The sequence below is a fragment of the Sprattus sprattus genome, assembly GCF_963457725.1.
Source record: "Sprattus sprattus genome assembly, chromosome: 13".
NCBI classification, from domain to species: domain Eukaryota; kingdom Metazoa; phylum Chordata; class Actinopteri; order Clupeiformes; family Clupeidae; genus Sprattus; species Sprattus sprattus.
Genome location: NC_137911.1, coordinates 4310928 through 4383016, shown reverse-complemented (window position 1 = coordinate 4383016; position 72089 = coordinate 4310928). Strand labels below are relative to the sequence as shown.

The window sequence follows — 72089 nt, the reverse complement described above, 5'->3', positions numbered from 1 at the left end:
CCTGCTATCGAGATGCAGTGTGATATTGTTTTCCGCTAAACCAAAAATCAAGGCCTTGGACGTGCCTTTTTTATGTCAGGAATAGGGGCAGTGTATGTTTTTGACAGTTGCTCCTTTCAAGATTAATGGCTTTATGAAAACCTTGTGTCTTCCGCCAAGATCCAGACCCTATATCCATCAGTGTTACCAGCATAGCAGCACAATGCTGACATTGGAATCCAAAAGACAGAGTGAGTATTGATGTCACAACAGACAGTTTATGACTTGCTCTCCCTCTCGCTCCCTCCTTTGTCCTCAGCTGTGTGTGTGTGTGTGTGTGTGTCTGTGTCTGTGTGGTAGCCATCTTGGAATCTTTTAGACATTAGTGGTTGTGGAAAATGTGGCCCCAGCTTTCCCTAAATTTGACCATTCCCTGACAAAGCCTAAACTTACAATATTGATTATTAGGAGAAAAATGCACACACTGAAAAGGTTTTCATCTCCGAATGCACAGCACTGAGAAACGAAATCACCCGCTAAGTCAATAGGTTTCTAATTTACTGGTGATGCCACAATATATTAAATACAACAATAAAAAATATTCTGGTTCTCAGGACAATTTATTGTTTAAATATAGTAAATAATGCTGCACAGACAACAGCTTAACAATTGTAAAAATGACATGGCCCGAGTTCAACAAGAACACTTTGAAAATGTAACATTGCACAGGGATTCTATAGCCAATTTAATTTATAATTGACAGTAAAGGTGCAGCATAGTTTTCAATTGGCCAGCGTGGCAAATAAACCCCATGGCTAAAACAATAGCAGAGTTTAAGGCACAAGTATCTGTGTTAAAATGACCATCAAACGGTATATTAAATCTGGAAAAACTCGGGAGTAAGTGTTTAAAAGGCAGAATGTGGCCTGATCAGGGCATAGTGTAGGCTTAACCTTCCACTCCAGCTTTCAACCTTCTGCCAGACATCCATAAATACGATCCCTTATTTCTACCCTTGTGTGGATGCCAGTTGGGCTAAGGAGTGGGTTTGTGTTGGGTGTTCTCCGTGCATTTCAGTGAGAGCCTCAGTTTCACCTGGTACATAAGAGGGCCACTGACTTCCTCAAACACACACGAGCTCTTGCTGTTAGTCGTCTGTCATTTCAACGATTTGTTGAAAGCTGCATAAGTTAAGCCGCGTGTTCGCATAATGGGAGCTTGTTTGTGGAGTCACACATGGATTCATCAAACTTTGCTCCCATCAACGGCCATATCGAAGAAATGCAAAATCATATTTTGGAAAAATATTAAATTGGCCAAAGAAAGTACCCATTTTATAAAGCAATATTTCTGTTTTCCTTTTTGTACAAGCTCTTATTTAATTTATAGGTGTTAGCACAATTTACAGAAAGGATACCACTATATGAATGTATGGTTTAATGTTCAGTATCCAGTTCACAAATATTACTAAAGAAAATAGGACTAATGTACAGATGCATTTTAATTTATTTGCCAGAGTGATTCATGTCTGGTGGGGAAAAGATCATTTTGGTGTATGAAGCTTCATTATATGATTAAATGAGTAAGTGAAATATATTTGTCTAGGAAGGACTATGCTGTTAAAAGGAGCCAGCACATTTCACAAGGTTGTTTGTAGAAGAACTCATGTATGCATGAACAAGACTGATTATTTTATTTGCATCTCTGCATTTGCATTCTATTTATATCTATGATGCTTCTACTGAATTGAGATGCATCTGATAGTATGGTTGTGTGTTCTTTCTTGTGGAAATGTCTGTTTTTCAACAAATGACCGTGTCTTCACCTCACAATAAAGTGAAAGAACTGCTGCTGGTAGCAAAACCTAAGTATGTCCAAACTGAAGTCCAGCCTGGCACAAAGCCAGCCTGGATTTGCCGGTTTGAGTTTAAATGTAACATGTGCTGAATGCTCCCAGGGAAGCTCAAACACAGTATGGGTGGTCAGGAAGAGACACACACAAAGCACACTGGAGGAGCAGCACTGGGACGAGTGAGTGACTGAGACACTGAAGCTCCACCACTGTGCTTGTGTGTTGGTACAGAAACCATGATGATTATACTCTATGTTTCAGTAAAGACATCACTGTAAGAAATTACTTAAAGCAGCAGTAGGGAGTTACTGTTGAAAACTAGCAGTCTAACTACTGAAAAGGCATGTGAAAACCAGCAGCACAGTTGGCAATGATAAAAGGCTTGCGACCATAATAACGTATGTCCTATGGCCATATAGTAGGCCATGTTGTCTTCTAAAGCTTTTTTTTGTTCATTTTGACAGGGTAGTCAGACCTACACCACAGAACTGCGTGGTGAATAGCCTAGGCGGCTAGTTGAAAGGACAAGTGTGTTTATCTGACCTTCACATGACCATATACATAAAAGTGGGAAAATGTTGCATGGTCCAGTATTAAATATATAAATTGCATGTTGTTTGATTGTATGTTTGTACTGTATGTGTGTGGGTATACATATTAGTTAAAACAGTCAAACTTAATTGAAAAACTGCAGATTTTGACAACTCAAGGTCCTTCACTCACACACACACTCACTCGCACACACACACACTTCTGACATACAGACTCTCAACCTCGCTTTTCCCTGAAGAGGACCCCCATCATATCCCCCTGCAAACAGTGAGGTGGCTGATGTCAGCTAGGGTTGACAGTGCTCATGGGTATTCCATCAGGAATGAAAGGGAACTATTACTGTGTGGCCCCTCTCATCCGCTGAGGGATGGAACATGCAGTGACGGGAGGAGAGGGGTGGAGAGGGAAAGGAGGAGAGGGGCGGAGAGGAGAAGAGAGGTGAGGTGAGGTGAGGTGAGGTGAGGTGAGGTGAGGTGAGGTGAGGTGAGGTGAGGTGAGGTGAGGTGAGGTGAGGTGAGGTGAAGTGAGGTCAGGTCAGGTCTGGTTGTACGTGACAGCCTGTGTGGGGGTCTCGAGGATCACACACCTGTTTTCCCCTCAGACTGCAGCTCCAGGACTTTCCCCTCTGCCCCGCGTGCCTGTGGTCCTGGGGCTTGTGTTCACAGTCAGCCTTAATTTGTGAGTCTCTTCTGATTTCATTCAGAGCCAATCACTGGTGGTGTAATGCAGCAGACGCAGTTCAAAATATGATCAGTGTTGTAAAAGTCAAAAAGTGTTCCATTCTCTTTCTAACGATGTTACTTGAGGTCAAGCTGTACTTGCTCCATATGGGTTAGTTCAGTTGGATAAGTTTAGCTCCTTGACGTTTTGGCCAGAATACGTCAAAAGAGTCCAAGAACAAGAGGGGGTGGTATCCTAACTTCTGCGGTGAGGAGGTGCCTTCCATGAAAGAATATGCTGTTAGAGCTAGGGACAGCGTGGGTTAATTTGAGGTATTTAATGTGAAGCACTTGGTGGCTTGATTATAAGGAAAAGTGCTATATAACTGCAGTCCATTGACCATAGGGCTACACTGCAGTATCAGTGTGAGTAGACTGGGCTATTGGGCCTCCCTGTCATGGTGACAGCACTGCCAAGAATCCTTTCAAAAACAAAAATTCTTAGGGGTCTACAGCAAGTGTGTTTACTCTATGGCAAGTTGCAGTGGAGCAATAGTCTTTGTCAGCGAAGATCTTCTTTATGAAATGTGCACGTTTCTTAGTTGTGGTGTTGTTCCACTGCGTTGTGTTGGAACATTACATGGCAAACTTGGCCTAGCAGCTCTTTAGTCAGTCAGAAACATCCCATCCCCTTCTGGGTAAAAGCACTGGGTACTGGGTACTGACACAAGATCATAATTTGCCCAACACAAAGAAGGCATCCAGGGCTAATCTGTTTGTTTTCTCGTGTGAAATCATCTTTATAATGAAAGGGTTGGTAGAAGACTCCCCGCAGAAAGGTATGTTACTCAATTCATGATGTCCCGAAAGGATTACCAGAGAGAAATTATCCTAATCCAAAATGATGAAGGCACATTAACACCTTTGGCAAAGGTATCACTACCTGATTGTATCTTACCTTGTCATTAACTTATGAGACATACTGTATGTGTCTTGTGTTTTGTTATGACAGATCAAATAGAAACCTCTGAACCTTACTGAAAGGAAACAAACATACAGAATGAAACAGCTTTCCCACAAACCTCAGGGGGTGGGGTTGATGGGGGGAGGGGGGGGGGGGGGTATTTGAATGACATGAAATCATACATGAAAAATAAAGACATTGTCATTGAAGGCCTTTAGTGAAAAACTGAACTGCAACTGTACTACACTGCTATTGCAGTAGAGGAGGAGTTTACATTTCTGAATTCTAAAACTGACCTCCTAAAAATGATTTACATAGTGCAGCAATGTTTCTTCATCTCACCAGGAATGTTAACTAAATAGTTCAACCATATTAAATATAAATATTCAACCACTTTAATTGCAATGGATTCATCATTATTGTGTTTAAAAAAATCTTCTGTCAATCTGATACGTGCAGCTGATACATGCAGTCCAACAGTAAGTGCTATTAAAACCATATGTCTGATTCACAAGTACCCTAAGTATATAAGTGTGCAATGGAATGAAAAAAGTAATTACTTTGGACGGGCCATGTCATGTTCATTGTAAACCTGCAGGTTCATCAGACATAAACAACAGGTTAAATCACTGAGACAGTTTTTAGGAAGTCTGTTCTTGAGAGTTTCAGTAGGCAATTATCTGAAACATATTCTAATGTCTTCAAACATGATACGAAAAATATTTTCAAAGATTTCATCATGAAATAATTAAAAAGAAGAGGTTAATATGTCCTAAGTGCCTTGGAAAGGGACACAAGGATATGCCATTTGATTCTGAAGCGTTAAGTAGAAGAGCTGGGCCAGACCTGAGTAACCACTGGGTCCCCATGGAGACCAGCCTGTGACCTCAGAGCACAGCCTGGAAAGCCTTTTTCCTCTCTCTCTCTCTCTCTCTCTCTCTCTCTCTCTCTCTCTCTCTCTTTCTCTCTCTCTCCCTCTCTAATTCTCTCTCATACACACAAAAAGTCAGAAAGAGAGAGAGAGAGCGAGAGAGAGAGAGAGAGAGAGAGATTACAAAATTAGAGGCATTTTTGTTCTATGATCCAAAATGAAATTGTCAAAAAACTCATGTTCCCAGCCTGTGAGGACACTAAAAGTGATGAACCTCTCTGAACCGTGAAACATGCCTAACATCTTAGCTGGCTTGAAAGTTGCTTTCAGAATAGGGGGCAAGCAAGTTAAACTACCTGTAGGTATCATAAGTAAACAGAACTGCCAATCCTTAAAGTAATTAATCCCCAATTTGAGGATACCTGGTTAGAAGATAACTGTGCCTATGGAACTATAAAGGAAGATGTTTTGCTAGCTAATTAAAAATTGGCGAACTAACGTTATAGCCAGCTAACATAAGGTGTCAGTATCCAGACATGTTCATCACTTATAAGTGTCCTCTGGTTTTGGTTTGCTGAGCGTTGTAATTCAGGAGCGTTTCTGTGTGTTGTGTTGTCTGAATTTGTGGTACTTTTTTGTACAGTGTTGTCTTATCTGAATTGGTAGTATCTAAATGCTGTGCCTGTTTAATTAAAGATGTTTTCTCAATTAGATTGCCTTGAGTCTATTTGCATGTGTTTTCTTAAGATGCTGTGCACTGGAGACTCAGGGCCTCTGCAGATTTCTTGTGATTAATGTAACTGATTAACTGCATCACTATCCATGATGTACTCTGAAACATTTTGTTACTGTGATATTTTGGCTTGTTTTGCTGTCCTGATGGCGTTTTGCATTTCTTTCTATTATCGAGCTGGCACTGAGTCTGAAATGTCCATTTGAATGCTTGATTGCCATTTGATTCTCTTGTGCCATCTTCTATCTCTTATGTGCACAGATTACAATCACACTTCTGCTGATGCCAATGCACCTGGCATCCTGAATCACATGTCACATGACCTGGACATGGGACAATAAACCATAACTGACCCATCTAGCTAGGCTACAAAAAGCACCAGAGGCGAGTTTTGTTAACTCAGTATCATGAGAAAAACAACCATCTTCTGGAAAAGCAAGTGAAAAAAAGAGGCTTGAGTGCTAGTTTTGGTTATGGTTTATGGTTCCATTTGATGACAAAGGTAAAGAGGTTTATTAATCTATTTGAACTGACAATCTGTGTAGCCTATTACATCAAATGATCTTCTTATTCTACTTGAACCTGTGAAATAACCTCGTACTTACTTATATAAGCAATAACCGGACTTAGGAATAACCCTCAAACCGTTGGGTCTGAAGAACAACGAAGAACAGCGTGACTTAACTAAACATAGTCTCATATGAGGGTGATTTGTTGCATTTATTCTATTTCAGGCATCCCCTCTTTACAATAAAATGTTAACTGTAACAGTCCGTTTGGGTTTGAGTTTCTGAAGAGGTTACACACACACACACACAAACACACACACACACACACACACACACACACACACACACACACACATACATACATACATACATACATGAGTGGGACTGAGACAGAATGAATCATCTCCAGCCAGTCTGAAATGTTCACCTTGGTCCGCTTAAATCAACAGCATATGTGGGTGACATGAGATGTCTCCCACTGACTACCCACAGCAAAGAGCTGATGCACCATGTACCATACCCTCAGTGCTAAAAGAATATACCCAAAGCCCGTTATACCTCTGAAATATTCAGAACAGCTGTGGCACAGTATTCTATTTTTCCATACGCTGGTGCATTACCATGACATGATAGAGGATTGCTGTGATAATTACACATTCACAAGGTGGACACATCACAAGTGAAGAATAAGACATGTAATCACATGAGACTACGTTTCTTCCATTTCAGCAGGGACTTTCAAGCCAGCTATTTATATCTGCCTTTGGCATCCATGAAGTTACTGCTATAAAAACACAGGAGTTGCCAAAGTGCTGAAGCAAAGTTGACGTCAAAGTGCTTCTGTCAGTGACTCTCAAACAGACATTCTAAAATAGTGAACACTGTCAGTGTATACAGGTCATCTCCCCTCTCACAGACATGTTTACCTTTTGAAAGTGAATATGTAATCTTCCATTAGGAGAATGTCATGTGGTGTTGGAGCTTTGCTAGCAGTGGCATGGAAATCAGTTTTTCCGCTTGCTTAAGGACGTGTTTCTTATTTGACATAGTACACCTATTGGCCTGTGATGTTTCAACCCTAAGACATCACACAAGAGAAGCTGGTTTAGCCAGTGGATGTTATATGTTAGTAAACAAAGACTAGGTTTGAAGACATTTTTTATTTTTAGTTTGTTCTTATTCATGTGTATCCGGGTTCATTATATTTCCTAATGAGCAGATTAATGTTATATTTCACCCCAATTTGGGTAAATGAATTTACTTAATTTTTACCAGAACTTCATTAAATTAAAGGAGAAATAACAATGGTTCATATCTTAAAGTTGTATGCCCCATCAGGTCCTGTTGTACTCATGGCATAATGAAATGTGTAGTTTTGTTCGCTAGTAATTGTGTAGTTAGTCCTGCAGAATCAGAGCAAGTCTGGATGCCTGCAGAAACTGGCCGAGCCGGTTGTAAGTGATACACACTGTCTCTGGAGGCCCCTGAGACTAAATCAAGCATGACATTATTAGCATTCTAACGCTAAAATGTTTGAGTTGAAGCTAGAAAAGGATTTGTCACTGTCTCCTTGGCTGGGGGATGATTCATTCAATCAGTGGGTATTTTTTGTAGCCCTCATCGTCTGTGTTGAAACCCAGCCAAAGCAAGCGCAGGCAAGCCCTGCAGGTGAACATCAGATTGGTTCCATTTAATAGTTTTCTCTATTTCACTCAGAGTTCTCACTTCGGATGAACGCAAAAGTTCTCTTTTATTGTATGTGCCTGTGTAAACGATCAATACATAAATAATACACAAGTGAGCAACACATCCAGTGTGTTTTGTGGAAATACAATGCTAAGGCTCGGAATTTCATGTAGCTTGAGGCTTCATTTGGCTTTTTGCACATCAAGAACGGGCTTTAAAAGGCAGTGTGTGCTATAGGTTTAAGGAGTGGAGACACCATTAAAATCCCAGCGGTTCCTGCTCTTTTATAGGGCTGGGCGCAGCTAAGGTTAGGTGCACGGCGTGGACCTGGCGGGGCCTTTGAACTGGGCCTCTCGTTCTCAGGTGGCACGCTGGCAGAAACGCACAGCCTCCCTCTGACTTCTCCTCTCCGTCACACCCCCCCACCTCCCCACCCCACCCACCCTTCCCTCCTGCTCTCTAGGTCATATCGAGTTCTCAGGGGGAATCTAGATTGCCGAGATGCCGTTGATAAGGCCGTGTGAAGTGATGACACGATTGCAGAATCAGCTCCCCAAAGCATTCCGTGGGACACGGGTGAGCGAGCACACGTCTTTCACGAAAGGTTACCTGGCGGCTCCGTGAGGCAGACTCAGCCTCCGCCTGAGTTGCGAGCTGGCCTGTTTGTACCTGACGGAGGCAGAGCTGTGATGATGATTTTTAAATATCTCAGAGCCTGTCCTTCTTGACCTGAGAGTGACATCTCTGTCAGTGCCAGCCGTGTGGCGTCATGCCATGTTTTGTTTTGTTTTCTTCTTTACTTTTTGCCAATGCCCTCATAAATGATGAAGACAAGCCTGGCAAGATAAATGATGTCAGGTACAAGCACGCTATTTATTTAAGCAACCTACGGTGACTGTCCAAGTTGATGAGCCAACACCCCAAAGGCATGCGAGAGCATTTGATTCTCTTTACTCTGCCTAGTAATGATCTAATCACGGACTCATGTTAAATCTTCAGTTTCTGCAAGTGTTTAATCTTGACTTAGTGGGTTGCTGTAAGCTTCTAGCCAATGGTGAAAAAGTTCCCTTCTTAGCAAGAAAAAAGCTGCACTGGCATGCTGCAACTCAAAAGCAAGCTGGTCTGACACACAGTGGGTAATACACTGTTCACATGTGTTAAAACAACATGGTTAGACATATAGAGAGCTGTGCACTCTTTTTGATGAACAACATAAAGTTAGAAATACAAAGAAATTGCAGCTTTACGTTATTTCACTTCTCTGTGTGACTCCTGTCAGAAGACCATTTACTTTCAGATAGATCTAAAAGACCAGTTCACAGACTTCAACTTCCTAAGCAAAGAACTCATTGTATTATTTAGCACTGACTTGGTGCCATCATCCAAACCACCATCTAATCATTGTGGATTTATCAGCTATTACTTCATCAGCTTGACAAAATGCCTTGTCCTGGACCCCACTCATTCCTATAGAGAGAAAGCGGTTCCTACCAACAATCAAATGGGATTAAGTATCTTTTAATAAATGACAGACGTTGTTGTGATTGGCTGTTTGTGTGGGAAACGTTTCACTAGATCAGAGTTCAACACGGAACATAATGCATATGATAAATACTCAACTCCGCTGAGGATTCAGAGAAAAAAGCTCCAAAGTTGTGTTATCGTTTGCCGAAACATTCCATCTGCAGATATGGCTTCACACCATGAGGTGAGGAGAGAGAGCGTGACAGCACCTCTCTCTCCAGCACTCACTAACCCTAACTTAAACACACACACACACACACACACACACACACACACACACACACACACACACACACACACACACACACACACACACACACACACAGACAGACAGACACACACACACAAAAACACACAGACACACAGACACACACACACACACACACACACACACAAACACACACACACACACACACACACACACACAAACACACACACAAACATACACAAACACAGACATAGAATACACACATACACACACACACACAGACAGATACCACACTGATGTTTACCTATAAACACTTTAAACATGCAGGTGGAAATATGGGCCAGTGGAGGAAAATAAATAAACTTTTGTCAATTCAATAACAGTGGAATGTTCAGGACACATTTGGACCTGACCAGCGCCTCAAGGCACGTCTCTCTGTCTGTTTCCATCACACGGCCCTGATCAGTGTGGCAAAGCCTCTGTCCAAATGTTTTGGAGTTCAGTTTGAACTCATCATCCAGTGGAATATGACCTACATTTGTAAACTTCATTAGCAAGCATGAATGTTTGAAACTATTTCAAGGTAAAAAAAAAAGTAACTAGTGCAGCCAAATATCTATTTAAAGGAGCGATAGAGAGGACAGGGTTTGCTGGGGGAATCAATGTCTTCATTGTTCTGAGTCAACAGAGTTATCACCAGCTTCTCCTACTTACTAATTACCTGCTTATCAGGGACTTTGTCTTTGTCAGTGACTCATTAAATTGATTGACCTGGGAATTAATGGTGCAATATGTTCCAAATTCAAACTGTTAAGATTGAACGGCAGATGTTTCCCTAAACAGTGCTGTGTAATCTGTACCTAGTGCTCCACCCTCTGGACTAGAGTGGAACTTTCTTTGCTGGAGGAAAATCACCATTTACAGTTTTTTATGATCGGATACACACAATTTTGACTGCTTGGTTTTGTTTTTCAATCGCCTCACACAATAAGCACAACCACACACCCAATGAGCAAAACACCTCAGATCCATTGCGAAATGAAACACTCTTGTAAAATCTATACACTCATTTAACAAAACCATATTTTGTTACCATATGAAACACACACATTGCATATACTGAATTCTGTTTGTACCACTTACACACATCTGTTATAAACCTAAAACACTTTTAGCAATACTACTTCTCAGTGATTAGAGTAGTGTAAGTGAAGTACACAGAGAAAGTGAAAATACACAATACAGTAAAAACACTACCCAAGACCAATGCTAATGAAAATATTATTTACGTAATTCTCTCCATATACCCAAATCAGTCAACATGTCAACATGGAGAATCACAACAAAACATGTCCCAGTTTTCATGCTACTTCAGTAGTGTGCATAACACTGTAAGCTCAGCAAATATCAGACAAAGGTGAAAAGATGTTTCCAGTACAGGTTACAATTCCATTTACAGTAAAAAAAGATCAGAACAAAAATGAAAATACAGTACAAATACTGTAAAGTTGCATTTTACCCTGTTGTCTTTTTAGGATTTGTCAGTGTCGCCAGTGTTGACTGAGAGACCTGATGGACATTACTGTAAAAATGGCAAATGGCATGGTCACCGATAATGTTCGCTTGAAATTCTCTGAGTCTGATAGCATCACGTATTTGCCAAAAGCATGTTTATGATCTCTCTATCTTGTTCTTGCGTGAATATGGGCCTGTCCTCCTTTCAAGTTTATTTGATACATTTGGTCTTCTTCTTCTTTGAGCACATTTTCCTCCTGCTTCAGGTCTTCCTCTTCCTCTTCCTCTACTTCCACCTTGACCTCAGCCTCATGGCATGGCCTCGGCCTCTTCCTTCTTCTCCTCCTCTGTGGATTCCCCCTCTCACCCTCACTTTTCTTCTTTTGACTCCTTCCATTTTGGTTGAAGACAGATTACAGTTACTCATCTGCTGCATTTCTATAGTGCTTAAAACTGTTTGTTGTGTCTACAATTACAGTTTTTTACAATTGCTAAAACACTAAAACCCATTGGCTGAACAAAGTTCTCAGTTGCCTGAACTCATGAAGCTAATTGTGCAGTCTGTTGTCAATACCTTAAACTATTTCACACGGTAAAACACAATTTGCAGGTCTCACTTAGACTTTTCAGCAAAACTCTAAACACATTATCAGTCTTAAAACACATTCTGCACTCTAATTCACATGTCATCCATACTGGTAAACACAAGTGGCAACAATCAAATACAAATAGAGAACAAATGTCATTGATTGAACACAACCACGAGGTTATGGATTGCCTTAAATGGGTGGAGGAGGATTTTGTAGTTACAGTTTTTCACTATTGTTAAGAAGTAAAAAGCGAAAATTCGGCACAATCTGCACAACCTTCACGTCATGTATCAATCGCTCGCCCCAAGTGGGAAATACTTAAGATTCCCTTATCTACATTAGAGTCCGATTTTCCTTGTGAACACACTGATGTCAATCACACATCACGTTGTTGTCAAAACAGTGTACACAAAGCTCTGTTGTTGCTCACAATTTTCAAGTAAAATCTCAAAGCATCAACCTGCAAGGCTATCAAATCTCTAAACTTTCAGGTCTTTTGACCAATTTGCATGAGGACTGCACCATAAAAGTGTCTTGAGCCTCTGTTTTGTTTGGTAAACTATTGAAAACTTTGAAAAGATCGACAACCAGAGAAGGAGAGGGGTAAGAGAGAGAGGAGGAGGAAGAGGGCAAAGAGAAGGAAGAGGAGGACAAGAAGGAGGAGGAGGAGGAGGACAGAGAGAAGGGAGAGGAGGACAAGGAGGAGGAAGAGAATGAGGACAAGGTGAAGAAGGAGGAGGAGGAGGAGGAGAAAGAAGAAGGAGAACGGTCATCTCTAATGAGATTTGGGCCGCTGTGGTAGACCATGTTTTCATGGTTTTTCATTAGAACCTTCAGGATGGAGAACAAGTACGAAATCTGTTTGCCTTGTATACTGTAATACTGCATATCAATAGAATATAGTGTGCTCACAGTATTTGTATTTTGCAGGACCACAAGAGAACCACACTGAGGAGGCAGAAAACACACTTTCTGTATTTTTTTAAAGCAAAGTAGCATTTTCCAGGATATATAAAGGGTTTTGCATTTTTTGTTAGTTGTTTTGGGATTTGTGTTTAGAGTTTTGAGAAAACGAGGCATGCTTTACTGTAAAAAAAAAAAATCTGTGTAAGCAATTGAGGAAAACTGTAAGCATTTTGTATACAATTTTATGTCAATACAATCTAGTGTTTGGTGGAACAGGAAATATTGTAAATATGGTTTTTGAGAACAACGGTATTGCTGTTTTATGTTTGACTATGAAAAATGTAGGCCTACACTGACACATTTTACAAAAGGAGAAATGGCTCAACGAGTCATTGTCATTCATATGGTGTGATTCGATGATTGTGTTTTCAATTTTGCACTTCTGTGTGCTGTAAATGCTTGGTAGTGTGCAGCAAATGCTTAGCTGTGTGTACTAAATTAATGTATGTGTGTGTGTTTTGAAAATATGGCTGTGTGTACCAAATGAAAACACGAGTTCCATTTTGTGAACAGTTAAGAGATTTGATAGCAAAGAGTCATCTTGCAAAGGGAGTGTCAGGTTTAGCATTTTGTGTGTGAGGTTTTCAATTTTCTGTGTGCAGTTTTGAGAAAGACGTTACTGTTTTGAAAAACGGGTTTTAGCAACAGTGAAAAACTGTAATGCTGTGTTTAATGGGAAGCCAGTGGAGTTGATGTAGAACGGGGATGATGTGACTGATGGATGGCGTCCTAGTGACGATACGGGCAGCAGCATTTTGTACCAGTTGAAGTTTATGGAGGAGTTTGTGTGGGAGACCAAAGAGAAGGGAATTGCAGTAGTCCAGGCGGGAAGTGACAAGGGAGTGAACCAGGATTGCGGCGGTGTTGGGAGTGAGTGATGGGCAGAGGCGGTTGATATTGCGGATGTGAAAGTAGGCAGATAGGATGGTGTTGTTGATGTGGGTATGGAATGATAGGGTGCTGTCGATAGGACGATACCCAGGCTTTTAACCGAGAAGTATCTATGGTGAGGGTGAAACTGAGGTGTTTGGTGAGGGTGTGTTTGGAGCCAATGAGGACTGCCTCAGTTTTTTCACTGTTAAGTTTTAGGAAATTGGAAGAAAACCAGGATTTGATTTCCTGTAAACAGGCACAGAGGGAGGAGGGTGGGAAGGTGGAAGTGGGTTTGGTGGAAACGTAGAGCTGGGTGTCATCCGCATAACAGTGGAAATTAATGTTGTATTTACGGAAAATCAGTCCAAGTGGGAGGAGGTATATGATAAATAGGATAGGGCCAAGGACAGAGCCCTGGGGAACACCAGTGGAGAGGGGGGATGGGTGGGATGAGAATGATTTTACAGTTTTTTACAATTGCTAAAACACATTCTTGAAACAGTCACTCATTTTCTCTAAACTCTAAACACAAAACCTCATCTTCAAGCACTATTTACAAAACCCAAGAATTCTCTTGCAAAATTAAACTTTCGCCTCAAAACAGTTTTACCTGTGCTCAAAATCAAACACTGCTGTCAAATCATGAACAAAGTGTTCAAAATTGTATACACTTTCAAGCAGTCAGTAAACAATACACCAAAAAATAGAAAACACACTGTTCAAAACATATAGTTCTCAGGGAGAAGTACATTTTTTTTTACCTCAAAACAAATTTTATATTTATCTATCATTGACTTTTGATGAATGAAAACATGTTCTCTCATAGTAGCTATACAAATGTATCAGAAATTACTTCTTTGCTTTGCTCTAATTTGTGGTGGTTCTTTCTCCTTCTTGTACCCCTATAGTACTGTACCCTGCATCTCACTACTCACAACTCACTCTTGTTCTTTGTCGATATGAACCTGCAACCAGTCAAAATCTATTGAGCAAACAGTACTGTTACTGTACCAAATAGAAAGCACAATGTTCAGGGCCATACAACATGATTACGTATTGTCCTTATGCAGCCTACAATGCACTGTAGGCCTACTACAATATACACTACCACAGTAAAAGGGACACAAATCAAAGGAGTCAACGTGGTGTTTACTTGTCCTCCTCCCCTCACATTGTTTCTTCTATTCATTCTCAGACTTTCTCCTTCCCACCTTCAACAACCTGTTTGCTCCCTAAACTGGCTCATATTGGTTGTGTCGCATCATTTGATACAAGTTAAATCCATTTTGAGTGGTTGTGTTCAATCAATGACATTTGTTCTCTATTTGTATTTGATTGTTGCCACTTGTGTTTACCAGTATGGATGACATGTGAATTAGAGTGCAGAATGTGTTTTAAGACTGAGAATGTGTTTAAAGTTTTGCTGAAAAGTCTAAGTGAGACCCGAAAAATTGTGTTTTACCATGAGAAATAGTTTAAGGTATTGACAACAGACTGCACAATTAGCTTCATGAGTTCAGGCAACTGAGAACTTTGTTCAGCCAGTGGGTTTTAGTGTTTTAGCAATTGTAAAAAAAACTGTAACTGGATGAACTGAGTACGGCCAGAGAGATATGAAATGCTCTTATTAGCATATTGACTGTCAGCAGTCTAGCCACACACACCTTGCTGCAGCCATTGGTTGAAAACGACAAGGAATTTAATTACAGTATTTCTCTGTTCCTAAAACACATTTTTTCAAAGCATGCCTCGGTTTCTCTTAGCTCTAAACACAAATCCCAAAACCACTCACACAAAATGCAAAACCCTTTATATCTCTTCAAAATGACACTTTGGTTTCAAAACACTATTATATCACCTCAAAAGGGCATTTTGTTTTCAAACAACAAACACAGACCATTATTTGAGTAGACATTCTAAGCATTGATTGAACACTGATGTGCTCAATGGAAAACACTATGAAATGGGAAAACACTAGTATGAAGGCCTTATCAGGAGTATTATGCCTTTTCATCTCCAGTGTTACTGTACGCTTTCTTCTGTTGTAAAATATTGTAACTGTATAATGTTTTAACTCAAAAATGAAAGAAAAATGTAAAATAATAAAAGGACAAAAAAACTAGACTGCATCCTGTTCTTGCTCAAGACAATATCGACAATTGTTGTGTTGTGAAACATCTGAAAATACAGTTTGATTTGAACATTTGATTGGATTACAATACAGTACAGTAATGTTTCTGTGCTGATAGGACGTAATCAGTTGTGGAAACGTATATGACTTACTTGCACATAGTCATATCATACTGTAATTGTTTGACTCTATCAGAGTTTTTGTCAAAAGGCACCCTGTACACCTGCTTCATTCTCGAGATGTTCTGCCTTAGAACATGGTCCACTGTGGCTAGGCTCTTTGTATTGATGTTTAGGAATATGTCTTGGTCATCAATGGTTGCACTTGGTATTTGTTTACGTATACTGTAATTTTACAAATACAGTACAATGTAAAATATTCTACAGTAAAATATATTCAAACTAGTGTTTTACTGTCATAGTAGTAGTGTTTCTTACCCATTCTCTCTTCTGAATGTCCGGAGAATCGGTGCAACTGAGAAGCGGCTTATGTTTGGTTGAACCCTCTGGCCAGCCTTGCCAGCCTCCTGCATGGTCAAACCCATGTTGACCACATGGTTGAACACATTGGCCTGAATCTCATCAGAGATACAGTAATGGCTCTCCGTCTTGCTCTTCCTCTTCATCATTTTCCTCCTCCTCTTACTCTCACTCCTCTGCCCCTCTGATCACCACTCACTTCAATGTTGCCATAAATTGTTCTCCAAACTAGGAGCTAAAGTTTTGATTTCAAATTGCACAACAGCTTTGGAAATGGAAGTTTTGTCATTTGATTAGCAGTGTTTTCTGTTTGAACACAATGAGGTTTTGGCATTGATGAAGCATTCAAAGTAGAGAGGATGGTGTTTAGTGTTTTGAAGAAAATGTGGTTAACAATTGAAAACTGTGTCTAAAGCAGAGAATTGTGTGTTGTGGTTTGAAGAAAGTGCGGTTAACAATTGAAATCTGTGTTTAAAGCAGAGAATTGTGCTTAAAGTTTAGCAGAATTGGTTTAGGGAGTTGGCACTTGGGTTTAGTGTTCAGAGAAACCGAGGCATGTTTTGAAAAAATGTGTTTTAGGAACAGAGAAATACTGTTAAACGTCTTGTGATGAGACGGAATGAGATTCTGTCTATTGGTCAGCTTTCAACGTATCCCCTCCCATTTACAGCTATTGCCCCATAAAAATGAAATTAAAATTTACTCGATAACAATTTAATTGATATTATGTCTTTAGGGTTTTGCTCTGGGGTTATCACGATTCTTGCTTTGCCTTTCATTTTCAGAGTTCGAGGGGTTGCAATGTACTTTCGAGGCTGTTCCACTCATATTCCGGAGCTTCCTCTCTGAAGTGTCCTTGAGATTCACTTTTGGCATGTAATTATACAGTCGGGCTTACTCTGATACTGAGGTATTTATTTCGCAAATTGGGACATGTTTGCCACTCGTGAGTATCTAACCTGTGTCTTTCAGGAAGATTATGAAATCTTGCCTCGAGCTTCGCGAGTTTCGAACCTGTGTTCTTCAGGTTCCCAGCACTGTGCTCTCGCCACTGAGCCAACGTGCTGGTTTAGAGCTCGACTTGTCGGTGCGTTTATGTCACTGGTTTATCAAGTGGGAATTGTTAAGTGGACTTATGTGAAGTTTTAATTATGTTCACTTACAGTTTTTTACAATTGCTAAAACACTAAAACCCACTGGCTGAACAAAGTTCTCAGTTGCCTGAACTCATGAAGCTAATTGTGCAGTCCTTAGTCAATACCTTAAACTATTTCTCATGGTAAAACACAATTTGCAGGTCTCACTTAGACTTTTCAGCAAAACTGTAAACACATTCTCAGCCTTAAAACACATTCTGCACTCTAATTCACATGTCATCCATACTGGTAAACACAAGTGGCAACAATCAAATACAAATAGAGAACAAATGTCATTGATTGAACACAACCACTCAAAATTGATTTAACTTGTATCAAATGATGCGACACAACCAATATGAGCCAGTTTAGGGAGCAAACAGGTTGTTGAAGGTGGGAAGGAGAAAGTCTGAGAATGAATAGAAGAAACAATGTGAGGGGAGGAGGACAAGTATACACCACGTTGACTCCTTTGATTTGTGTCCCTTTTACTGTGGTAGTGTATATTGTAGTAGGCCTACAGTGCATTGTAGGCTGTATAAGGACAATACGTAAACAAGTTGTATGGCCCTGAACATTGTGCTTTCTATTTGGTACAGTAACAGTTCTGACTGCTCAATAGATTTTGACTGGTTGCAGGTTCATATCGACAAAGAACAAGAGTGAGTTGTGAGTAGTGAGATGCAGGGTACAGTACTATAGGGGTACAAGAAGGAGAAAGAACCAACACAAATTAGAGCAAGAATGGGTTGTTTTCAATCCAGGTCAATTAAATTAACATATGAAAACCTAGGCCTGGCCAAAGGGGGGGGGGGGGGGGGGGGGCTTTCACACCAATGTGGGCTTCTACGGCAATACACAGGGTCGAAGACTGTCGTAAATCCCACATTTTATGCAGTGGGTGGAGTGGGATATGGTGTCAAAAGCCGCGCTCAGGTCGAGGAGGATGAGGATGGATAATAGTGTGGAGTCAGCTGCCATCAGGAGGTCATTGTGTTTATACATTTCCGTGGAAATGTGTTTATTCATATAAATTCACATTTCATTATTAGGTGTTCCTGTTAAAGTTGCCCTGACAGCCTTCCATTTTGATTCTACACCTGCTCACAACTCCTCTGTTGATTACGAAAGTGTCGATTAATCCCATAACACAGTTGATAGAGATGCAGACAGACACATTTGCGCACGCATGCACGTAAAATATGCAAACGAGTGAGATAGAAACCCAGCTAGTGACACTTGTGTAATAGATCAACATTCATCAGAACAACACCATAGCAGCCTCCTGATCATTAGAACAACACCATAGCAGCCTCCTAGTTACCAGAACAACACCACCATAGCAGCCCCCTCTTCACCAGAACAACACCACCATAGCAGCCTCCTGATCACCAGAACAACATCACCATAGCAGCCCCCTCATCACCAGAACAACATCACCATAGCAGCCTCCTGGTCATTAGAACATCATAACCATATCAGCCTCCTGGTTACCAGAACAACATCACCATAGCATCCTCCTGATCACCAGAACAACATCACCATAGCAGCCCCCTCATCACCAGAACATCATAACCATATCAGCCTCCTGGTTACCAGAACAACATCACCATAGCAGCCTCCTGATCACCAGAACAACACCACCATAGCAGCCTCCTGATCACCAGAATAACACCACCATAGCAGCCTCCTGGTTATGGGTTACCCCCCATAACGTCACGTAATAGCAGTGCTGAGTGGAAAACTGTCTTGGAAATTCTGTGATTCTGTTTAGAGGTGTCTGATTCTGTTTGACAGAGCCTTTTGACCTAACTCTGGTCAACAAATAGTCTTGAAAATATTTCCTAGTTCTGAAGGGAGACAACACTCATTTAATTCTATTTCTAATTCTAATCTAAACATTTAAATTTGAGCAGCTCCTGGGGGATAGTGTCTCTCATCATGTCATTTCTGTGGTGTTGTCCATGATGAATATGACTGCTTTAAACCAGCCAGTAGGTGGCAGCATTGGCTAAAGAGACTCATGGCATCCTAGAGGTGGTACATTCACTGACAAGCCTTCTCATGGCAAACAGTGTTTCTGCACAAGAAAACAAAATCATTAATTTTAATGTTAAATAAGTAATACCAATAATATTTTGGTATCATCAATTTAGCTATCATCATGACAGGTACAGAAATTCAGTTTCAACTGATTTACAAAAGAGTACTGTATTGCAGTACAAACGTGCAGTATTCTGTTGTTTGCAAGAAGAATCCCCCAAAAATATGATGAGGCATCATTATTCTACATTGCTATGCTACACTAAAACACATACCTAAATACCTTTGATTCACTTTAATATTTTTCTACGAAAAAATAGATTGCAATGTTGGTATTTCCTAGTGAGAAGTCAATGATCTCTCAGCTCAGCTGCTGGTCTGTGACAGTGCAAGCTATTTCGTATGTGCAGCCTGTCTGACCTCTCCATTCTCAAGGAAGAGAGTACAGTTCTTTTAAAAGCTATAAAAACTAAAATACTTCAAAACGTCTATTCTGTGTCTGAAGCAGATGGGGGGAAATGAGATGAGAAAATGCAAGCATGGTCATACTTCCAGGTCATGGAGTGGTGGATGTGAAGGTGTGAATCTTATGGTCTCTACACATCCCGTATGATCTTAAAAACCTCCATGTTCTACGATAAGGGCTCACCCCACTTCTAATGGTACTGTGTGAAACAATAATGCAGGTCTTATTGGGTGCTCAAGAGAAGTGCGGGTTGGAGGATGAACCAGGGGATGGCAGTCTTTGCCCAGACTCCACTGAGGGACCCCCCTCCTCATTATGCTCATTCACAAATGCTCCCTTTTCTTCAAAGATCATCAACACCTGGGCCTCTTTTTATGGTTTTCCTTAGGTCTTTTTCCCAAAGTACCCCTTGGATGAGAAAATAAGATTAGCTTCAAGGCATCAGTACGTATTTAAGTGATTTATTGGTCATTTAATATTCAATGTGTCATTTTTTTTGGACTGAGTATTTACACGAAGAAATAAATCTAACAAGATAACAATGTCACAATTGTACACATCGCATAAACTGATTGGTCTACACACAGTGAAAAAGACAGTGAAAATACCTTATGTAGTAGCTTACAGTCTTTACCAGACTGATGAGTTTCCTTACAGATACATGAACCTTAAGTTAAAATGAAGTCTGATAGTTTATGTCTCATATAGGCTAGTTCCATAGAAAAGACAGAGACCTTGCCCACCTGAACCCCATATTTCCCCTTCCAGGGTGGGCGCTAGCAATCTAAACACTGGCTATCTGGCAGCTATCAGTTGTCAAGTGAATTGAGGTCCCTGAATCAGGAAACGCTACAAAAACATTTTGTTGAAAATCGGATTGAGTTCACCAGTGTCAGGTTGTGTGTCTCAGTTGTAAACGTGTGCTGGAAATCCGTGTCTGAAAGTTGAAAAGGAATCCTCTGATTGATGTGACTGAAGATGGCACAAAAAAAGAAAACAGGCGCCCAAAGGTGAGCTCATTCATAAGAGGTTTCACAGTACTTTTTATGGCGACGCCGTCTCCGCTCAACCTGCTCCCCTTCACTTTGAAAGTCGGAACAAATCTCCTGACATTGATCCCGCCGCCTCCCTTGGACTCATTTCATTTCATCCGTGCGCAAGCAGGGGAGAGAAAGAAACAGGAGATTGAGGAGGAGTGAGAGAGAGTGATAGTGGAGAGACCTATCTCTGCCCATCTTGACAGACAATTGTATTTACTATTTTCTTTTCACAAGCCAATAAAGGGGTAGCCGTTATTGCATCAGATTAAATGAAAAACTGTTTAATGATTCCAATTTATAACTCTACAATGAATAATGCTACATTTAAGGGCTGACAGGCGATGATAAATGGGGGCTCATATAAAACGTATTCACCCTGAAGAATCGCTGGAGATGAATTTCACATTGATACAAACCACAGATAAAACGCCATGAGAGCCACTAGAAGCCTTAATAATGTGCTATTCATTCTGAAGTGATTATTTCTGGTTAATATAAGAGCACAAATTAAAAAATATATATATAAATTCTGGAAGATAGACATTGGGGATATTAAGTATCAGAGACTTCGAGATGTAAAGCCAGGCACCTGCTTTGTCTTGATGCTGATGTACCAGTGGGTGAGTGAGGGTTCTTGTCCTTGTTTGGAACATACTCAAGGGCACATACGTGCTTCCTCAGGACTCTTTGGTGTCTCTTCTCATGTGGAGTGCATTTTACTGCTGGTATGAGCAGCGTAGATCATTTCTTAATCATTTCTCAACTTTAAGAACACGTGTGTGTATAGTGTTTCGTGTAACTCAACATCATCACCACCTGAACTAAGAGGAGATAATTTCGTGTGGCCACGTACAGGCAATGTTTTTCTTTTCTGGTTTAACCGACTCTGCCACCTCTTGGGTGACACCACAATGGCTCGTTTCTCACAGGCCGCTTCATTGATTAGGCCACCAACAGTTGCATTCCTGATCTAACAAAAGTGGTTGAACCCATTCAGTGGCTGGAAGGAAGGATGCTGAAGGGTTCTGTAGTCTGCAGCCTCAGAGATGGGTGCCGCGCCCCATCTTCACCATTCCAGCTCCCACCACTTTGTTGTCGGGGGCAACCTGAGCACACGAGAGGACGAGTGATAGCACCCCCGCCCCGATTTGAATGATAAAAGTGCTGGGCTAATGAGAAAATGCTAATAAGACTCTGTTTCATGAAGACACAAGGGGTGGGTGGGGTGGTGGCGAAGAGGGCCCGTTCTCAGCGTGACACCTGGGCCTTCAGATGAGCATGTGTGGGTGGGGGCGGACATTGTGCGTCTGCACTGCACATCCCAAGAGGTGATTGGAGGAAAACTCGTTGGGGCAAGTGGCCGTGACCCCCCAACCTGACACAAACATTTGGCAGCCCGCGCAGAAGACCAGGATCAAACAGGTTAGCCAGGGGTTGACTAGCTACCGTTTCTCAGCACAATCACAAGGAACCGTTTGGTTTCACCTCTGCAGCCGAATGCTGTTGAAAAAACAGGACTGAACTGCCTGGGACTGGCTGTCCTCGTCTCCCTGTGTACCTGGCTGTGATTAGACTAACGTCACGACTGGGTTCAATCACTGCTACAGACAGACACTTGAATATATAAGGGGAAGGCTGTGATGTGCTGCAAAAAAACATGCAGAACAAGAGCTGACTTTTGATATCAGAAAAAAGAAAGCTGAAAGATTCAAGGTTTTGGGTGTAGAGGGAAACTGGTGTGCTGTATGCACGTTCCTAAACCATTAATAATGACGACAGTGACAGGGCTAATATGTCCTGCATTATGTTAAAGTAAGACACACTATTAAAGGAGGTTAACAACAAAATGTCTGTGTACATGTGTGTAGAAAGATAACATTAGCTATATGCTTTCCTGAATGTGCATACACCTATTAGAATAGGTAGAATGTATATTTATACACAGTACAATCATGTAGAATGACATCTCTGATGAATTATATTATATTTATAATAATTCTCAATGCCATCCTGTCGTATAATTTGGAATTTTGTTCAACAAGCAATGTTTTAAAAGACAAATGTACAGATGTGTATGAAATGTGCTTGGATGTGAGTGTGAGTGTAACAGTGCCAACTGAACTAAAGGAATGGTATAGAGCTCGTATATGTCCACACATTCACATGAATCTGCCTCAAAGTGGACTAAGGAGAGACACAGGGAATGTGTTTGGGCCTTCATATGTGTGAATGTGCCTCCGGTTCCAACTATTAGTGGTCCTCAAGATGTCATCGCCTGCAATTATCTGACACCTTGATTGTGCTGGACAATGACAGTTCAGCTCTCTCGTGCCTCTTAGAAACATCCTAGCAACACCAGTGCCCTTTCTCCCTGGTCATCAACCCCCCACCCCCAGCTCTCTGCCCTTGCCTTAGCGGGGTCTTTGGCCCTCTGATAAGGAGCTGGGGCCAGTCCTTAAGAGCCGCGCGGCTAAATGAGGCCCTGCCCCAGGCTTTGTTCTGGCCCCATGGCAGCGCCTCTTTATGTACACAGCTTTTACTCTGTGTGTTTTCTGGCCCTTAATTGCATCAGCCCTAGAGGGCCTTCCAGTCACTCTATAGATCCCAGCAATGACATCACTCCGGGGCCAGGTGATGGGAGGGTCACCGTGGGAGAGAGAGTGATGGTGGGAAAGACGACTCATGATCCCCAAGTTAACACTTCACAACCCCCCCCCCCCCCCCCCTCCTATTATCACACACCTCTTGAATGGAGGTGCTTGTGCACACATGGATAAACACACACACACACACACACGCAAACACACACACACACACACACAAACATACCTAGAAACACACACGCACACACACACACACACACATAAACACACACACACAGACACACAGACACATAGACACACACACACACACACACACACACACACACACAAACACACATAGACACACACAGAGAAAGAGAGAGAGGGAAGCATGATAAAACAATTTTCCAGATTGTGACACTATGGTCTTTAGTAAAATAGGCAGAATAAGTACTTAAAATAACTGAACCAGCATGCAACCATTCAGTGCACACATATTGGTATGAGAAACGGTATGAAGACCTGTAGGATTGTGCCCATCGTATAGTTCTAAACAGTGTACTTACTTCAGTAGTTGGTCACATGGAATATTATTTCCATTTTAGACACAGATTAGAATAATCCATACCATAACCTGTTCATCAGCTCCATCCAAACAGTTTATTCCACCCTCACCTTCAGTTCACCTCCAGGAGTGAGAGGAGTGAGGGGAGTGAGAGTTGAGAGCGGTCAGGGTGCGAGTAGCACTGATGAAGGCCAATCACATTAGCCACTAAGGGCCTCAGCCTCTGCTGTACGCAGCACTTCACTGATTCTGCAGGCTGTTCCAACACAAATGTTTGGACAGCAGAACAGCGTAATTATCTTTTTGTTTACTTTAATAAGGACACATCCGAGTGCCCGGCCGACTGACAGGCACTGTGCACTCACCTAGACACAACACATGGCAAAACGGGAAAAAAGTATGATATTACCCTCTTCATATGATGCAATTAAAACATTAGTAATTAATTGCTCCCAACTAAGCTAACCGCTATGCAAATACTGTGTTTTTGGAGAGTTACAGAACACAAAGATCCTCTCACCCCACCCTGAGCGGAGGGGTATTTAAAGTTCACCTTTGGAAATGTTATTTTGAACGTGTTGTGATGGCTCTGTTTAATTTCAAGAGGTACTTATCTCAAAGTCAACATCTTGCGCCTGTTTTGCTGGTGCCACGCTTGGCCACCTTTATTAGTTGGTAGCCTGGCAACCACAAGAGCAACGTTTAAGTAAATGGATATATTTGGGATGTAATAAACCCAACGAACTCCTCCAACCCTGACCTTGCCAACCATTTTGGGGGTTTTGTCCCCCCTCTTCCTGCCCAGGAAGGTGTCAGTTATAAATGTTACCTTGTCTCGGCAGGTGTGCCAAAATGGAGAGGCCCATCGCTCTGAGGGGGTCACCAACCCAATGCTGTTACCCCCCATTTATTTAAATAATGGCCCCCATTAGGACTATGGAGGGGGTATCCACTGGGAAATGTCACTATTTTTGGTTGCAGAATAAATTAAATAATTACCTGAGAAGAGAGAGCTGGTGGTGCATACTGGAGTTTTCCTGAACTCCAAAGTCAGCTGAGTGGGAGCCTGGAGCCACTAGGGGGCGGCAGAGAGGATGACAGCTGCAATCTCGGTCTGTCCCATCCTGTCAAGATTTATTATTTTTATCTTACAGTTTTTTACGATCGGATACACACAATTTTGACTGCTTTGTTTTGCTTTTCAATCGCCTCACACAATAAGCACAACCACACACCCAATGAGCAAAAACATCAGATCCATTGCAAAATGAAACACTCTTGTAAAATCTATACACTCATTTAACAAAACCATATTTTGTTACCATATGAAACACACACATTGCATATACTGAATTATGTTTGTACCACTTACACACTTCTGTTATAAACCTAAAACACTTTTAGCAATACTACTTCTCAGTGATTAGAGTAGTGTAAGTGAAGTACACAGAGAAAGTGAAAGTACACAATTCAGTAAAAACACTACCCAAGACCAATGCAGATGAAAATATTATTTACGTAATTCTCTCCATATACCCAAATCAGTCAACATGGAGAATCACAACAAAACATGTCCCAGTTTTCATGCTACTTCAGTAGTGTGCATAACACTGTAAGCTCAGCAAATATCAGACACAGGTGAAAAGATGTTTCCAATAGAGGTTACAATTCCATTTACAGTAAAATGTACAGATTTGTCAGTGTCGCCAGTGTTGACTAAGAGACCTGATGGATATTACTGTATTGAAAATGGCATGGTCACCGATAATGTTTGCTTGAATTTCTCTGAGCCTGATAGCATTACGTATTTGCCAAAAGCATGTTTATGATCTCTATATCTTGTTCTTGCGTGAATATGGGCCTGTCCTCCTTTCAAGTTTACTGTATTTGATACATTTGGTCTTCTTCTTCTTTGAGCACATTTTCCTCCTGCTACAGGTCTTCTTCTTCCTCTACTTCCACCTTGACCTCAGCCTCATGGCATGGCCTAGGCCTCTTCCTCCTTCTCCTCCTCTGTGGATACCCCCTCTCACCCTCACTCTTCTTCTTTTGACTCCTTCCATTTTGGTTGAAGACAGATTACAGTTACTCATCTGCTGCATTTCTATAGTGCTTAAACCTGTTTGTTGTGTCTACAATTAAGCAATCATGTGTTTGGGCACTTGATGGCTGTGTTTATTTGACCGGCTCATAGGTGTGGTAACTTGACAGAGTGTTTTGGAATTGCAAGGAAGTGACCTCTTTATATACGTCTGTGTCTAAAGCATAATAGTGTGTTTAGTGCTTTGCAAATCACTTGTGTGTATGGTTTCGCAAAAGGTGTGATGTTTAAATGTGCTTATAGTTGTGCAGATCTGAGCCGTTGTTTTGCTCCTTGAGTGAAGGTTTTGATAATTGTGTTACACTTTTGATTTTAGTGTGTATCCGATTATAAAAAACTGTAATTTCAGTAATCCAAGAAGCCTATCAGAACACCAGGTTCTGATACGATTTTGATAATTTTGTATTTATCTTTTACTCCATGTATTGCTCCTGCTGCTGGCTTTTATTGATTTTATGTAGATCACTTTGAATTGCAACTCTTGTACGAAATGTGCTATATAAATAAAGTCTTACTTACTTACTTACTACTATTATTGTGGAGATCACAGTTAGTAAACAAACTGTATCTCCAGGTCACAATCTTTAGCCAGCCTGCTCAGGAGAACATTTGGATTCCCCATGCTAATATTGAGACAAGAGCAAGAGAAAGAGGAAGTACCACATCAGATGAAAATCAAAAGCAGCACTTTACCTTCAATGTACAGAGGCCGCTCTTCTGATCTTATTTGAAAGTTTCTCAACCTTTCAGTAGACTTACAGTATTTTGTAGTTGGAAAGTTAAAAGTGTGCAGTGCTGAAAAGAGATCCTTACCAAACACCACCTGCCTGACAGAAGATCTTCCCATTAGCGCATATTGAACATTTGCACTAAAACTGACAAAGTAATATATTTGGTAACATTGAAACACACTTCAAAGTACTAAACTGTTATTTTCTATATTAAACAGAGACAATGTCTAAATTAGTAAAAAGATGAACCAGCATAATCACCTCCTTGGGGCTGTAAATGATATAACCTTTGAGGTAAATCTTTTAGAACAATATAGTCAAACAGTTTCCATAGACAGGGTGATGTCCTGGGAGGATGTTGTAAATGCATTTACCTGAGACCTAGGTTACATTGGAACGCTGGGAACATTGATGGTAGCATGCCATTTCATGTAATGCCCCATGTGAGTACCCTGCACTCTGTTATGTGTGCACACCAAGAGGATAAAGGTAACATCCATGGAAGACACTCGTCATTGTCACTCTGCTTAATGCAATCCAAAGACAACCTTGCAATACAGTGAAAGAAGACAAATAAGGACTATTTCTCTGTTTTCATTGTGGGTATGGATTTATAGAGTCCAAATAGATGCCCAATTAGGGTTCCTTCAGGTTCCTTGAGTTTCTTGTTTGTCCTTGGTGTTTTGTTTTTCAATTGATATCACCTTGCAGAAAGCACCCTTTCAGTGAGAAAGAATAGGACGCAAATTTGATTACCTCCTCAGATGGGACATCTATCTTTCATTTCAAATCGACATCTTGACTGCCTTTCAGAAAAGTTTTATCCTTCCCACAGAACATGCTAATTGCCCTACAGGCCCATCTGTAGAAGACACATTGACATTATGTTTTTAAATGGTGTTCACCTCTCTTTTCGGCCTTTATTTTGGATGTATTGTCAATAAAAAGGCCTCAGACATGCACAGATGGGTAATACTTGTCTCGACAGAGTGCAGTTGAGTTCAAGGTAAGTCCTCTTTCAACCTTGTCAACTCCCATTGTAAGGCCATTGCACCTGAAGGAGATCAGGGCTTCCTAACCACTCTTAAAACTCAAAAACAAACACTGCGCCTGCTTCACAGCCGCCACACATAGACACACACACACATACACAAACACACACACACACCAGACAGACTCACACAGGCAAATATACACAACACACAAGGGCTGAAGTAGTATGGCTGAATGAAGGCATTGCTTGTGCTTTTTCTGGGCTTCTGGAATATTGTGTCAGGATTGGGGGATGGCCTCAATACAACAGTTACAATTATGCTATGAAATAGAGTACAATATATGTATTTTCAGCTATGTTGTTCAAAAAGAGTATGTTGGTGTGAAAAACTGACTTGCAGGACAATGTCAGAGTACAATTACTATCCTAAGGAGCAAAGTGAAAGCAAGGACATTCACAAGGAGTGGCCTTCAACCAGCTTTATTATGCCAAGATCTGAGGATGTGGCTCCTTCTGGTCTCATTCAAATCAAATACTCTCACAGACGCAAGTGACATCACTACTATTCCAATCTCATCTTGGAACAGTAGCAGTACAGATAGCTTCTTGCTCACCAAGCCAATTCAACTTACTAACAAGCTGAAGGTGTCAAAGAATTCTTTAGTTGTTTCACACAGCAGGTGTCTTTGGTCTGAAAGAAGCTTAAAAAGGGGCCCTTTTAATATGTCGTTCAATACACTGTCAAAGTGGGTCTATGGGATATGAAATGAGATTTTATTCCCTGAAAGCTTTCAAACTGACCCAAGATTTTGGTCCTTTGTCTGAAAAACCTGAGTCAAACTCTTCAGTTTAGGTGCATTTAATAGAATAAGTGCTATATAAAACAGGAGTGAAGAGTTTATTAGAAATATAAGTTGAAAAGACAAAATGAGTGTTTCCACTGAAATACAAATTCCTTCTCCACTCGTGTGGAATAATGACGTTGACCATGAAACACCTTTCAGAGACTGAATACCTAAATACTCCTTTCAAATTCTGTCAGGATCAAATATGACTGATGTGGAAGGCCTTGTAGCTATGAAGTAAAATACAAGTGATGAAAACATTTAGCCTATTCCTTCACATTAGCTTCAATATATTCTGATATGGGTGGTAAAAATGGGAAATAAGCACAGGCAATTAGTGCAAAAGATGAAAAGGTGAGTCTGATCATGAAAAATAAAAAGGAGACAACTACTCAAAGTATGTTAGCAAAGTTGTAAAGAAAAAAAAATTAAAGAGGTTCTACATTAGTTTCCTCTCACAGCAGAGTGCAAATCTGATGCTTAAACAACATACTTTAGATGAATTGCTCTTCTCACAAATCCACTTACATTCATGTGTGGCCAAACTTTGTAAACAGTGGCCACACATGAAATCTTAACTGCCATCTCACATCAGCCAGCAGTCTGCTGCTTTCATATTGATTCTTAGACGTGCTGAAAGAAGAGGAAATACTTCAATGTCTCAGTTGTGTTCCTGAGTACAACTGAAGAGATACTGCATGGAGTAAAGCAAGTTCCAGCCTTGAAGTTTCTTTTATGGGACACATCCTTTTTGAATAGATTTGGAATACCCTCACTGAAGCGGTAGAGGAGCCTGTTGTATTCTTCCCAAGAGTTGTGCTTTGATCTCTGTTTGTGAAACACCATGTGAGGCAATTTTAACCTTGAGGAAAGTGCTCCAAGGATCATGCTTCACATGAATACCAGGACATTTCAAATTGAATTGATTTGAGTACTATACTGTAACTGTCATGCATTTTCACCCTTGTGTCCCTGATAAACATCCCAAGTCTAAATGTTCAGCTTTTAGAGATTCTCTTTGCAGTCAGCGTAGTCCACTTTCCCAGAGATTTCTTCTCCAGTCATCATAAAGGAACCAGATCAGATCTCAGCACATTCACCAATCCATAAGGCCTCTTCATTGAAGAGCACGGAATTATTGATTTTGTCTAAAAAGTACTGTCCTTGCATTTTTCCTGTGTATTTTCTCCTTTCTTCTCCAGATGTAGTGGTACATCTCTCCTTTCCTTGGTCCAGTACAATGTGTGTATGGCCTTCTCTGCACATACTAGTCTGGAGAGCGTTAATGTTTAGTGTTATACGAATCAATATAAAACCCACAAAGCAAGGTTTGGATTGTGAAAGCATCCCCTCAACATTCCCAACTAAATGCATCTCAGTTGGCATTAAACTACTCTTGCTTTACTATTATTTCTGTAGGTCAGATGCTAAAGAGGTGGAATATTGTTCTTTAAAGGTGCAGTCCTCGATACTAATCCAATACACTTTTTGTCACATTTTGAGAATTGCTGTTCACAGTCCTTTAGCTGTCTGTTCAGAGTTAGTACTCAAAGAACCTCCAGTGTTCGTACACAATCCTGGGAATGGAAAAGAAACGTAGTGGCTCGGACCTAGCCATAGACAATCCCAGCCACTCAACACTGTGCCTCAGGAGCGCCAGAAGGGAGGGTTGTAATTCGTTAAGCGGTTGAGCTCAAATAACAACCTTTTGCTAAATCGAAACTGAATCACAAACTGCATCTTTAAGAACCTCTTTTCTTGTTTCTGAGTTCTAGATGCTTAGAAGACAGTAGCAAGAAAAGCTGCAATCTTCCATATAAATACAATTCTGTGTAGTGTACTCGGTTGCGTCTGTGTGTAGGTGACACATTCAAGATAGAGCATTATGAACCCAATTCACTCTGGGCCCACAGTGTGATACTTTTAACAGTGTGTACCTCTGAAATATTTGATGAGGGAGAACCAAATGTCAGATGTGCATTTGCTTACGTTCCCATAGAGCAGGGGTGGGCAATTCATTTCCCCAAGGGGCCAAATGAGATAGTGGGACTGTTGAGGAGGGCCGGACCAATAGGCTGAACTCAATTCAGCATGGAAAATGAGCATGTTTTTGCAGTATTAAAGACAACCCATACACATGGCACACACACACACGAGAGCAAGCTTGCAATGCAATAGTATAAGTATACAAATTAATAGTAATATCAATTTATATTGTTTAATGTTTGATTCCTAATTTACAATTGACCCCCCAGGGCCGGTCAGGGACAGCCAAGGGGCCACAAATTGCCCTGGGGACACACTTTTCCCATGGTCTGCCATAGAGGGCCCACTGATACAATGAAAACTAATTCCCCATCGAGTGAGAAGCTTCGTTTACCTTTCATAGATGGCAGTCATCCTATAATGGTACACTGAAGGACAGAGGTGTGGGAAAGTTTTCCTGTCCTCTCCCACCAAGGCCATCTTCCATCCCCTATCGAGGCCTTGGAGTGCTGTAGATCCTTTCAAGCAGCCACTTTTGTGTGGCACAATAAGCATCGCTGTTTATGTGCTGCCTCTCACCATACAGTGCATCAGAGAGGTCACATTCATCTGACCTGGCAATTTCAGGGGCACCACTATTGTGAGGCTGCATGTATGGTGGGGGATATCAATATGCCTTTTCTCTCATGAGGGCTCATAGATGCACCGAAGGGTAACATTAAGCAGGCAGCTCATGGGATCAGGAGCTCTGCCCTGACAAAAACGCATGAGTGTACCCCCATGCTAATTGAGCATTTTGTTCTGTCCAAGGAGCAACTTAGGTAAAATGTGTGAGGCTCTGACCAGCATTTGTGTGTGAAGAAGCGCTCTCCTGCACTTATTCTCTTTTTCTCTCTCGCTCTCTCCCTCGCTCTCTATCTCTCTGGCTTTCTACAAGCAGCTCTCTTCAAGAGGCTGATATATTAAAACTTGAACTGATTGATTTGAGAATACCGTGCCATTGGGTGTCTTTTATCCCCGAGCTGACTACACTTGAAGAGTCTTAGTCATCAAGCTGCAGGCCAAGAGATTGATAATAGCTTGACCAGCAGGCCCCATCTTCCCTGTCCTTGTTCAGCAGGTCTGTCTAGTAGACCCTCAGAGACCTCCTCATGAAACTCCAGTAGCCCAAGGGGATTCACACAACGGGATGAGTGGAAGTGGGAGCTTTGACAGAGGAGAACTACGTGAATACACTGGAACTTAAGCGGACTACTTTAAGTTAATGTGGAATTCTAATGCACTGATGAGACCAATTTATTTATTTGTATTCGCCTTGTATCAGCAATACACTTGAAGACTCTGATAGCATGAGGCTAATCTCTGTCTTTCATCTGCAAAGTGGTGGGCCACAAAACCCCATCAGTAATGTATTCCCCATTGTTTGATGGCTGCTCCTGCACTACTTGGCAACACCATTGTAATTGTGCAAGGATTCCAGACCATCCAGAATAAAATCACCGTGCCTTGATTCCCTTTTCTTAATAGTAGGGTAGATATTTGTTTCATATTACTTTGATCTCTGCAATCATCGTCAAATATGCCTCCTCCAAACATTGCCAAATGCTTCCACAAAAAGGACACCCTGGCCTCAGTCACACTTACAAATATTCCTGTGTAGCTGTCATGCCAAAACAATCTGAGTTCCTCAAGTCTGAGCATTTCAATGGCAAAATACCAATATAATCAAGCAAACAAAATGACTTGCCCAAGATTTCAGCAATGTAAAGTTTACCCCACAATTGTAATGAAGAGAGAATGAATTGTAAAAAGAGTACTCTTGAAAATATGCCCATAAAAGACAAGACGCTTAACATGCAAAGTGAATCCTTCCTCGTTTGGATTTGAATGAATAAAACTAATTGTTGTATCTGTCGAAAACTGCTGAAGCTTATGGGTACACAACTGGATGTACCTCAAATCTGCCCAGTGTCTCCCAGGAGAACTTAAATGAATTGAGTATTAAGGTCTTGAGAACTGAAGTGAATTATTGAAAAATAGGAATCAGCATTTACAGATTTGATAAATATTCAATATTTACAATTTTTGTGTTTGGGGGCCAACTTAGATTCCACGTTGTTTCAATGGTGAAAAATAATGACACGGCTCATAAAATGAATCTTAATTGATGCTAGACTTCTTCTACATCTATATGGCAGACACGGAGGTGAAATAAATATTACTTTGCAAGTTGGTTTGAAAAATAATGAAGACATAATTATAATGGGATAGTACATTGTATCAGAAATCAACTACAAATAGAAACGAAAAACGTCTATACGTTTTGCGCTAGGCCACTCAGATAGGCTACTCAGAAAACCTACTGCATGTAAACATACAGACTGGAAGGAAGATCACTTGCGTTCGAGAGGGATTTCATTGACCCTGGATATCAACCATTGCACCAGGGTATCTTGAATAAACGGCAGTGTCGCCTCAAATAACATGCCACATCTGGTCCCTGAGCTTTGTAGCCTCCTGGTTACCAAGCGATTTATTAGATAAGTAGGCTACTTCTGTGGGACGGTACCTCAACGATTAGTTCAATCAAATTAAACCGTTAAAAGCCCCCCTCACTGTTCTGTCTCACTGTCACTGCATTCTCCTGTCAATTGCTAAGAGTCACTGGGGAAAATGTGTATAAAGATTGATTTGGAACAACGTGATTGAAATAGCACTTTTGCAGGTATTGCTTGCATGAAAAACCAAGCCTGAATCAGCTAAAAGCGTTGTCTGTAGGCGGTCATGTTTGCTCTCATAGCAATTTATTGCCGATGAACATATGGTCAGTATTTTGTCACACGTCATAGCAGGGGAAAACAAACATCGAGTAATGTTAGCGAGACAGCTAGTGCAGAGCCACTTGGCCAGCTATGCAAACGCACTTGGACAATATCAGAAGAGGAGCACTTGCTCTCTGGGTATATAAAGCGCATCAGGCTTATCGGTGCATGCACTCCTGACTTCCATTTGGAGATATTTCATTAATCGAGCGGTTTCTTAACGCTAGCTGCAGCACTTAGCTCGGTCCGTCAGTCGCCAGGTGAGTAGAATAACATTGTATCTCACCTCTCGTCACACAGCTTTCTGTAAGAACGTTACGTTGTGAGTGTGAGTGTGTGTGAGTGGTGTGTGACAGCGCGCGCGTGCGCATATTCGGATACAACGTGTGTCTGGTGAGGTGTCAAAGCTGAAGCCTACACTATGACGAATTTTAAGACAATAACCGACCTCAAACATAACTAATACAAAATCGCATTGCCTGATGAGGTCCAATTCACCATTTAAAACACTTCTCCTTCACCCAAGAAGCTATCGAGTATTTTTGTAGGTAGCTGAAAGATGCCGTGCTTCACTTGACGGCTATAAAAGTTCTCGAGAAACAGAGCTATCCTCAACACATGTAAGACAATAACACGTTTTCCAGTGACAAAAACTAACGCTGGTGCTTCCAAAACACCTAATCGAATCTCAGGTTTAGTATCATTATAAGCCTTAAGATGAATGAGCCACGTGTGTTTACATTCGGGTCAACATTGGCTGGATTTATAAGATAATAACAACGTTAGACGAGTCACAATAACTCGCACCCCATTACGGGATGTCTTCTAGTCGCTTCATTTTAATTAATGAACAAATAGGCCAACACACAACACTTTATTATAACTAATGCCCTCCCACTTGCAATCATAATATCCATCTGTGTATCCACAATAAGACTTGCTTTTTTTCTTGGGGTTCATATCCCTGATCTTAAACAGGAGGAAAAACATCCAAACCATCTCTTTCACGAACCATGTATCAGTGAAGACACATAGTCCTTTGTCCGTCCTATGGTTTCCCCAAGACGATTCGCAGCTATGTCAGCAGAGTTCGCTAGAGTATTACGGATGCCGCTGTCAAACTGGTCCTGTGTAGCCTTCTCAGAGTAAAGTATCCAATACATGCGGAGGAGCATCCCTGGATGAATACATGGTTAGTTTATTTCATGTGTGACAACGAGGAACGAAGCAAATTACCCCGTTTTATACGTCTTTTTGTCGTGGCAAATTAGTTGTGATTTAACTGTTGTTTCAAGTGATCGCAAACTGAACAGTGTAGAAATTAAACTGAAGAGGGTCGCAAAAGAGCCTTGCATCCCGTCCAGTTAGTTGCTGAGATATTGAAAACAGGAGTGATTTAAAATAATAATCCTTTTCAGCGATTTGTCTCGGAAATGTTGGTAAAAGGGGCGCCGGATTTCACAGTACAAGTCATGAAATTTACCGTTGCAAATAAGCTGGTATTTTAACAAATGAATGCATTTCCTCGGGGCACGAGCGCTGCGCTAATCTCGTGGTGACATGTTTAATCATTAGACTCGGGGAGACGAATAAAGGCTCGACGTTTGCCTTGGAGCGAAAGGTGCTTGGATTTCTTTCCTGGCATCAAACTGCAACAAATGATTTGCGCTCCAGGGCACTGTCCTCCAGCTAAGGCTTAGCTCAACAAAAATCGGGTTTACCATTGAAACCAACGGATTGCACACAGTGGCTTTTAATCATAGAATTAACTGGGGAGGTCAAGTTGTCAGTTTATACATTTGTTATGAGCATCTGAAGGAAAAAGAAGGTTTCTTTATCAAACACTAACCGACACCCTCGGGCAATAGGACACACTGTAATTCAGCGATTAAAGAAAGGAAATGATCACTGCTTGGGACATCTTGCCCTAGCGACCTGACTCAATTCAATTGGATATTTAATTTAATCGACGATATAAAATAAATGATTGTATTAATTTAAGGTAAATAGTTACACCACAATGTGGATACAATTTGTAAAATCTAGAATTCCGCAGATTCTGACGTTATCGTTCAAAACTAATTAACATGTTTTGGCATTAAATCCCGTTATTATTTTCATGTTTTATAGCTTGCTCTAGCCTTTGAACAGATATGCCTAAACAGTTACGCACCCATTATGAGCTACACATCCCAGCAGTTGGCTATTTAGCTCTCATCTATAATGATCACAGAATATAGCTAACCCATCCAGCATTTTTTAACACTTTTAAAATCAACATATTCAGCGACATGAATTCTTTGAAGAAGCCGCAGGCCTAAGACAAATAGTGAATAACATTTATCAACATCTATCAAATGGTTATGTGCATATATCGACTACTTGGTATGTCTACATTGTCCGTGATTTCATTTTATGTTGTAATTTTTTGCGCCACACTTGGTCTCACATCATTCCGAGCCTATACTCGCTAGTTCAGGATACTTTATATAGCCTAACTACTATAAAATTACGCACAAAGAAAGAGACAGATGCTTTATTCAACTTCAACCATGTCGTTGCTTGGTAATCCTAGCCTATGTATTCCTATTATTCCTATGCATCCTATTATAATTGTTATTATTACTGGCGTCATTGTTATTCTTTTTTTTTTTTTTTTTTACAGTATTTAATCTACAGAGAAGGCTGCATTATTCTAATCAGAAAGAGGTATGGAATAGCTGTGCACGGAAGTGAGTTTACCTCAAGTGACGGGTGGTTTGGCCTGCCTGCACGATGTAAATACCTTCGAATCCACTCTTCTTGTGGGATTTTCCTGTCTAAAACTCAAGTAAACTGAACCTGTACAGCAAACTATGTCCTGGCCTATACTCCCGAGTGAAAAAGGCGCACGGCCTGTTAGAGCTACCTGGGAAAGTAAACAGGTAAACATAAGGAGATGGCTCTTCAAGTGAAGTGCGCCCACTTAGTCAGTACACATTTACCTCTCCTTTCGTAAACCCTGTTTCACTTGTACAAATACATGCCCCATAACAAGCCACGAATCACGCTCCAGCTTTCGCCTCACCGAAAACAGCGATTACCGATTCCATCTTGACTTGAGAAAGAAACACCAAACATACAAGTAGGTTAAGCTTATTATATGACTAATCGTGAATTCATAATTCCAGTGATATGTTTGCAAATGAAAATGATCTCATGCTAAGCCAACATAGGGTATACTGCCTTATTTTGTTCTTATTTATTTAGGTAGTTGGTTAGTTTAATGATACAAGAAGGAATATAGTTTTGTTATAGGCTTGCGTAAAATATCGGATTGTATGTCTCATCACGGGACGGAGGGTCAGTCAGTAACCTTGTTGAAGCTTTGTCAGCGTGCGTTTTCGCACTAAGCCCGCTCAATGGAGCCATTGTCATTGCAGTTAAGACTGCTGCATGATTAATTTCCAGCAGATACAACGCTGGTAAAGTATTTAACTCACAGGTAATTCATTGCCAACATTAAGTCGTGGGAAAAATAGGTGCTTTTAATTATGCAAGCACAGTTTTTATTAGGCTAATATTATCTTATATATTTGGTAAAGTGGTCACGGTATTCATTTTAAATAGCCGACTTCTACTTCTATCATAATGCATAACAATATTATTCTAGTATGTGGCTACCAGTATCCTATGTATGTAACAAAGTTTTAGATGGGTATAGGCCTAATGATGCTTTACTGCGGTCTCACAAGCAGGAACTAGTTGAAAAGTGTGCTGGACAGTATTTGTTCAGCAGCAAGAGTAAATAGGACGTTAAGGGACTGGATAAGATGTTTGACACAGTTGTCGCCTGCACCCAAGAGAGGCAGAGAGCAAATTCATTTGTGTGTGTGTGTGTGTGTGTGTGTGTGTGTGTGTGTGAGAGAGAGAGAGAGAGAGAGAGAGAGAGAGAGAGAGAGAGAGATGAAGGACTTTCCTTAATATTGTGGAAGGTTTCAGAAATGAATAAAGAGATAGTCCATTGAAAGCGGTTGAATGCCATGACAACTAGGAACAACCTCAGATTTATTCCAAACAGTTAGAACGCATTGTAGTTGGGCGTCAATCATCTATTATTTCGCCCCTGAAATAAATGCAAAAACTGCGCCCGGACAAAGGCTTCCAACAGGAGCCGGACATTTGTCTACATTTCCCCTATTGTCTGCAGCTTAGCAATCGGTTTGTATTTGTGTTTGCCCGGGTCCGACCACCCAGGATGAGCAGAAGACTGGCCAAAAACGTGCAACATTGTCACCCACGTCACATACGATATAGAAGGCAGAGGGAAGAGAAAGCAAGGAAAGCGGGAAGAAAAAAATGCAGCTAAGCTGAGAAAAAACAAAGATCAAGAATAATGATGAGTGACCAGCCACACTGCCAAACATGTGAAGTAAAGCAAACATTTAGGTTGACTTATTCACCACTATCATATAACCTACTTCAGAGTAATTTTGTCGAAATTCAGCCAATGGAGAAATAATTTTAAAACATGTTGGTGACCAAATGTCATGACATATAGTTTAAATAATGAACATATTAATAATAGCCTAAAATTGCTATTGTCGATAACTCCAGCTAGGTCCGTCATTTTAATGTTTCACCTGTCGAAATATTCGGGTAATGTCTTCATTTTTAACCGCATCTCTTGTTTCTAAAGCTCAAACAAAATATTGACCCAAAAGGTTTACATACATTAATCCCTTGTTAAGCTTTGGCATTCCGTTCGGACGAAAGAAAATGCTTGACATGAAATGGACGCAACCACACGTTCATACTAATATTTAGGCTTAATAAAGTAACAACGTGCAATGTTCGATTTACGGCGTTAATATTTTTACACATTCAGCGCAGTAGCGCAAACGTAATCTCGGGAGCAATTTGTTAAAACGCGCTTTCAAGTATCCTGAGTATAAAGCTACTTGGAGGTCCTTTGTATGTAAATAGGGTGTAAAAAGGCCCTCCCCATCTTTGTAATTAATTGACACGTTATACCACTCATCATGTTCTGAAGCACCAATGGTAGAGGCTCGGATCTCCCCAAAACCCACAATTTCACATCTGCAAACACTGTCTTCATCCACTTGACTCCCAAGACCCGCCCACACGTGGCCAACCTTTTGCGTTTTTAATGTTTTTTCACTGCAGGTTCATGTGTTGAGACCAACCTTATATGGACTGAACATCCCGGTAATGGCTTATTTCGCCCTAGCACCCAGCGGTAGCACCATATCCATGAACCAGATATAGCACTTCAGCCACTTTGGCATTCTTCCTGGACTTACTGAACTGATTCCTTCGCTACCGTTACTTTGTCAGGCAATGGTTATCGACTGAGACTCATGATTTGCCTTGTCTTCTGTAGCTCAGCGTTTGTGCGACACTGATCTTTTTTTAAATCAAATCTCGACTTTGTGCGTGTCTGTTTCTCTGTTTTAAAACAGCGGATTTCCAAACTGGTGCACAAAGTTTCCTGAATAATTTCTCCCAGACTATGTCGTTGACCAACACAAAGACGGGCTTTTCTGTAAAGGACATTTTGGACCTCCCTGACACGAACGATGAAGAAGGATCTATCACTGGAGCGGAGGACGACACGGAGGGATCTGAACCTACAAAAACGCCTAGAGTTTTGGTGCAAAGTCCACTTGAAGGTGTTCAGAATCTGCCTTTAAAGAACCCCTTTTATGACAATAGTGACAATCCATACACAAGATGGCTTGCCACCACAGACAGCATCCAGTATTCATGTAAGTACAGTTCAAGAATGGAAACTTAATTCAGCCAGTTTAGGAAGAGTTGACATGTTATTTTGTTTTAAGCAATACAAGTGTGCATTTCTGTGCCAGACAAATATTCATGTGATACTGAGTATTTTGATAAGACCGTCGGAGTGATCTTGTAGTGATTTGCAATGTTGATTATCATGCAGTAAGCATTTCACTGAGAAGAATATTAACTCAATCTAATTTACGCGATGTTTTTCTGTGACCCAGCCTCTACTCCATACATAATGTTATTTTCCATTTAATTTCTGTTGTCACAGTTTAACATTCGCTGATATCAATTTCATAGCTGATATTTATACTGTTAATCAATGTCAAATATTAGCCTATTCATTAACATAGCGTGACTATAGCCTACTAATCTTTAAATTCGTCCATTTTAAACATCCCATCATACATCGACCAGATTATTGAAATATACATTTTTTTTCTGAGACCTCTAACAACAGGTTTCTCTTAATAGCTCAACTGAAAGAAATGCTTGATTTTGTGCTATAATTGGCCTATTCTGAAATTGCTAAGACTACAGTTGCGCAAATATGAAACATAAAAGCTATACTGTATTAGATTCCGATGTTGGCGCCAGAAGAAGGAATGCTCATTGTGTTTTCCCACACAGTGCACGGTCTATCCGCTAACTCACAAGACTCATCAGCCAAATCGCCAGAGCCTTCCGCGGATGAATCACCAGACAACGACAAGGAAACTTCAAGCAACGGCAGCGACTCCGGTAAGAAACGCAAGAGGAGAGTGCTGTTCTCCAAGGCGCAGACTTACGAACTCGAACGTCGCTTTAGGCAACAGAGATACCTTTCGGCACCCGAGAGAGAACATCTCGCTAGCTTGATTCGCCTGACACCAACGCAAGTGAAAATATGGTTTCAGAACCACCGATACAAAATGAAGAGGGCTCGCGCTGAGAAAGGTATGGAAGTGTCCCATCTCCCCTCGCCACGACGGGTGGCCGTCCCTGTCTTAGTGAGGGATGGTAAGCCCTGCCACACGCTAAAAGCTCAGGACTTGGCGGCCACTTTTCAGGCTGGAATACCCTTCTCCGCATATAGCGCCCAGTCCCTCCACCACTTGCAATATAACGCCCATTACAGCGCCACACCACAGTTCCCTTCGGCACATCACTTGGTACAAACGCAACAGTGGACTTGGTGAATCAGACTGAGAGGATGAGCTTTATTTTGGGACTGAGATTTGAGTTTCAAAAACAAAAGGAAAAGACTTTTTTTTCTGCGGCTTGACCCATATCAACCGTTACATTTCGGAGCTGACGTGTGCGTCATGTTTACATTTTTTCCGTTCAGCAAACCGGGTCCAGCCTCTCCTTAGATCTAAGAATGTCAATGCTCTTGTGAAATTTTGTAAAGTATGTTTGTGTGTTGTAGAAATGTTTTGTCCTTCGTGTCCCCAGCACGTATAAAACCACTTTATAATTACAGAAAATTTAATTTCGTGCTTTTACAATGGACCGAAAATATTTATGGCCAAGAATAAATACTGGCAACTTTTAGCCAATTACTTTGGTTTCTGTTCCTTGTAAATATTTTTGTGGCAATTGTTTGCAATAGTTACATTTCAGGGCGTGTAGCTGGATACAAATGGAATATACATAATATTATTGAGCGTTAAAAGGTTAAAACAAATGTCAAAGCTGTCAATATTGACCCATCGAATTGTGTGAATAGTAGGCTAATTAAAACGCGCGCTGATTGCGAGAAACCGAACATTTTTATAAGGATTTTAATAAAAAATGTGTTCTAGAATATATGCTTTGTTTTGCGTGTGTTAAACATCAAGTTTTGAATTACTCATATATTCATATGCCTACCCTTTCAGTGAGTTTCCTTTGAAACCGCAGCAAAATATAAAAACTTTCCGATATCAGGCCTTGCACATAGGCTAACTTTCCCGAAAGAAACCGATATCATTGTCATTATTTTGTACGCATTTTTAATCGGGCTGGATTTTCTAAATGTATCTATGCGAACACTTCAGATATAAGAAGGCTAAAGTCACTTTTGTGAATTGGGGATAAAATCCACTCAATGTAAAGAGGGCTTCTTCAGTCAGGAAGCTTTTCATTCATGGCCTCTCCTTTTCATGGTCCTCGGGTGCTCGAGAAACAACCCTGTTCAAATGGCACATTAAAAAAGCAAACCAAAAATAACAAAATCATCTATGAGTGCTTTGCTATGAATAAGGATTTAAAACGTATTTAAAGGAGAATGCAAATACATCACAGGTAATAATGTTATATAACGGAGACTCCTTTTGCCTTTTTAATGAACAGAAAATAACTTCTAGCTCTATGAAACATGATCGGACTCAATTTAATGTAGTGGGTAAATATGATTGTTCCCTGCAAAATCCCCACCGCACTCTGAGCAAATAAAGCTGTGTTAAACAGATGTAGTGGCTCCATTGCTATCACTGAACAAACTACTAAATTGGCACACGTGGCTAATTATTCACTGAACTCTTCGACAGACAATATTTGGATTATTTAAAAACTGAGACTAATTCCGGAACCTTCAAAACAACATCATGTTCATTGCGTAGGCCTAGACCTGATATATTTTGCATCCTGTTGTTATATTACAGCTACAAGTGATAGTAATGATCCTTTAAATAAATACACAATATGCTATGCGTTTTGTACTCTATCGCATTTCCATTTGAATGTATTACTATTTTATATGGACTTGAAAATATGTTGTTCTTGTAGTATCGACAACAATAGTTAAATGGACGGCACCGTGGACGTAGTCACAAGAAATGTCTAACTCGAAGGCAATAGCAGAAGGATGCCGCGAAAGTAAACCATACGGACATCAGTGTTGCCCTATTGGCCTGATATTCAACACCGTGACGGAGCACTTTTGAGCAGTCCATCCTTGCACAATATACAGTACACAACACAAAAAGCACACAAAGCCGTAGGGTGGTTGTTGTGGATGTTAGAGGCGTGCATATTAACAAGGGCCAGAGAAGTGTGTTGGCCAGAGAGCAAGAGAGAAGGGGGTGAGTGGGGGTTCCTTGTTGCTATTCACTTCCTTTATCTCGACCAGAGCATCCCCGAGTCATGGAGATGTATCCTTGGGTTTTTGTTGAGCCTGTCAGTTGGGGCCATTGTGGTCCTTGTTGTACATGTTGTATTCCATATGGACAGCTGGGCCCGGGAGAGGAGAAAGGGGTCCCGCACAAAACCCAAATTGTGTCCAGCTTTCAAACACCGCATTGTTGTCTCTCAAAGAAAAACGAATTAAAAATTCGCTCTATATCTATTCTGGAAAGAAGCAACCCCATTCACCGATAACAGCGAGTCCTTCTTCCTTGATATAGCAATGCTAACAGAGGCGCTCTCATTTCTTTTCCTCCCTTGCTCCCGTCTTTCCCTACAACTGAAAGAGAACGATTATTGTCTGCTCTCAAAAGTCTGCGGCCATAGTAACTTACCACAAAACTATTTTGAAACGTTTTATTCTGGGCAGCTTTAGTTCCTGATTGCATTTCTGGTGTTGCATTTTATCACAGTGAAAAATCACCAGTGTTTATGAATTTGTGTTAATTGCTACCATGACAGTCCATGTGAAAGTGCTGCATCTTCTGAAACCCAAATCAAGAAGGATACAGCCGACAGGCATTCCTTTGCAACTTAAGAGGCACACAATGAAATTGGCATCGACAGTCCTGATAGTCTACTGTGTGGCAAAAAGCACCTGACCGCGATCTATCTGCCCTGTTGATGCAGACTTTATTTTATGGTTCCAAAGTTGGCTTGGGTGATTAGTCAGAACATTAATAAGGCCCATTGTTTTTACTCCGTATGTATTTTCTTTCTGTAGGACAAGTAATAAATCGCCGTAGTATTAGGATCATCTTATTAGCTCATTAAGGCCTCAGAAAAAAAGTGGTATGCTGTTGCCTTGGCTAATGCGTAAGGACGAAAAGTTGTGGCATAATGACATTGTCATGCAGGTGTTTAAAGGCGGTCTAGGAAAATACTATCCAGGATAAGGCCTATTTGTCGTGACACACACTGGGTATTATGTTCTCTTCCCGCTGATTCGATCGCCTTTTTTGCTCACACAAAAATGATGTTGCTTCGTCATGCCATTGCAGGGGTAACAACGTTCCAGGAACCAATTTTAGATAAAACATCCATGTACAATTGAAGAGGAAAACAATGTTATTCAAACAAATAGGTTATGCTGTATACACCTAGTCCCGTGGATAATGATATTACTCGCCTGAATCTAGCCCCAGACTCCTGGGGGTTAAAATGTAAAGTTTCAGGAAATATGCACTTGGAACTCCAGAGATCGCAGTAATCGTGACCATTTGAACCTCGACATAAATCACTCCTTATCATGTACATCTCCAAGTAAACGACGGATCTCTAAGCCATAATAACCAAGGCTTTCATTTAAAGGAAGTAATGTAGTTTTTTATTGCCTCATGTAAGATTCAGATTAGATTCGCCGTTGTCCCTGGACCCAGATATTAAACAGAGAGATTTACTGACGACGAACAACTTTAAAGCGTCCTTCCACACGGTGGCAGCAGAGCATTACAAAAGGAAAATATATCGTACTCGCACATGTCTGAACAGACATAATTGACCAATGCTTGCTTTTGGTCAACTGTGTAAGTGATTATATTTCCGAAAGCACAGTAATGAAGTCAATCGATAGGATATGGCAAATGTACTTATCTTAAATAACATAAATAATTAAAATAGTCGAAACATGAATGTACTCATATGATCACCAGTTAGGCCATTAATGATAATTCAAACTTGAAAAATGCTAAACTCGTAAAAATTAAGGCACAAATGTGGCATTCATTAGGCCATAGTTCCATAAATATAAAGTGTTGGAATAACTTTGGCTCCAGTTTATTTAGAACTAGGCATAATACCAAACAATACCATTGAATAATTCGCCTGCGTGGTGATTGTAAACAATCCTTTCACATGTGATTTTATTTTTTTATGTTTGTGAAACATTTCAGTAGTTAAATTAAGTTGTTAAATTATTTGTAAGCTGCCCACGGACAGGGCAGTCTTACAGAGCAGAGCAATTCATTGGACCATTATTTTGAAATGAGAAATATTAAAAGCAAGGTGGCGCTCTCGGCACATGAATGATTTAATGATGCACCCTAAAAAAAATTATGATGTCCTAGATTCCTCAAGACATGAAGACCATAATGTTAGGCCCAAATTCACCATGGAGCTGTGTGCACTGTTACTACTCAACATCATCAAGGAGCTGTGTGCACTGCTAATACTGGACAAGCTAAATCTGTTTTTTAACATGTCAATATAAATTAGGAAAATACAACAGAATTGTAGCCAGAATATTAAAAACAGTGGATTTAAATTTCATACTTACATGTAGTAATTCAATAATTAGATCATTCCTTAGGTGCCCTATTAGAAATAAATTAAAGTAAATAAGTACATCAAAGCACAGTTTGATATTTCAAAGTGATCAAGGTTTTATCATTTGAAGTGATAGGTTTAACTTATGAATGCCACTTAAGTTAGCAAAATACCTGTCTGACTATTAAGGTTATTGAAGTTAAAGAAGTTCACTGCATGGCTTTTCACCTTTTCATCCAATGTACACTGACTTTCTGTGACTTGAAGCCTGCTTGTTACCTGAACATCAAGATTAAGGTATGCTGCTTCTTCCAAATGGACGTAGACACAGAGCAGATAAGTCTTCTTTGTCATTCCTAAATCAGTAGCATATTCCCTGGAAAGTCCACATTTCTACAGTTAACAATGACATGTTGTTTATGGTCTAGTTGAAGTAGCCATTATATGCCTACATATGCACAGATATGCCCTTATATAGATATGATATTAGACTAGTGTGTGAATATTACTCATGTCAAGGATAAAAAACATGAAAATCATGAAATAAACAGCATGGATGTGACAAAAGAAAACAGACAAAGAAGAAGCTTTCTCAAACCTCTAATTAAAAAAAAGGTTTCAAAAGAATTGTAAATATTAGCTGTTTTTACATGATGACATAATGCATTACATGGACATTTAGAACATTATTTTTCCATTTTAAAATATCACAGAGTGAAGACAGACCACCATAACCACAACCATGGATGCTGACCTACTATTTTTCATTGATGTGATGTTTTTGCATGAAGTATACAAATCCAGGGCACTAAAGGTCATTAGTTCTCTCTCCCTGCAGCCAAGAAAGGATTTAGTATTAGAAATGCCAGACCAGCAGAGTATGAACTACTGATATTCCACTCCAATATCTGTGAGTCTGACTGTCCTGTGGTGAGAGACAAACAACATCAGATTATAATATAAGAAGGATAATGGAACTGACAGGGAATGAATCATCTCCGTCTGATGTACACAGTGGCGGTTTTAGGCACTTTTTCAAGTCACGTGGGGGGCGGCACAAACAAAAAATAATAATAATAATCCAGGCCGCGAAGCGGTTTTCTATTATCTATCATATCACTGTGTGGGGAATTGGCAAATTGGCGCCCCCTGCAGCTGCAGGCGCTACTGCTTGCTAAGAAGGTGCCGTCTATGTGTGAAAAGGGGGAAGGGAGCGCAGGGGAAAAGTTCAGCTCTGGGTCTCCCAACTGGAACGGACAAGTGGGGGGACGGGGGGATCCACTTTAGGCTATAGTCACACCTCGACTTTCTTGCAAAAAACGCTATATTATTATATTATAATTACAGGCCTATAATTCCTGCACGTTTTTTGTTTTTCTGAATTGTGTGAAATGGCTTATACAAATAGGTAATACTGAACGATTATGTGTCACCAAGGGCAAGGTGAATTGGTTTAGTCTTAACAGTAACTTCTGTACGAGTGACAGTGTTTGGGGATGGAGAATTTTGTTGATTGTCGAGTGCAAAATAAGCACAGAGATGGATAGGAAATGGCCAAAGCTGTCAGGTGCCCAATTTCGAAAACAGAAAAGAAAAGAAGAAGAGGAGAAACGAGCAAAACATAAAGGTATTCCACTATGTTCTCTCTGTTTGATTTCGGTATCCATGTAATGATGAAGGGCTAATGTTAATTGGTGGTATAACTCTTACATTTGTTAGCCTGCTTTTCTGCTGCATATGATTATACAACAATAAATCGGTTTGAACCTAACAAACACGAGATCTAATTTCACGATAAGACTGTGCTTTGCAACAAAACTGATACACGTTCAGTTTTAGGTTCATCATTGACGTTTGACCGTGTAATTAGCCAACGGAATGTTCATATCTTCTGTAGGCAGTTTCAAAGACGGAACATTTGCCATTTGCTACAACTCTATTTCGTGACAAAGTATGGGGTTGGCAAGTGTGACGTCACGGATCCAAATCCTCAGCTGCCAATGTATACTGTAATGTTAAAGCCAATATTTACGGTTGGATTGTAAAACGCCTGCTAAGGTTACGAAGGCAAGGAACACCTCGTTGAAAAGACGAGACCACGAGGATTCATCTACATTTTAAAGTAAGTCGATCTGGGCCTTGTTTCCCGAACGCGCACTTAGCCTAAAAAGGACTTGAAATCGTTTGTAAAAGGAATCCTACGTTGCAGACCGGTTTCCCGACGCGGCACTTAGCTTAAGTTTATCTTTCGTTGAGAAGAATTCTACGTGTGGTCAGGACCAGTAGTAACTTCACACTTAGCGATGCAATCCAGTAGTAACTTCACACTTAGCGATGCAATCCACCAGGGGCGTCGTTCGGCCTATTATAGAAGAAATCCAAACGATGTTTCTGTGTCTAGCACATCATGAGAATGTCATTGTTTCACCTGCCTATTCCCATCAAAATAGAAATAAAGAATATTGAGTATTTGAAAATAAAGATTAGGCTATACAAAACTAGTGCAGTGCCCGTAATAATTATGCATTCTGTAGTGTTAGCAGACGTAGAGCTGTTGGGTAGTGTAATGGCAAGACATATTTGCACTCCACATAGGTACAGGTTACACTGAAGTATTATTGTGATGCATGTTTCCTTTTCATTAAGAAATGTGTTAATGGTAGCCTTTTTGAAGAGTTACCAACAAATAAAGTTTGAGATTATGTAGTGGATGCAGTTGAATATGTCAACGTTGCTGTCTAAACTATAAACTAAATGTCATAAAGAAAGAAATTATTTAAAATGAAGTTATGGTTGAAATAGGATCACTTCTTTATTGTAAGGGTAAGTGTAGGGTAAGAATGGTCATGCAGTTGGACTCAAATGTAGGTTAATTTTATTGAATGTATGTAGCCTACTGTACTGTATGACTTCGATGATGCTAGCTTTGACAGCCCACTCTCAGACAGATCGTAATAAATGTCCTTACAATGGGAACACAGTTTAAATACTCTGCTGGAGATGGCGTTACTATCCCCGCCCCGAATTCAGTGCACAGTGCACGTTCGATGCACGCATAGGCTAGCTAATTTCACAGCAATTAACGTAAACAGGTTAACGTGACGTAAACAGCTCCTAAGAGATACTTAAGAACTCGTGCACGTTGCGCTCGTGCACCTGACTTTAAGATGATGTTCGGGAAACGCTCGTAAGTAGAAAGTGTTATTGAGTCTACGATGTCGCCTAAATCCACGTAGGCCGTTAAGATACGTCGTTATCGGGAAACGAGGCCCAGACCTTTATATCTCATTCAATGAACTCCATGAAAGTGCGACTAACAAAAAGGACCCAGTGCTGTTTGTGCTAACGTTAGCCACGCTACAATTTCAAACAGAGTTGCGAGTGTGAATGTTATGACAGGTGGCAGCTTGAAAGGGAAAGTTCAGGCTTCCATGACGAAAAAAGAATATGAGGTGGAGGTGAGGAGAAACATTAGCTAAAATATGTGGGTGTCGACTAGAAAACTGATGTAACTGTTCGATGTTGACGTTTACTATGTTAAAATTGCTAGCGATGGATCCGGAAGTGTCGATTTTGGTCTTGGTGACGCATCGACTTGCCAACCCCATAGCTTAACAGTAATAAGTTGAAGTGTGGCATGCATAGAATTCTAGGCAGTAACCAAGCAGCTAATTGTTCCTCCCTGAAAGAAGTTAATATATAGCGTCTAATGACAGATATTTAGAATGTAAGCAGTAAGGGCATGTTTATTCCCATTGATTCCCTTAAGTGTGTTATTTAAACTTCTCAAAAAGGATTTGTGCAATTGTGCAAAGTTTAGCTTTCATTTATTTATTTATTTATTATTAAAAATATATATATAAATACAAACATTTCGGAGGGGGTCTCGCCCGGGGCGTATTTCCACGTAGAACCGCCACTGGATGTACACAGCAAGCTTAGCCATATACAGACTAATATTTCAATGTGTACAGTATCTAACGTTTGCACAACAGTATCTTACCATACACAGACAGTGATATTTTCATGTGTAGAGTATCTGACCATTCAGCCAAGCTTTATTCATCCCCCTTGGTACTAGAATGCTGAACACATATTGAACAGATTGCCCCACATTGATACAAATCTAGCTATAGTGAGAGACACATAGGCTAGATCTGGAACACAACCGGCCCAAGATGAGACAGATGATCCTATCACATCCTAAATGACAGCAATGTGTGGAGGGGGAAAAGGTGGACCCAAAATCCCATGGTAAGAATCTTGCACACCTTGAGTATTTACCACTAATAGACAATAACAATGATGCACTGAGGTATGGTATTTGTCTGGGAAGTCCCGCCCCTCTTCTTCCGGCCAATTTGATTTTGCCTTCAGAAGTCGGTCTGGCAAACTTTCTATACAAGTTTAGTTCAGCATTGTAAGGATCCTTGGAGCCAATCACAAACTGGCTATTGGCTACCTGGCGCGCCATTGGCGGATTTAAACTAACCACGGCTACGTAACAAAAGCTACGGCAAAGAGAGTTTTTAAACATTGGACATGGTGGCCGCCGAAGCACCGCAAAGTTTTCTTTGAAAACAGAACAGAAACTTGCCCTGGAACAATTCATACAGAAAAAATATGTGTTTGCTTTATTACCGATCGTTGTATCGTTGTATAGTATCGTTGGTCTGATTGGTTAAAGGCGTGTCCAATTACGTGACTGAAGTGGACCACTGTTAAGTAGTTCGCCAGACCATCTGAGCAAATGAAATGCAGTGAAGGGGCGGGGAATTCCCAGACAAGTATGGTATGGTAACCATGAACATTCCTGAATGAGGAGAAAGTCCTACTATGAACAGTAAATCTTAAGTCTCAAGTTTAATTTGACATAGTGACCTTGGCCATCAGCTGAAGGTGCTACTGTACACATTTTTATGATTAGCCCAATTGTACAATTGTGCAGTGACACCTTTAGGGTATGAGTAAAATATGTCAATTTGACCTTGAAGCTATAAAGGGGTGACCTTGACTCTGGGTATCATTCCTTGACTTATGACTTATAAATGGATTATGCTTGCTCCCTGCAACCAGTATCACCCATAGGGCTGGGTATCACCACCTACTCTACAATACGATACTTATGATACATGTGTCTCAATACAATACATCACAATATCACAAAAGTATCTCGATAGTACTGCAGAATGTTTTTTAATAACTTGAAATGAATATGATTGCCCTTACAATAAACAGACAGGAGTCTAATATGTTTTTGCTACTGCTATTTATAGGTGCTGAGTAGGTTCTGCACTGAAATGAACAGTGTGCAGATTAATACATATTTAATTCACAATAAAAGAGGTCATTACCAGCAGCGATCCAGTGATACCTAAATGTATGGGGACAGCTCTAATTGCACCTAAACAGTACATCAGCACTAAAGGTGAAACATTAATGGGAGTAGTCAGCAGGCCACACGGTAAACCATACAGCCAAGTATCCATCAGTCATCATTCTACAGACCTTGCACAGCAACCCAGAAATGGCAGATTCTTTATGGACCATTCTACTACACTAAAGAGTTTGGGTTTGAATTCTTTCCTTTACCATTGACAACCCCTTTGAAGACATGGTTTGGTGTTAACGGGGCATCATCACATGGTTTGGTGTTAAAGGTCAGACAATGTTCCGAGGCTCGTTTCTTCCACTTCAGTGTCCATAGACTGCCAATGCCACGACGCTCTACACACACCACTTCCAGAACTCCTCCTCGGCAGCTTGTGCTCGTTCAATATCCTTGACAAGTCAGTCAAGGGCACAGTACAACTGACACATTAAAAAGCTCAATGCTAAAAGTGAATAGTATGTCTCTATCATTTAAACACTCTTTTTCACACTCATACATTACTCCACAGAGTCATTTCAGAATATTCTTGCTTGGTGCACTTCATGGACTGTTGGGTGTCCCTGGGGAAGTTCTAGGTAAATGAGGATGCACACAGTATAGTCAGTTATTTCTGATATAGTTCTGAGAGCCGTGTTTGGTTGATGTCCAGATTCTCGATCCTGCATCAAACAAATGTGAGTGTGCCCACTCTGTTGAATAAGCCTTTCAAAAGTTTAGTCTTAAACTGGCAAGTTAACCAGCTAGCAAGCCAAACCGTCAAACACTAACAACAGCTTAGCATAGAGTGAGTATAATGCAATATAAAAAACTGAATAAAGCTTCCTTTTGTGTGCTTTTCATTTTGTTGCACAGCACCAACGCATTGAGGCTTAATTACTGATTATGTGATGTATATTGCAACAGTGGCTGCAGTATTTGGACTAGGTCTAGTCCCTGATGCTGACAAAAGAGCGATGATATTTGAACTCCACAGTCAATCAAACACACCCCTTCCTTCAGTGAACCTGAAGCAACCCTTGTTGATGATTGGCTGAAATAGTGTATCGCTCTGCCCAAGCCACTTTGTGTCCTCAGCAGTAATGGGTTGGATGAAACTAGGTCTTGTTGCGGGTCAGATGAATCTAGGCCTCGCATCTAAAGCTTCTGTCCATCTTTGGATGATCATTCCATCCTTACCATGTTCCTCATGGCTTAACTTTTGGATTGATTACTTCACATCTGACTTCACCTACAATGTACCAGTTGTTAAAGCAAGGGTACAAGGGTTCCCTGGTATAAAAACATCTGTCCTGGTGGCCCCTAATTGCCCAGCACAAAAAGGAAAACTACAGGTAACCCTCAACTTGTCCTCGAAGCTCAGTCTGATCTTTCATCAAGGTACTGATTCTTGACGGACTCTATTCTGTTCCTGTTGGTGGTGGACTGCTCCTTCAATCTACATGATTTTCTCCATTTTAACAGTTAGATGGTTCATGGACTCAGAGTTAAGGTAGTCAATATGGTCAATAGTCAAGGTTGTCCTGAAAGGATATCTCCAGGTGGCCCGTTGAAGAATCAGCTCAGGGGGCCCTGGTTGCATGAACCATTAAAAGGAGAACTGTGCAGGTAACCCTCTTTATGCTTTCAAAGCTCACATGGCTCAGTCTAAGCCTAAATCAAGCTGGTTCTTTGATTGTAATCTGTTTCTAGTGATCTGTCCCTGTCCCATGTACAAATTTTCCATTTCTTTTTAGCGGTAAGTTGAGTTGCCCGGTTCGAAAGAGAAACTGTACAGGAAGCCCTGTACGCCGGTTGCCTGGCATGAAAGCATCTCTTTCAGTTTTCTTTCTTGAGTTTAGTACTTTATCAAAAGAGATATGACAGTAGCCCAATGAAATACTTAGGTATGCTCTTAAAGCCGAATGTTTTGATCTCATCCATCTTGTTCTGGTGTTTATATGGCTGTATATCATTTTTATTATTAAATCTTGAAGAAAGACTTAAATTTGTACATCATCCATTCCTTCATTACAACTAACTTATAGCTTGTCTTAAAATTGTTGTCTTATTCAACTCTCTGCTGCATTCAGGAACACGAATCTAACGTTCCTTTCGCCACCGGTTGGTTCCTGTCTAGATGTCCAGGAGGGAGGCTCCCGGCTCCAAGTGTAACAGACCTTCATACACAGACCTGCACTTGCTAGGACAGACATTTATTTATTACAAAACCATGTAACATTGTAATGCTTTTTGTCCACGAAAGCATTTGTGCACAGGAAATGAACTGATGATTCATGTTGAGCTTTTCATTTCATGGACGAAAAGCGGAATGCAGTTTTCACTTTGTACAGTCGTGGCCAAAAGTTTTGAGAATGACACAAATTTACATTTTCACAAAGTTTGCTGCTTCAGTGTCTTTAGATATTTTTGTCAGATGTTACTATGGAAGACTGAGGTATAATTACAAACATTTATTAAGTGTCAAAGGCTTTTATTGGCAATTACATGAAGTTAATGCAAAAAGTCAATATGTGCAGTTTTGACCCTTCTTTTTCCAGACCTCTGCAATCCGCCCTGGCATGCAGTCAATTAACTTCTGGGCCACATCCTGACTGATGGCGGCCCATTCTTGCATAATCAATGCTTGGAGTTTGTCAGAAATAGTTTTTTTTTTGTTTGTCCACCCGCCTCTTGAGGATTGACCACAAGTTCTCAATTGGATTAAGGTCTGGGGAGTTTCCTGGCCAATGGACCCAAAATATCAATGTTTTGTTCCCCGAGCCACTTAGTTATCACTTTTGCCTTATGCGCTCATGTTCGTCCCACTGTAGTAAAGGACGCACGTCAGGTTCTTGCCCTTACTGCAGAAGTTCAGCAGTTGTTGCAAAAGGGTACCATAGAGGAGTTGGACCCTCAGGTTGTGTGGGGGGATTCTACTCCCATTATTTTTAGTTCCAAAGAAGGATGGCACGTTCAGACCAATCCTGGATTAAGGCGTTTGAACAGCTTCCTCAAGCATCTACCGTTCCGGATGTGATTCGAGCCATAGAGCCGGGTGCATGGTTCATCACAATAGATTTGAAGGAAGCCTGTTTCATGTGCCCATTGCAGTGGAGCACAGACAGTTTCTTCAGTTCAGTTCTGCACAAGGCTTATCAGTTCAGGCAGCATGCCCTAGCGAGAGTCCGCACAGGGCACAGGACCCCATACATCCAACTATTGAGGCTTGCGGGGCTGCTCACGGCAGCAACCACGGTCATTCAGCTGGGGTTTCTGCACTTACGACCTTTTCAGCGGTGGCTGATTGCGCTACACCTGTCAGCAGTCCACCACAGACGGACTTTGATGCGGGTGACAGACAGTTGCAGCTCGTGTCTACTCCGATGGCGGCAGGAGGACTTCCTACTGTCCGGAATGAGTATGGGTCCACCTCCTGCACGCAGAGAGGTGGTCACAACGGACGCCTCCAGCATGGGCTGGGGGGGTGTGTGGCAGCGCCAAGGGGTGAGTGGTCAATGGGACCCTCACATGAGACGGTGCCATATCAACGTCCTGGAACTGCAGGCAGTATTCCTGACTCTGAAACACTTCGAGCATGCCCTGGTGGGAAAGCACGTGTTAGTCAGGACCGACAACACCTTAGTGGTGTTTCACATAAAACATCAAGGAGGCACGAGGTCTCTCCCCTCCCTTCAGCTGGCACTGGCACTTCTAACTTGGGTGGAGACACGTCTCCTGTCCCTACGTGTGAGACACATTCCCAGTCACCTCAACGTCACAGCGGACTTGCTGTCCAGAGGGGGACCAAGGCCGGCAAATTGGCAGCTGCACAAAGAAATCGTGCAGCTAATTCTGGAACAAGTACGGTGCGGCAGCAGTGGACTTGTTTGCCTCGAAGCAAACCACACACTGTCCCCTGTAGTTTGCAGAACAGGTGGAGTCTCTTGGCAGGGATGCTCTGTCCCACGAGTGGCCAGACCACTTGCTTAATGTCTTCCTACCGATACCACTTATCTGGGCAGTGCTCAGTCAGGTTCGGGAAACGGGCCACAGAGTGCTTTTGATCGCTCCCAGGTGGCCGAGCATGCCATGGTTTCACTTGTTGCTGACTCTAAGAGTGGGGCCACCCAGTCCACTTCCCTCCCCTACAGGCTGAAACTTTTCTGAATGCCCGTGCTCAGTCCACAAGAGCAATGTATGCAAACAGATGGAAACTTTTCACTGCTTGGTGTAATACTCACAGCCTAGATCCTTCTGGGTGTCCTGTGAGAGCAGTACTTGAGTTCCTCCAACGTCTCCTCGATGAGGGATGCTCTCCAGCTACACTGGAAGTATATGTTGCGGCATTTTAAGCCCATAAGGCACCTGTGGAGGGAGTTTCCTTAGGTGCTCACAAATAAGTGGTGGCTTTCTTGAAAGGCGCACAGCGTTTACACCCACAGCCGAGGGTTGTTTCTGTCCCTTGGGACTTGCACATTGTCCTTGACGGCTTATGTTTACCACCGTTTGAACCACTGGAACATGCTGACATCAATTGGCTCTCATTTAAGACCATGTTCCTGCTGGCAATCACATCTGCCAAAAGAGTTGGGGAACTCCACGCCCTCTCAGTGAGTGCTCAATGTATGAGGTGGGAGCCAAATGACAACCAGGTTACTATGTGGCCTAACCCTTGTTTTCTGCCTAAAGTGCAGTCCCCGCAATTCACATTGGCTGCTTTTTGTCCTGATGAGGGTTCACGCTTACCATTGTGCCCAGTACGGGCTTTAAGACTTTATGTCTCAGTGACTGCTCAGTGGCGCACAATAGACCAACCATTTGTCCGTTTTGGGGCCTGTCGGAAAGGGACAGGACTCTCAAAACAGAGGCTGGCACACTGGGTTACAGAGGCCATCAGTTGTGCCTATCATTCTGTTGGTAAAGCAGCTCCCACTTCGGTAGGGTGCCATTCTACACGTGCTATGGCAATCTCTTGGGCAGCCTTGAGAGAGTATAACTCTTGCCGACATCTGTTCCGCGGCAACGTGGTTTTCGAGGTTTACCGGTTGAATGTGGTTTCCCTTCCTCCGGTGTCTGCAGCAGTGCTCCCTAGTGATGCCTAGGTACATGTTGCATTAAACTGTGTTCATTAATAAAGGTTTTGAAATTAACCAAAATGACTGAAGTGTTTTTATTCCTCATGACTTGGTGGTTTAAATCTTCCACTATGTTAAACTGCCTCTGGCGGTCTGGAACTATGAAATAGAACGTTGGTTACGAATGTAACCGTGGTTCTATGAATAGTGGAAGACCGCCAGAGTCCTTGGTCACTCGGAATGGCGAGAATGACCTTGGAGAAAGATCATGACGCAAGTGTAGGCTATATACCTTAAGGGCGTCACATGTCACGAGATGACAATCAATCAATAAGTTCTTGTAGCCAATACGCGGGCGCATGATGTCTTCCACTATGTTAAACTCCCTCTGGCGGTCTTCCACTATTCATAGAACCACGGTTACATTCGTAACCAGCGATTTGTGAGCTGCTTGGTAAACCATGTGTATCAAAAGAAGACAGATACGTAAAAAGACTTCTGTGATGGAAGTTACTTTAAGTCTCATCCATTGTTTTTAAAACAACAGATCTCTTTGCAAATTCTACAAATTATATTTGCAAGTTTTACGATGACTTTGAGACTGCAAATCCACTTGGTTCCAAATGTGGTGTTCACAAAATTGGTGCAATGTACTATTTTACAGCCACTGATGACCATCAAATTATTGGAGAGTCATGGCATTGATTTACCCTTCTCATCTGAAAAGGTCCATGGCACTATATGTCAGATAACTGGGGACAACTTGTATGGAGGACCAAACCTGCCATATTTACAAATGAATGAATAAATAAATAAATGTTCACATCCATGCATTTAGACAGAAATAAATGGATAAATGTATTAATTAATGCACAATTGTCAATCAATAATTACTTATAATTTACATTTATATGTATGTATTTATTTATTCATTCATATATTTATTCATTCATTCACTTATTCATTCATTTGTTGTTCCTAATATGATAATGAGAGGAGGCCAGTAGGCGTGGAAACTGACGTTCAGACATTTTTCAATCAATCCAGAGCCCTGATGATACTGATTTAATGCTATGGCTTTGTATCAGATCGCCAGGTTATTGCTCTCAGGTTGTGCTTTATGCATACCATGGGATACTCAGGAGTAGGCTTCCCATTCACAAAATGCTACAAAGATTTAAATATATAAAGTTCATTTTGGGACGTTTTGTTCAACATTGATGCAGTGTTAAGCTCCTGGCAACTAGCTGGTGTTTGCTATCGCTAGAAGTTAGGATAGCTCAATTTTTCAAACAGTTACATTAGCATTTTGACGGTAACATTAACATTTTGATTTTAAAATGAACACATTTGTTGGACTAGTTATGTACTTCTGATGGTTATAATACTAGTTGCCATGAACCATAACTGTTAGGGGATGTCCTCTCAACTAGATAGTTAGTCATCATAACTAGCGATAGATAGCTAGCTAACTGCAAGCAGCTTCATTTATTTTGGAGAAGACATATGTGTATTTTCTGATGTATTGAGTTGGGAGTGGGGTCTCCCACACTGTTTAATTCACAGCTGGCAACTTTCCCCCTAAGTTTTGACATTGGAAATGCGAACAAAAACAACGTGTCCCTCTAATCTCTCAGGGTAGCCTACCTTGTGTCAGATCTAAAAGTCCCATAGGCACTCTGGGGACGGCCCAGTGTTCCGAAAGGCCAATATTCCGAAATCTCAATATTGTGGGAGTCCCCCTGGCATACTTTAGAACTAGTTTAAGTGGCACAAAACACACACAGCTTTTAATTTGCGCAGCGGAGACACTTATCGGGCTATCACTTTTCCTAGGCAATATTTGTTAACTTAGCCTTCTATGGTTCCTGTGAAGGAAATCACCGTTATTGTAAGCAGTGCACCTAGTGGGGCTGGCAAAATGCTCAGTATTGTGCCAAATGCTCAAAATGATCGTTTTTGGAGGATCATTATTATGCATCTGGCAACACTGGGAGGGCAGTCGACTGGGAAGACAGTTCTCTCTAGTCAGGGTGGAACATAAGGGAGATACCCTTTCCAAAACTTGTAAGGGTGTAAAAACGAGTTTGTGAAAGACCCAGAAACACAAATATTCGATGACGCAAAATCCCAGACAATTTTGGAATCCCAACATTTTTTAGGTCTCGGAATGTCCGGGTAAAAGAGGACGTCTGGCCACAACCTGAGAGCAATAACCTGTCGATCTCATACGAAGCCATTGTCGGAGAGACAAAGTCCCACACCTTTTCTTTCAATCAGAAGACCGGAGACTGGATGCAGAAATCTGGAGTTTTATTGTAATCAATAAGCTACAATAAGGGGATGCCCATGGATCATCTCAAAGTGTGAAAGCTCTGTATGCCAACTTAAGGCCTGTGAATTGTGGGGTGTGTTCTGTCTAGCTGTCTGCCGAAACCAATCAGAATTAACTATTCCCTCTACTATCACTCCCCTTAAACCTCCTATGTGTGTCGTGACAGGTTTCCCAAATTCTGTGACACCTCCTCCTAACAGGAAGTTCCTTGGAATGTGTCTGTGTCTTATCTTTATTGCTACATCTGACATCTGACATCAGTGAATCATTTCTAAGGCTAAGTTACTATTTCCCCCCTAGTCTGCCTTCCCTAAGTGAGACTTTCTTACAGATAAATTAATCCATGTTCATCTAAACATAAAATAAATCCCACACCATATTATTACATCAGTATCATGAAGGCTCTGGATTGATTGCAAAATGTCTGAACGTCAGTTTCCACGCCTACTGGCCTCCTCTCATTATCATATTGGGAACAACGAATGAATGAATAAATAAATAAATGAATGAATGAATGAATGCATAAATAAATAAATAAATACATACCTAAATGTAAATTATAAGTAACTTTGATTAACAATTGTGCATTAATTAAAACATTTATCCATTTATTTCTGTCTAAATGCATGGATGTGGACATTTATTTATTTATTCATTAATTTGTAAATATGGCAGGTTTGGTCCTCCATAAACTTGGGGATGCACACAATTTTAGGTTTTGTAGAGATTTTCAGTGGACGTTACTTCTGTCGTTTATGTTTAATTGCAAAAGATGATGCTCAGACTGTTATTTTTGTGATTAGCAATGATGGTTGCTGGGTAATGTTTCTGTTGTTGTCCAATGCCAAGTCTCTATTTGATCATGTGACAATACAATAAGCTAAAGTTTACTAAGGTCCACTCGCCAGATTTCCATTTAGTCCAGGGTCCGGATCAGTGACACTAAAATTCCAAAAACAAAACTTCAACAAAAATTTTGAACTATGCACAAAAGGTGATGTGGTCTGGCCTTATTTGTGTGAAAGGTGACACCTTTTTTGTGGTTTAAACTTGGGCATAAAAGGTGTGAAGTCAAGGCGGAGGCACTGATGTAAGAACTCATTGGTGAGTGTGCTCCTGTATTTGTTTTTTCACAATATTCATGCTTGAAAAGGCAGACTCACAACAGTATGTTGAGGTATGCACACTCTAGTTGTGTGGCTGATCTAACTATTACACTGCATGTTGCTTGATATGATGATTGCAGATGGTTTATTTTTCTGGCCCTTACCTCAGAGTTCTGGGGGTATTTTAGTTCGAAGTATGAATGCTTTGTGTTTCACTTAACCACTTTTGACAAGGGCAATCGTCTTGTTGCAGATTAAACACATCGGTTTTGTGCTCCCCACAGGCAGCACAAATGCAAACTTGTCAGACCAATTCGCGATCATGCACCAATGAAAACTTGCTTGGATCATGATTAAATTAGAATGTTGATTTTGGCTTCGGTCCAAATTTGATTTTGTCTGGGTCCGTACCAGTGTCCGCCTATGAAGTACCCCTGCTATAGTTAAACCAATTTGACGGTCATGACACCCACCCTCCCTCCCAGGACGTGACCTGGAAGTCGAAAGAGACGACAATCAGAAAACACAAGGCTAACCTTGGTCCTCACTTGCTAGCTGGCCCATTGTCTTTGATAAACGTGTTAGCAGTGCTAAATATGTGTTGAAACACGTGTACCTTCCCCTAACTTGCGGAATTAAACCGACAATGAAAACAAGGTACAATCATAAAATGTAAAGCATACCCCAAAGCTAACATGAATGCCACATGCTAGCTGGCCCATTGTTTGAGCAAATGTGTTAACGTGTAGTAGACCTTCCCCCTATCTTGCAAGGAATTCAATTTAGGATGAAAGCTAGTTACAAACGTAATTAAGCATACATTACATAAAGTGTACTTTCATCATGAACGTTTTTGTGCTGTACCATCTTATAGATCAGTGGTCCCCAACCACCGGGCCGCGGTACGGTACCGGTCCGTGAGGCATTTGTCTGAAAGGTGTTTTATTTTGAAAAACTACCAGATTTTCCCGAACGTAACATTCGCCTGTGCATCTTGTCACGTCAAAACGCTTGTCTCGCTCATGTGATACGTCACTCAAAAAAATAAGCCCGCAAACTAGCGAAAATAAGTAAAAAAAAAAAAAAACGTCTTTGGAGAGCTTCTTCTTAAATAGGAAAAGGCCAACTGAGGAGCCAGAACAGGAGCCTACGATCTCCAAGAAAGAAAGCTTCTTTTAACAGACAATACCAGGAGTCATACTTAAAATACAGGTTTATCGCAACAGGTGATTCTCAAGCACCAAGTCCGCTCTGTATAATATGTGTCGACAAGCTAGCAAACGAGCCAATGAAGCCTTCAAAACTGCTTCGGCACATGTAGACCAAGCACTGATTCATCGTTATGGTGAGTTGTATTTTTCATGCACTTAGGTGATGTTATTTTTGCTGTATTTATCTGCCACACCTTGAAGCCGGTCCGTGAAAAATATTGCCTGCATTAAACCGGTCCGTGGTGCAAAAAAGGTTGGGGACCCCTGTTATAGATACTACAATGGACCCGAAAGAGGTCAAGCGAAAATGGCTGTATCACCACTATTTGTAATGAAATCCGCGCCACCTATCGTTCCGGGATATGACATGCTTTCGGCCAATGATTCGATTTATTCACTGCCATATATAATAGGATAATAGCAGTTGCCCCCCAAAATAGCATTGTCCGAATAAAGCTAGATTCTAATTGATTGATCATGTAAACGCACTGACTGTCAACTTGCCAATAGCTTACAGTAAAGTTAAAAAGCTTGTGGTTAAAAACTTCAGTGAGCATTGCCATGCCTATAAAGTGTTTGAAACAGACTAAAAAGATGTTGTTAAAGCAGATTGTATTGAAATATACAAGTCCTTTGACCTACAAAGTGCTTATGGTGATGACAATGCACTGTACATTGTGCCATTATTTTTTTTGTTAATGTACAATGTTTCTATAGTGCTTAGAATGTATTAAATTGGTTATGTGATCATCATTTCCCCCCCCCCCCCCCCGTAGAGTGTAATGGGTAGCCTTTGTACTTACTTAACAGTGCATTAATAACGAGTGTTGTGGATGTAAACGGTGTTGTAGTGGCATAATAAAAGAGTGCTGTGATTGTGTGTACAAACGTAACCAATGAGATGTAGTGTTACCGTGATTCACAGGTGTTTGGTGTGACGTGTAGTAGGACTGCCCCATTGCCTTGTTTTCTTTCTCTCTCTCCGTCTGCTGTCCACTGATTGCTGTCCTCCCCCTCCGTTTCAGCTCCACCAATCTGTGAACTTTGAAAGTGATTGAACGCAGTATTTAATGCAGATGGGAACTTATCCAGGGAGTAGGGAGCACCGGAATCCACGAGCAGCCGGGTTGCATTTGAGTGGCTACATCTTTTGATGTTGGTATAAAGGAGCGTTGTCCTTTGCACAGGCATGTTTCTGCCTGGTGGGTTTCTCCTTCAGGCACGCAAGGTTCCTGTGCTTCCTCGGCGGTTTCAGGTTTTTGACCTCCAAAGGTATTGCTTTATTTTGTATAGGTAACTGGGCATCGGGACCGGCCTAGCTATTGTTAATTTGACGTCATTGGCGCTGACGGTTTCCGTTAGTAGCCTGTGTGGTTGCCAGGTTTGTGACCGATCCTCGTAAGTCACAATGACAGTATTAATGGTTGCCAGACATTGTGTTTTAGCTGCTATTTAAAACAACTGCTGTTATTTATACTATTTATTGTCTTTACCTATTTATTGGGGGCTATTGGACGCCCCCTGTCCCTTATTGGTATTTGTGTATCTGCTTTTACTACTGTGATATTTAAATTGCAATTTATTATACTCTTGCCTATTGTGTGTGTTTTAACCAGCCACAAGCTTGAACAAACGTGTGCTAATTTAATTAATTTTAATTACTGCCCTTCTGGGCTGGCGTAGGTGGCTACTTTCACGATTACCTAGTGGTTATTATCCAGTGTACAAGTGAACACTTAAAAGTGTCCTAAACAACACCATAAGTGTTATGAAGTAACACTTCAACACTCTACACTTTTTTTAATTGCAATTGTTGCCCTTACATAGATTTTAAAATGTATTTAACTCAGAAGATCTTCCACTTACAATGAACATAACAACATAGAACATAACAAAAGGACATTGCCGGTTGTCTTTTTTGGTAAGTGGTGTCTCTTTATTTGTTTTACAAGACGGGATGTGTTAATACCAGTGTGTGTGTGTGCTACAGTATGTAAAGGGTTCAGTTAGTGTGGATGTTTAACATCTCGGACAAACTTTTGGCAAAGTTGGCATTGTCAACGTTAGCTGTTGTAAGCCTCGCTAGTCACGTTCTCCACGTTAGCTAACAACGGCAATTTAAAATGTTATGATGAATTTACAGATGGGATTTTATGCATGGCTATCTCAGTAGTATTCCGAAAATTATTACACCACGGATCCTAAATCATCTTTATTCTAGTGACTGGTCCCACAATCGTCGAAAACTTGAAAAAGTCTTGGAATGATCAAGGTTTAGGCAAGAAAAGGACTACAACATGATGGTTTATGATTTTAATTTGCTACAGGATTTTATTAACCTGACGATGTCATACTCATAATTCTAGTCCGAATATGAGTCCGATACTGCTCCATTGAGCTGTGATTATGGGGCGTGTTTCAACGAATCAGGGGAAAAAATCCCTCTTCGCTCAATTGGATACCTAGAACCAATCAGAGCAAAGTAGTTTGACCATCTGATACATTCAACTTTTACCGGATCCCGTAGGAAAGACGGCAAAAACATCTTTTCGATCCACAAATGCCTTGATCGCGTTTCTCTGTTCCTCTTTTAATACTAATGCGCTTTCAATATCTGTGAAATATGCATGCTCACGTTATAGTAAGTAGCTAGCTTGCCTCGCTGCTAATATGTGTTTTAATGGATTTTTTGGTCTAAGCATTAGCAGTAACCTAACAATAATGGTCTTGAGGTTCAGTTTAGACCAACAATACTCTGCAACATTCGTGTAGCACATACACAACTAACCGATTCAATGTAGACATAAAAAAGCCGTTTAGATATCTTAATTCACATAAAATATTTTCCACTAACAGGCTCCTGAGACGCCTACCGTTAATTCAACTCAAGCGTTGGTTGATCATCAGTACATCATCGTATAAGGCCTGCCCTGACAATTTCATTGGTTAGATCAGTTTTCTGAGATCTGATAATTTCTCCCCAATGGTGCAGTGCCAGACCGAACTTCCAGACCTCAAATGTTGTGGGGTTCGGTCTGGTTTCCAGGCTAGGATTTTATAGTTCTCTCTACCTCCTTTTAGACATTGTTACAATAATGTGCGGAATCAGATACATGGTTTTGTTCAGTAGTAGGTTGCGAGAAGTATTGTAAGGATTGCTCAAGGTCATTAAAAAAGTTAGGAATTTTGTCAGTGAAATGGGTGGGAAAAGGTTATCATATTATGATCATTGGGCCTCATTCGCGAACATTTTCGGAAATTTCTTCTGAAATGTTTCTTACGTTTTCAAAAGGCCTCAGATGGATTCATGAAAGCCTGGAAATGTTGTCCTACGCAGCAAAAGTGTTCTGACTGAGCTCAATGGCGGTTCTACGGGGGGGCAGCTGCCACCCTAAAAAATAATCTTGCCACCCCAGTTTAATGTATTTAATTTATCAAAATACATTTTTGAAATTCAATGATCTATCCACAGATACTCAGCCCTCATCATCTTTCTGTCTATCGTTATTGACTCTTTTTAAAATACTCCCCCTCCGGAATTCTGAAATGGTTTCACCCCAGGAGAGACTTTATTCTCATTTCATCATGAATGTCACTCGATGTCTTGCCTGTTGAGAAGTGCGGTGCAGTGCTGACAGGTTGGTCAAAATAGTTTCCCCCTGATAGCGTTATCATAGACTAACACAGTCCTGTCCTTTCTATATTTAAAGGTGCATTATGCAACAATTATGCTTCAGGATTAGGGTTAGGATAAGCAGTTTAACCTTAAAATAACAGCTTAAAAAAAATTGGGGCGCTACAATGACATTTCACATGGAGAATCGCGTCTGTGCCATTGGCATAGCAGGGTCGATAGGCATATAACTGCGTTCTGTAGTTTCGCCTGCCGCAGCCCGCCGACCTGACTTGTTTACCTTCTGCCGATCTAGTAAGTAGCTTATTTGCCTATCTTGCTTAGTCTTGTGTTGCACTTGCTTGATGTTTGACTGTGTCAGTACAGTCGTTGAGTAACTAGTTTGTCATAATGCCAAAGTCAGCACATTTCAAGAGATTTCGTTAGTTTTAGCTGCTAGCATACCTTTAGCGAATAGCTATTGATCCTTATTGCACCTTTAAATGCATTTTGGTTCCCAATTGAATTAAACCCCATTTCCCAAACCCAGCTGTCTTTATTATCGATATTTTAATGTTGGTAAGTCAGTCAGCAGCTAGGCTAGCACGCTAGTCATGCTCTCAGGGTACCCGCGGAGTCTTTAAAGTATTAAAAAAGTCTTAAATTCAATTGTTCAAAATTAAGGCCTTGTGTATTGAATTTCATCTTCTAAGTCTTCATTTTTTTCACGGAGGTCTTCATTTTTAAAAAGGTTATAAACTATCACTAGACTAGTGTAATATCGTAAGGTCGCGTAAATTCTGTGTAATGTGACTCAGTCCCTCTTGCATGAGCAGGACAGAAACTCAAGTACTGCTTGTGGACCAATGGAGACATTAAACCAGTCTATGGAGAGCTGCAAGTAACCATCTTGGTCCTCTCTATACCACCCATGCTCAACTGGGGAAGGAACTTAAGGGTTGTTCTCGAGGCATCTTCTCCAGATAGCACCTTGATAGTTAGCTCTGAGACAGTGCTTCCTGAGATAATCTGAGCATGGAGGTAACTGCCAGGATTCTACGCCTTTCTTTGCACAAAAAAGTGCATACCTCATTTCATTGATGTTGATGTTCTGGACTTGGAGCTGTACATTTGACATGTGAACTTCTGTAAGGCTGCATACAACTCAGGTGTCATTGTCCAGTCTGCCCCAACCTTTTGAAATGTCTCACAGAAGTTTTCATTCTTCTGAAGAAGTTTTAGGGCTGACACTTTGCAAATGCACTTACACTCTAAAAAATTATTCAGGGAGCCAGTAAATATGACAATAATATTTAGATATGCATACTAAATAAAAATGTTGAATATCATCATTAAGAGTATTTGAGTTGACTACATCAAAATTCATGAGTATACTTCCAGCATGAATATTTCTGTAAAATATCCATATAAACATTAAGTTTACTTCAAAATAAATTAAAACTTGACTCACAGATTACATGGTTTAAATCATTTGTAATAATATGTGTACATTTAAAAAAAAAAAAAAAAAAAAAATTGAGAATACACTACGAATATCAATTAGTTTTAATAAGTGCAATTATTAAAGAAGTAAACTCAGTTATATTGGTGACGAAACTAACAACTTAAAAAAATCAAGTAAACAGAGCGGAACTGACGTCATTCCTTCCTTGACGGTTGGGGATATTCTGAGAAAGCGGGCGGGAATGGCCATACTGACGACGGGCACGGCACAGCGGATTTAATTGACTTTCAACCTGACTGTAAAGTATTGAGGATTGGCTGGTTAGGAATAGTGCTGCCAGAATGATTGTGTCTATTAAAACACGGTAATCCAGTTTCCAATTCAACTTGAATCTTTATTTTCTTTTGAGTGATATTGCTGGTGTCTACAAACAAACAACCAACAAGGCAATCTTAGTAACACATTCAAATAATAAAGGAAAAACAGCCATAGCATTATAGCAATGCTTAAACAAATACATAATTAAGCAAGAGCATACCATATTATATTAACACATAAATAAATCCACATTGCTCCTATGAGCTTACATGTGGATGGCTGAAACAAAGGATCATGCTGAGCACATGGCATGCCCATTAAAGCTCCAAACAAAGTACATGGATAGCTAAATTCAAAGGATCATGATACTTCACACAACACTTCCACACAACACTGCATATAACAACAAAACACAGGGAAATAGGCACTTACAATGTCTCAAACGCAACAATCCACTCTGCTGGGTGAGGATGCAGCCACTGCAAACAGAGAGCCATCTACCACCATACTGAGAACACTGGTAGAAGACTCAGGTTGATTAAGTAATCAGGTGCAGGTGGAGTGTAAGAGGGCGTGTCTCAATGTGGCAGGGGGAAAAGTACTGGGATTTCGAACACTGACCGTAAGTAATTCTGTACAAATGCATATTTGACGATAAGCCATCTTAATCACAGAAGCCAGACATCAGAATCAGAAACAGATTTATTGTCATGTAGGTATGCGCCTACTTGAAATTTGTTCTGGTGCATAGGTGCATACAGTAAACATAAAAACACAAACATACACAATAAGTAAGTACTACTACATAACATAAAAACATAGGAACACACTAAGTACTAGACTTAACAGAAGTACTACAGAACACAGTATGGAAACAGATGTAAATATAAATAGAGTGTATATAAGAAGTAAAGTAAGGGGTAAAATGCAAAAGAAAGCAGTGCAGGTGTGCAAAAGTGAATGTGCAATGTGCAATGTAAAGGAGTGAAATGTGAGTTAACATAACTCAGACTTGGGGAGTGGGGGAGGGGCAAGAGTCCAAGACAGGTGGGGGCCTTGTTGATGAGACCAGCAGCAGTAGGGAAAAAGCTGTTTTTGTGGCGTGAGGTTTTGGTCCTGATGGACCGCAGCCTCCTGCCGGAGGGGAGAACCTCGAAGAGTTTATGACCCGGGTGGGAGGGATTGGCCGCAATCTTTCCTGCCCGCCTCAGGGTCCTAGAGGCAAACAGGTCCTGTAGAGATGGCAGATTGCAGCCAATCACCTTCTCAGCAGTGCGGATGATACGCTGCAGTCTGCCCTTGTCATTGGCAGTGGCAGCAGCGTACCAGGTGGTGATGGGAGGAGGAGAGGATGGACTCGATGATGCAGGTGTAGAAGTGCACCATCACTGTCTTTGGCAGGTTGAACTTCCTCAGCTGCTGCAGGAAATACATCCTCTGTTGTGCTTTTTTGGTGAGGGAGCTGATGTTCAGTTCCCACTTGAGGTCCTGGGAGATGATTGAGCCCAGGAAGCGGAAGGACTCTGCATTGTGGACTGGGGAGTCTTCCAGGGTGATTGGGGTGGGTGGGGCTGCGTTCCTTCTAAAGTCAACAACCATCTCCACTGTTTTTAGAGCATTAAGCTCCAGGTTGTTCTGACCACACCAGGTCACCAGATGGTCAATCTCCCACCTGTAAGCAGACTCATCCCCACCAGAGAGGAGTCCAATGAGGGTGGTGACGTCCGCGAACTTGAGGAGTTTGATGGACTGGTGACTGGAGGTGCAGCTGTTGGTATACAGGGAGAAGAGTAGGGGGGAAAGAACGCAGCCCTGAGGGGAACCGGTGCTTATGGTCCGGGAGTCAGAGACCTGCTTCCCCAGCCTCACGTGTTGCCTCCTGTCAGACAGGAAGCATGAAATATCAGTTGGTTGTGAGTTTGTGGTTCGGACCGCGTCTTTTCATTTGGTATTACATCCGTGAGGCAAGCGTCTGTAGTTTTGTTTGGTTATCCAGCCACGCTAGCTCCTTCATGCTGCGGTTAGCTGTTGGCTGCACCATGGGGTGCGATGCCAATCATAATTTTGAAAGTGGTATGAGATTTATAAGAAGAATAAACCTCGCTATGCAGAGGGTGAGAGGAGAATTCCCTTTGTAACACATAAATGTAAAATTAAAAACTTACAATTTCTTAAAAGAAATGCACTGCCGCCAGGCTGTCTTTTATATCACAATAGTACTGAACCAATTGTGTTAAGGGTGTCTGACTTGAGCAACGCCACTACGGACGAAGAATTGGATGCAATGGTTAGTGTGATTTTCAGCCATCACCCAAACACTGGCTGTAATATGATGATGGGGCACCTAAAAGCGCGTGGCATACTGAGAGTGTCCTGCTGGTGCTGTTGATGTTAACATAGTAGAATAGTAGACACCCTTAACACAATTGGTTCAGTACTACTACAATTACTACAACAGTACTAGTGGCCTAAACGAGTATCTACTCTATTTAATCTCTATTAAGCCAAGACTCACCTTGTACCATGCTGTGCCATTAGATGGTGGACTGTCCTCTCGCTAACTCAGAGTACATCCGCTACTTCACGGACAGTTAGCCCTGCCAGTAAATAATTCTCCACCGCTTCCACTGGTAAATTGAACGATGGGCGCCCAACAGCATTGTGGGGTTGTGAAGAAATTTGGGCGAGATCTGCGGTCAATCGTTCAGTCACCTCATTCAAGGTCTCCAGAATGGGATCCACCTCAGTGAAGTGCGGTGAGGTTCGCAACTGGTGAGGCACAGAAACCGGAAGTGATTGCGTCATTCCGATCTCTAGTTGTTTAAAAAAAATAGAAATGTATACATCATACATGCTTATGGTTTAAAAATTGTCATCTCACCACAACTGAAAAAACTTTATGTTTTATTGTCTAATACTATTACTTTTAAACGATTATTATTATAAGAAGTTATGCGGTTCAATAGTCAACTGACTTTTACAATCGGTGTGGTAATTGAACTTTTACACCGTGTCAAATAAGATATTAATAGTTACAAGGTAGCGTATGTAGCCCTCCCACCAATGATATGGCTCATTTCAATTTGTCTAGGGAAAATATAACCTTTTACACAACTCGGCAGTGATGGGCAGCAGTGACGTGCAGTCAGGGTAGGCAAGGTAGGCACTGCCTACCCTGACAAAATTCAAACGTAAAAATGTTTATTAAATAATTTTATTTAATAAACTTGTATTTGTATTTGTACCGAGTATTCTTGTGATTTATATATGCAATACATACGTTATTCCAATTGTTTAGACGTTACGATGACAATTGTATCAGTTACGCATAAACAAATACAAAAAAAACGGTAGAATAAGCAGTGCCTTTACTGTCCATTCATTTTGAACGGCAGCGAAAAACTCATGTCGCGCATGCACACTTAGATTCTGTATTCTTTAATATGTACGTCGAAAGGCACAACTCTACTGTGCCTTTGCACGTAAATATGTTATGCCAGTAATCATCTACGTAACGTATCAAACATGGACCAATTAAAATTGAGATATTACTGGACATTTGCGCAGCTGACGTCATTACACCAGCTAAGCGTAATCCCCGCGAAATCAAAGTAAAAATGACAACAGCGGTATCTACCGATATTGTGGAACTTAGACATTTCTCCAAACTCGACTTTAATAGAAAAAAGTAGTAACTAGCAAGAGGGAGGCCTATTCCAACACTAAATGAAATTCTGCAGAAAAAGGGACCAAAAATTGTCGTTTCAAACGGACTGGTATGACAAAAAAGATTGGCATTGTGGCTGTGCTAGTCAGGTGAGTTAGAAACTATTTTGAGCTTAATTTTGAAATGATAAGTGTGGGGTTGAATTAATGCCGACTGCAAGCCATTTGCTTTCATATTCAATTGAGCAGTGTGTGTTCTCATTGCTGCTGACTGACATACATAATTGGCCGCTGTGCGGATAAAGATGTTTGCATTCTGATGATGGACATTAACTGGTGTGTGCATGCGTGTGCGAGACTGAGAGTACGATATGTTATCGTGATTGGATTTTTTTTTTATACATCGATCGACCGTGCCTGTGTGCCGCACTTGTACCTACTGTTGTGACGTAGCCTATTAGCCTAACAATAAATAAAGTAATCTGGCTTTCATAACTCAGTGCCTACCCTCGTACTGACTTCACCGCACGTCACTGATGGGCAGTAGCGTCACTACTTGTATCGACGCTACTAGCAAACTACATTTGTCAGTAGCTTGGCAGTAACGTCGCTATTTACAAAACCAAGTAACTTTTCAGTAGCTAAGCTCTTTTATTGATCAAGTACCGCAGTAGCGTCCTCGAAAGCTAGTTTATCCTGGACCTTTCTGATGTTCATTCATAACAGGCCTTCCCTGCAGCCATCAAACTCAAAAATTAAGCAGTACGTCACTTTAGGCGAGACGAGTGAAAATAGATAGATAGATATCGTCATTTCAAGTACACCAGACGCTGCTCATACATTTAAAATGAATTCTCCCCTAATTTTAAATTGAACGAAATAGACGAAAGATGAAGGTATGCGAGGTCTTCTGCACTCATTTGTTTTCATCTGCGTTTGAATACCTGACTCAACAGCCATACCTTCAAAAGTACGTCACTTTATAAGAGACGAGTGAAACTTAATATGTTTTCATTGTAATCCAAAGAAAAAGTTCCTGTCAATGACATCCAACACAAACATACGAACACATGAATTTTATCCATTTTCATCTGACTGACAGTTGTGTTGATCACTAAAATTGCATTTACTTGGCATGCAGTTTGTTTAACTGAAAGTAGCTTCTTCTGTATCAAACTTCTTTTGACAGGTTTATGTAACTTAGCTTGCTACTTTTTTTTTGAGTGGTAGCTTCTGTGTAGTGAAGCTGAATTTACTGTAGAGTAGCTGATAGCTTAGCTCACTACACATATCAAGTAGCTTGCCCAACACTGCAACTCGGACACTTGAATTCGAAGTTGATAAAAAAAACACTTACATATTTATTTACACAACGTATTAACAAGCAAACAGTTAAACACCACAGACATAGCACACAATACCAAAATGTTCTACTGACCCGTATAATTTAAAGTTGATGCATTTCGTTGGAGCTCTTAACCGTCCATTTGAGGTGAAACCAAAGTAATCCACTCACGGCTCCCCTTACAGTTCAGTAGAAATCCGTTGTCCTTTTCATGAATATGTCCCGTTGGGAAACTTGAAACACTCCACTGCAAATGTCAATACCTTCTGTCCCGTCGTTTGAAGCAAACATTTTAGCTCCGCCATTGGTCTCCCATTATTAATCATTTCACGTTTGGACTGCAAGTCCAGTGCTCTGTTCCGTTTTCCCTACCTACCGTACCTACCATCCTTAGTGTGAGTATGTAGGGTGTTCCGTTTTCCGATTTCCCATTTCCGCGTCGAAAAGAAGTATACCCAAAGGACCCGTATCTGTACTCATAACGGTCAAAACGCTGAGTGTGGAAGCAGGGTACACTGTCCATTCTCAACGGCCGCCATCTTGTCAACGTAGCGGAAGAGGCGGACCCAGGCAGAGCCGCTCAGTTCGAAAAAGCCGAACGCGGGGCTTGTCGCGATCGTAATTTCCGGTAAGTGCACCACGGAGTATTAGATTTGGAGCTGCACTCACCTGCTGAGAATCTGCGTACCTAGTGAGTGTGTACTCTGTATAAGTATAGGTACGGTAGGTACGGTAGGTAGGGAAAATGGAACACAGCGCAGTTTTGAGGACTGCTTCAGCTTAGCAATACACCATTTTCGCCGTCGTCAAGCAAGTGAAGAAGAAGACCTACTTTTAGAACCAAAATATACTCGACAATTGCCCTCTCGCTCGCCTCCCTTCTTGAAGCAGTGGTGGTGCGTGCCTCCCTTGCAATATTTTTCAATGCGTTTTCAGCTCAACTCAAAAGGTTCTACGCTTGCGCACGCATGCGTAAAACCCAGTTTGGAGTGATTGCGCAATCCTAGGGGAGGCACTGCCTACCCTGCTCATAGACTCCAATGCATCTGCCTCCCTTGACGGCACGTCCGCTGTTCATTGGCTGATCACTGTCACTGGGAACCGGATATGCTCAAATTCAGCGATTTTGATAATAAAAATGCTCGAAATGATCGGAATCATGCAGAAATGACACTCGTAACACAGATAACTAGAGAAATATGAATATTTATTTTATAATACATACATATATATGATTATTATAATTTTTTGTTTAAAATATTTTTTTAATATTTTTTTTTTTTTACTTTTCAAAATGACAGGTGAGGGCTCTGCCTCCTATGACTGCACGTCCCTGATCCACCTGTAAGCCAGTAGCCTCAGACAACGCTGTCACGATTGCTATCTGCGACTCTACCCGAAACAGCAAGAAATCTGGAGTCAAGGTCTCAGCCATCTCTGCGAAGCCTCGAAGCTCCCTCGCCACCATACTCCAAGTGATCGGTGGGTTCATAAAAAAAAATCTCTTCTTGTGATTCAAATTCCATCAAAATAGCTTTCAATCTCTTCCGATCTCTTAGGCCAGAGGTCTAGCAGCTCGACCAATGAGCGAGACAGTGTGCCAGCCAATGATAGCCCACCTCATTTGCATACAGAGACAAGAATGAATACAGAAATAAATGCAGGCAGAAATGTAAATGTAGAAGAAAGAAATGTAAAAAGGCGTGAGAAGAAATAAATACGGTACGGGAAATAGTACGGTAAAAAATGTGTAAATAAATAGAAAAATAAAAGGAGGAAGAAATGTATTTGGGAATTAATGTAAGCGTAAATAAATGTAACAGTAAATAAAAAGGACTCATTTTCCATTTCCATTCACATAACTGCATGATATATTTTTTCTAATGCTTTTCTTTGGTGCATTTTTAGTCATTTTATTTATTTATGACTCACATTTTTACATATGTATTTATTTTTTAAATATGTCATTTTTGGCTTTCC

The 72089-nt window shown here is 41.0% G+C and overlaps 1 protein-coding gene across 1 annotated transcript; it reads left to right on the top strand.

Moving 5' to 3' along the window:
• Positions 1 to 38914: 38914 nt before the first annotated feature.
• nkx2.2a (NK2 homeobox 2a) lies at positions 38915 to 40373 on the top strand (the record flags this gene model as incomplete). The annotated part of the gene is made up of 2 exons (XM_080850373.1): positions 38915 to 39170; positions 39826 to 40373. The coding sequence occupies 2 exons, from the start codon at positions 38915 to 38917 to the stop codon at positions 40371 to 40373; spliced, it is 804 nt and encodes a 267-aa protein (XP_080706499.1).
• Between the last annotated feature and the right edge of the window lie 31716 nt (positions 40374 to 72089).